Source organism: Trichosurus vulpecula, chromosome 4 (genome assembly GCF_011100635.1).
Source record: "Trichosurus vulpecula isolate mTriVul1 chromosome 4, mTriVul1.pri, whole genome shotgun sequence".
NCBI classification, from domain to species: domain Eukaryota; kingdom Metazoa; phylum Chordata; class Mammalia; order Diprotodontia; family Phalangeridae; genus Trichosurus; species Trichosurus vulpecula.
This window is the reverse complement of record NC_050576.1, coordinates 161,117,368-161,177,883: the sequence shown is the minus strand read 5'-3', so window position 1 is coordinate 161,177,883 and position 60,516 is coordinate 161,117,368. Positions and strand designations below refer to the sequence as shown.

Below are 60,516 nucleotides of genomic sequence, written 5' to 3'. Positions count from 1 at the left end.
TTCTTTGGTGGAGTCACAGAGCCCCAGGGATATCTGCTAGAAAGGGTCTGCAGGTTTATCCTTCTGTGGGATGGTCCTATCTATTGACATTCCTTGGTGGAGTCATGGAGTCCCAGGGGGTTTGCTAAATGCCAAAGATATGAGTCCATTCTTTCTGGGGGTGCTTGTCAGTAGCTAGGGGTTTCTCAGGGATTCCTAATTTTCCCTGTATTACACCTTAAAGCCAGTGGATACATACATGTATGGAGCCAGACAAAATCAGACTGCCCAAACAGAAGAAAGAGAAGGTTTAAATACATTTTTAGAACAGTCACAATTCAGCATGTCTGTGTTACTCAATTTTATGATCTCCATGTATGTTTAACCATGATATAAGAAAAGGACTTTTCTAAACTGAATAGGTTGTAAATACAGTAAGATGAGAGAGTTGACAAGGGTCAATTGAAACTATAACCCAGCGTTTCCGTGTTTAATTTACCATTAACATTCCATAACATAGTATATGCCCATAAAATATCAAGCAAGATAGTTTCTCGGGTTAAGGGTCTTATCCTTAATAGCTAATAGACAGAGGAAAGAATGCTCAAGTCATCCCCATCTGGCCTTGTTGACATAGGAAGAGGTGTCTTCTGAGTTTACCCAGAGAACAAAGAAGCTTAGGTTCAGACTCTTCTGGTTAATCTTCAGGCTCTTCCTCTGGTTAATCAGTTCAGGCTCTGACCCTTATTGAAGTTACTAATTTGATATTAAATGATTATCACCAGGTAAACAGAAAAAAATTAGCAGAGGGAAGGCACTAGAATTTAAGAGGGATTGGGCAAGGCTTTCTGTAGAAGGTGAGATTTCAGTTGGGACTTGAAGGAAGACAGGAGGGAGAGATATGAAGGGGGGAGTTTCTAGCCGGAGAAAATACCTGGGGCCGAGATGGAGTGCCTTGTTTTTGGATCACTGGATCAGTATTTGGCAAGAACTGAGGTGTAAACAGACTGGAAAAATAGGGACAGGGCTAAGCCACGCTATGAATTTTAACATTTGACTCTGGAGGTGATAGGACTTTAATGACCATGGGAGTTTATTGAGCAGAGGAACATTTTGGTCCAACACTGTTTTAGAAAAATTGCTTTGCTGGCAGAATGGAGGTGGGATTGGGGTGGGAAGACATGTCAGGCAGGATATTGCAGTAGTCCAGGTGTGAGGTGATGAGGGTCTGCACCAGGGTGGTGGCAGTGTCAGAGGAGAGAAGGCCTGTATTTATATAAGAGATGTTTTCCAGGAATTTAGCCACAAAGGACAGAAGAGATTTAGGATGATAGGGATGGGAGATGGAAGGTAAAGGGAAGGTTTTTTGAGGATGGGAGGGACATAGTGATGTGATACAAATGGAGCCCTATGGATTAATAGTAAGGATTACTTTCCCAGGCCCCCAAGGGGTCTTGAGGCTCATTCTGTAGCCCATCCTGTAACTTGAGGGTGTCTTAATGCCCTTTCCCCCTTATCTTGAAATACCATACAACTTGTACCAAAAGAATTGCTTTTGTCTTCCTTATCCTGTCATTCATCTTGCTCATCCTGGGTCATGAAAACTTTTCCTCATCTTGTAAGCAACCACCTTGTTTGTACTTATCCTGTCCCTAAATCTCCAACCCCCATAAGAAACCCTAAAAATTACATCATCATCCTGAACATCTCTAGATAAGCATAACTCCCCCAAATATCGGGGTCTCGTTTAGCTTTGTTGCTAAGGAGGCCTGTGATGCTTTTTCACTAATAAAACAAACAGCTCCCATTGGCTAAAAAAGAAGTGAATTCTTTCACATCTGAACCTGCTCTCCCAACTCTGACCTCAACAAGAGGCATATTTGTAGGCAGTAGGAAAGGAGCCAATATTAAAGATAAGTGAGGATGGGGAATACTAAGAAGGGGCAATCTGTTGGTGGACATGGGATGGCATGGGAGCTTTGGCTAGGAGTAGGGCCACATTCTTGTGTGAGACAGAGATAGTGATAGGCCACTGAGTGAAATGAGGAAGTGGGGAAAAGACAGAATGCAGGGAATTTTTTTTCTGTGAAATATGAAGCAAGATTCTCAGTTGAGTGGGTGGAGGGAGGGGAAGCCCTGGGAGGTTGGAAGAGGGATGAAAAGCTTTGGAAGAGAGTGGAATAGGGCATTGTCTGACCATATATTGGCTTTCCAACTTTCCTCTGCTTTCACTTACCAAACCCCACTCTTTTACTACACAGACCCCCAGTCCTTGCCTGAGTCTCAATTCTCTCCCAGGCCATCATCCCTGTACTAGTCACTCTCTCCTCTTCTCTCCGTCTTGACCCTTTGGTCAATCAGTTCACCTCTATACTGTCTTCTTAAAGAAGCTCCTGGCTCCCTTATCATATCCTGGATTGCACCCAAGCCAAAAATGACCTAGTAATGATTCTTCTTTCACATGTCAGGTTAGATGGCCATTGAGGTCCCTTCCAACTCCTGAATTCTATGATGCTAATCTGTGATTTCCTTGGTAAAGAAAATACCCAGATGAGGAAAATCCCTCTACCAAAGCAGGTTGGTATCTTCTGCAACTTAGAGTTTCAAAGAGCACACAGAGATTAAGTGGCTTGCCCAGGGTCACACAGCCCATATATATCAGAGACAAAATTTGAACCCAATTCTGCTTGATTATGAGGCTGTCTATCCACTATGCCATACTGCCTCTGTGTTTAGGTTTCCATTTATGTATTTGGTATATTTACTTATCAAAGAAAATACGCTGCAGTCTCCCAGTAGAATCTCAGTTCATTCTTGCAGCCAAAGAAATACCTGCCACATAGGCAATTTAAAAAAAATTTTTGTTGCAGGGGGGAAGGCAGGGCAATTGGGGTTAAGCGACTTGCCCAAGGTCACACAGCTAATAAGCGTGTCAGGTGTCTGAGGCCGCATTTGAACTCAGGTCCTCCTAACTTCAGGGCTGGTGCTCTACTCACTGCGCCACCTAGCTGCCCCCATAGTAGGCACTTTTAACTAATGCTCATTGGTTGATTATTAAGTCATAGGGAACGGGGATACAAAGACAGGTAATCTGCACTCAAGGTAGGCAACACTGGTCTGAGTCTAGATTGGAGTCTGCTTTGGTCTGGTGACCCTGGGCAATATGACCTCTCCACGTCCTATCTTCTGTAAAATGGGGATAGTAACTTTTGCATTACTTGCTTCACAGGGTTATGAAGAAAGTGCCTTGTGTGATTTATTATTAGACCCTTGTGTGTCTAATTTAGTTCAAATATGAGTTACTAGTCCTTTAGGGATAATATAAGGCAAGTCAAAAATCTTATTGAAACTTTTTCTTCCTGTGTAAAATAAGCTAGATAAATTCTTAAGTTTCCTTCCAGCTCTATATAGATTTCTACATAATGCTGAGGTCAGAGTTGGTTCAGATGTGAAAGAATTCACTTAGATCTTCTCCATAGCCATTGGGAACTTTAAAGCAGCACGGGTCTCCTAGCAAGAAACCTAAGTGAGAACACTTGGGGGAGCTATGTTTATATAGGTTTCGGAATGGTGATGTAGTTTCAGAGGTTTTTATAGAGGTTAAAGATTAAAGACAGGCCAGGATGACACGTGATGAGGGAGACAAAGGGAGTCCTTTATGGTTTAAGGATTTACGAACAAGGCAGAAGGACACAGGTTAAAAATTAAAGCCCTGGAGAGCACAGCATAGGCGAGACGAAAGCAGTTCTGTTGGTACAGGTTCAAGATAAGGGGAAAGAGGATTTTAGGGCACCTTCAGTTTACATAATAAACTAGGGGCTTCACAAAGTACTGGAAAAGCAACTCTTAATATTATTTTTAACCCTTACAGCACTGTTTGTATCTGCATCAATAACTCTCGCCAAATGTGCTATAGGAAAGGAAAATAATTTTTGGCTAGAATTTTGATGTGGGGAATGAGGGAATGGATTTCAAGAAGGGGAGCAGGTTCAGAGGTGGGAAAACCAAGATGTTTTGAGGAAGTGAAACCAATTTTAAGGATGTAGTACGCACATGGAGCTAGCCGAATGCCAGATTAGTTTTGTACTTTATTTCACCAACTAGGGAGAAGCAGGAGGTTGAAGCAAGATTAAGATTAATCTGATGTTCATATGCAGATTGGTTTGGAAGAGGGTGTGACTTAAAGCAGGAAAGCTGGTTGGACTTGTATAATAGTCCTTAATAGTATAACAATGACAATAAGAATGGCAAGGATAGAAGAGGCAGACTAGACATAAGTGAAGGAACCTACCCAATTCCACCCATTTCCTTGCGGTCTCCTGTAGGCTTTTAACTTGTAGACACAAAGTCAGGTCTTAAGTGAAGAGGTGGAGAGAAAGCAAATCTACCTTTCTAAGGTTTGGGTCCCTTTTCAAAAATTCTGATGACACTGTTTTGAGAAATAATCCTCTTCATGTAAGGTCCTAAGTTCTGGGTACAATTTTAGCAACGCAAGAAAATAAATGTTTTTAGCAAAAGATAGTCTTATTTAGGGGCCCCTAGAAGAGGATGGGGAGATGAGTTGGGAGATACCAGGAGAGGATGGGTGAGAGACAGGAGTTAGGGTCTCCAAAGTTTTTACATCTCACCCCTTTCCCCAAAGTTTTGCCTCAACCTCCCCCTCCCCCCAACCTCCACTTAATATCTCACAATTTTTCATGAAGAAAGAAGTCTCACAGCTAGGGAGGAAGGAGTAGGATGACTAAATTTGTTAATCATAGGGGCAAAAGGGAAACTAGAAGGCCCAGCAGCCAAGAGGAAGCAACGCAGGAAAAAAAAAATCAAGGCTGACGGCCATTAATGGGCATCCCGTACTACCCTAGTTAATCAAAGATTTTTAATTAGTTAAAAATATAAATGACCATAGTAAGATTTCAACTTGAGGAGAAAAGATTATGTAGCCCAAGGACTTAGAAAATACGGGCTCTAGAATAGGAATCAGGAGACCTGGTTGTAGCACTGGCTTCCTAACCTTGTATAAGCCACTTGAAACCCTAATTCCCTCATCTCATGAAGTGGGAAGCAGGATGCACTAGAATCAGAGGTCCCTAAACTTATTTGGCCTACCACCCCTTTAAAAAAATTACTCAGCACCCCCTTGAAAATCTACTTTAACCCTTTAACTAGTTTTTGGATATTTGTGGCATTTCAAAGTACTACTGGTGCACACCCCACCCCCCCTCGTTCCAGGGCCTCCCAGGGAGCGCTATCACCCACTTTGGGAACCTATTCACTAGATGAACTTCACAAGTTACACCAGATGAACCTCACAAGTTCTTGAGATAACTAAGAATTCTTTAGCTTCAGGAAAACAATTTCCTCAAACTATCCTCATTTTCTTTGTTTCATGGCTAAATATTTGTGCTCTTTTTAGTCACTGTCCTATAGGAATGAATAAAAAAGGCTAAAAGCAAGACAAAAGGTCTGGGTTGGAAGATGGAGAGTTTAATGATGATCAAGCAGAAGGTTAATAAGGTTAACTTTCCTGTTGAAGGTTCTGAAGGCAGCTATGAAGAGGACAGTGACAGAGAAAGAAATATTCTGAGCTGGAAGCAAAGGTAGACATTTTAATTAGTTTTGATTCTTAAGTACTCAGACTTTCACCAAGACCTAGTACATGTATCTTTTGCCAAACCTGTAGCACCTACCTCACTGAGTTATATTAAATAATAGAATGTGTCAAGTACTTGCAAACATTAGAGTTAAATAAACACGAATAATTATATCCAGCAATCAATCCTAGCCAAGGAACACCTATGTTTTGGTCAAGCTTCTTTATTTCTGACTTGAGGTACTGAGTCCAAGCAGTGGTTCCTAATTTTTGTGACACCAGCAATTTAATCATTCCCCGATGACCCTGGTGGGGAAACACTTGTGATACCAGATTATAGTCTTGTGGGAAAATAAGAACATAACAGTGGCACTCTCATTCTGCTCTCAAATTATGTTTCCCAGCACCCCCCTACTCTATGGGCAGTGGTTATTACCTTAGGCTAAAAAGAATACAGAACAACTGGAGTCTCAAACGACTGAGATTTTAATCATCGGAAGCAAACTTAAATGGAAAGCTTACAATAGGAGTCACATGTCAGTGCCTTTTGCAAACTGAACTGGGGCAGAAAGAGGCTGAGAGAGGACCCTCAACCTAATCTCCAACCAAGACATCCATGTTTGCCCTGGCAGCCTGGCTTGGGAAAAGGATGGAGAAAACCTGCTGGTCCTGTGGGCTGTCACCTCAGCCGGTGCTCATGTTGTCAGCTCACTCCTGCCCAGCATCGGGGTGACCCCCTGACTGATTCTGATCATCACCCTTCTTTTTGTGGCCTGAGACAATGTCATCAATCCGAAGTAGGAGGATGGCCGTCTGTAGAGGAGAACCAAGACCCAAGAGAGCTCAGTACTGGAAAAGGAGGTGGCTCTGCTCCAGGAGCACACCACCAGATCCCTTCCCCTCCCCGAGCATCACCCCACCATCTGAAATAAGACTCTGCTTGCATGCTATAAACTATGCCCAAGAGACCTTTATGGGAGGCATAAATCTCTCCAGCTGTTCTGGGATTTTTTTTTTTTTAAAACTAGATTTTGAGGCTGACATCTAACTAGCTTCTGTGGGCATTTTCCTTTGGTTTCCATCCTCCAAATCTGGACTACTTTTAAAATTTCCTGCTGTGGCTAAGGAAGGGAATGGAAAGAGCTTTAGAGAATCCTCTTGAGCTCTGACCTGCCTGGTCAGCTTTGCACAGACTCTGGTGCCCTCACCTCTACTGCAGTCTTGTAGATCTGCAGCTTCACAGCAAGTGGTTCCCAGATGCCCAGCTCCTTCATGTCCACCAAGGCTCCTGTCTCACCATCCACACCCCAGGTCTCACAGTTCTCTTGGGTGTGCTTGGCCTGTATGGTTGTCAAGAGAAGAGATTCTCTCTCAGGGGAAAACTCTTGGGTCAGGACAGGAATATAGGAAGTGGAAAGGGGTATTTTTAAGATTTTAAAGAATCAGGCAGAAGAACTTGATTAAACATTAACAGGGATTTGAGGGGAAATGAGAAGGATAAAGATTTAGACAAAATGAGAGTAGGTTGAAGGGAGAAGGAATTTATGGGAGCAGGATGTGGGGTAGAGATAACTACTACCTGGGCCCCAAGGGCACAGGAGAAATGGAATACAGGCTGAGGCAACTCTCCTCCACTGGGTGAAAGGCATAGGGACTTACCCGAAGAGAAGTGAGTAGACGTATGGTACTGGCCCCACAGTTCTGGATAAGAGTACGAGGGATGACCTCTAGGGCCTGGGCCACAGCCCGGTAAGGCCACTGCTCAATGCCAGTCATGGCCTTGGACTTTTCTGTCAGGGCATGAGCCAAGGCCATTTCAGAGGCCCCTCCCCCTGGTACCAGCAGAGGTTCGAGAAAAACGTTTCGGCAGACCTGCATGGCATCCTGGAGGTTTCGCTCGACCTCCTGGGGGAATAAATGAAAAACGGGGTAAGATGCCTGCTGACCCAGTATATGTCCACACAACTGTGACCTCCTGGATTATGCTAAGAGGAGAATTGGGACGGCAACTGGTCTAGATGGAGTATTTGGCCCAAAAGCCACATGATTAAGAAGACTTATGAGAGCCTTCCCAGACTCCATTCTGTTGTCCCCCTTCCCAAATAGCCTTAGAATTAAATCTGCCAGGCATTATTCAGGATAAAAATTTTTCTAATCTTTGGGGAGCTCATACCCAATTTAGGGAGTCCCAAAGCAGATTTTGTTGAAGGGGAAAATGAGACCAATAAATCCCCCACTAGTCCTTTAGAAACAAATTTAACTTTTATTTAGGGTCCAACCCAGGTTGAATATAAAATTCACAAGAGGAATAGTTCGTCAATGTCTGAAGTTAGAAGAAAAAAGTGGTAAGGTTTCTAGAGCATGCAGTTAGGCAGCATGGTAAATAGTCATCCTAGATTTGGAAGTCAAGAAGACCTGCCTGAGTTCAAATCCTGCCTCAGAGGCTTATCAGCTGTATGACTAGGCAAATCACTTAATCTCCCTCAAGCCTTAGTTTCCCCCTTCATTAAATGGGTATGAGAAACAAGAGAGATAATATTTGTAAGTGCTTTGCAGACCTTAAAGCACTATGTAAATGTTACCTATTACTTCATCACTTGAACTGGAAAAATAAAAGAGGTATGGGCAGAGAACTGAAATCCACTCTAAAGGGAGGGAGTAATGCATTTAAAGTGAAGGCATTCACCACTATTTCCTGTTCCCCTCTGAAGTGGGACACTTGGTTTTATAGCATACAGGAAGGGAACAGAGGGAATGGGTGATGGCTCACCGACAGGATCTCCTTGCTGGCTCCCCGGAGGAGAATGGTGCAGGCCTTGGGGTCTTTGCATTCTGTGATGAATGTGAAGTACTCATCTCCAATCTTCTTGATTTCAAATAAGCCAGCACCAGTCCCGATGTCTTCTTCTCTCAGCTCTTCTGGTCGGCTAGCAATCCGAGCCCCACATGCCCTGCACAGGAACCCAATGTTTTCAGAAATGCCTCCTCCATCTCACCCTTTGGAGTTTCAAACTCTGGGAATTTGGTGAAATGGAACAGCTGTGAAGCTGGTTCTGCATCAGTTGGAAGACCCCCCAACCAGCCAAGAATAAGCAATTCATTTCCTTTCACAAAACACAAGTGGACAAACTAGTATAAGGTCTGACAGATAAATCTCATTCTCAGAAAACCTGCTGTATTCAAAACATAAAACGGACACAAAACACTGATTATTCTTTATTGTAATTAGATGCTAAAATATGGTGAATTTGAAGTTGGTTTTTTTTGTTAAGGATAAAAGTACAAACAATAAAACTGCAACTTTTCGAAGGAATTTATATCCATTCTATCCTAATGGGGTTTAATATGCACTTGACACATACACGTGTATACACATGTGATTACCCTCTCCTCAATCTGTCCATTTCAGGTTCCAGAGCCAGCAATAGCGATGTAAGAGGGAAGGAACCTGCGACCAGTTAGGAATTGGGGGAAGGGATGAGTGACAGAAGTACCATACTGAGTCTGACTGCTTTACAAAAATCAAATTAAAACCAATTCTAGGTTATCTTTATTTTAACCAGCCCTTTCCTCTCACTCATATAAACAAGCTCATCAAGAGTCAAGTGTGTATTTAAGCGCCTGTCTACAGACAACTCCTTAATGAGATGCACTAGAAAAGAAAGCAGTGGCAGAAAACCAAAACCTCCAAACATTTCAATTTAGCTTTGTGATGTGTGACTTGATAACTCTGGCAGATCTATTCTATGTTTTACTTAAGCTAGCATTAAGATAGGTGTTGTCTTTTTTTAATTTATTTTTCGTTTTCAACATTCCTTTCCACAAAATTGAGTTACAAATTTTCTCCCCATCTCTACCCTCCTCCCCACCCCAAGATGTCATGTATTCTGATTGCTTCTTTCCCAAGTCTGCCCTCCCTTCTATCACTCCACCCCCGCCCCCATCACTTTTCCCCTTACTTTCTCGAAGGGCAAGATAGTATAGCTTATTTCCCAGTTGCATGAAAAAAACAATTTTTAAAAAACATTTATTTTGTTCCAAATTCTCTCCCTTCTTCCCTCCCCACCCACCCTCCTTGAGAAGGCAAGCAATTCAATTTAGGTTATACATGTAAGATAGGTGTTGCCTTCAAGTGCACAGCTGCTGGGCAGAGAAAGCCCTGTTAAGTACAGGTGACTGACTCTATTTAACTTCTTCTCAGATAACTGGTGTTTGCTACTATATCACAGAGACTGTTAGAACCATGATCAGAGTTAAGAGGACAGAGAAGATGAGGTTGCTGGCACTCACTCACCTGGCAATTCGGTTGTTGTCTGTCTTCCGGACTCTGCGGATAGCTGTGATGTTGGCCCGCATGAGGTAGTGCTGAGCTAAATCTACAAAATAGAATTGTAGATACATCAAGTTGAAGTCAATGTTCCTGGGCTCAAATCCCGGCTTCTCCTCTAACAAGACCATTTTAATGTTATGTCTCAGTGAGGAGAGACATTCCCCCCCACCTCCCCATACTCTGAAAGTGAATGAAACCAGCTTACCTGAAATGCCCTTTTCTGTGATAACCACATCAGGTTTGAGGTGAATAATATCCTCACAAAGCTGCTGAATATATTCTTCTTCCATTTGCAGGATCCGAGTGAAATCTTCCTCTCGAGTTATCTCAATGTCTGTCTGTAAAAATGAGGAATGGAGGCAGAAATCTGTTTAACCAGTCAGACTCTCTAGGAGCACAACATTCTCTGCTACATTCTTTCCTACCTCTTCTCCTCCAGACAACTCCATATGGTTTTGTTCCAGATCACAAGGTAACATCCAGTAGCTGCATGGGCTTGTAGTCCTTCAAGTGCAGAGCCTTATGTATCGTTTTCCTAACTCCCATAACCTCGAGGTACCACCGCCTCCCCCTGCTCACCCCCCAAGCCAATAAACTCCTCCACCTAGTCCTCTTTAGAGTCAGAAATGTTTTTTGGTGTTTAGCACCATTCAATTCCTTTGCTTCAGCTGCTGGTGAGCATTAGGTTTTCAGCTGAGGGACTGACACCTGGTTCATAAAAGCAGAAAGTTGAAAACCAACACAGGTTTGGGAAGAGGTAGAGAATGTGGAAGTCCTGGGCTGAAATGGGTGAAGGGTAGGTGTGGTTATGCTTTAGACGAGCCTCACAATTGGCTCTTAAGAGAGTGGAGGGCAAGACAGATCTTCCCACTGTGCTTGATAAAACATCCACATGGCAATGGTCCTCTCCTTAGAGATCAATGTACACAACAAATGGAAAATCTTTCCTTAGAGGATCTCTATTCTGGCCCCCAAAGGATGTGAATGAAGAGTGGAATTTATACAGGACCAGCCTCCAAAGTCCAAGATGGTCCTTGTTTCCTCATCTTCTTGACCCTGATATATTTCCCTTCTCCCATTAGCTTTAACCATGGACCTCACCTGGCTTTCTCCTTTCTTGTATTCCAAAGAGGAGTCCAGCAACACAATTCGTGGATTCTTAATGTAGCGCCGCATTCGTGGATGGGTCACATCCTTGTTGATCATAACTCCACGTAAGACACAGGAGTCCTCAATGATGCCCCCAGGAATCTGTGCAGAACAAAAACAGCTTTGATCTATATCACCCAAGATAAAGAAATGGAATGCTTCAACTGTCCTCATAATTTTTTTCAATCTTTCAAAATACCACACCACCATCACAAGGTACATGGTTTCTACTATGCCTTTATTTGAAAAATAACAAAACAGTCATCTATCTATAAGTGTCCTTAGGAGAAGGGGGTGGGGAGAGGAGAACAGATATGCGGGAATCATAGGCTATGACTCTGGGTGTCAAAGGTGGCACTGACAGAGGTCAAGCAATTTTCATTGATTTGTCACAGAATGGCATATAATAATTTTTTTTTCTTAAAGTAGTACTGGGAATGTTTCCCCTAGATTCCTGAAATCCTACTACTTTGCTCTCTGAAGGGAATAAAGGGGAAAGGGGCCAAGAAGAGATGCTCTTACAAGACTTCCAGATCTTGAGTATGGTTCATTTTCTCTTCAGTCCCTCTCACTTGTTGTGTGAATGTATTAGCTGGTAACAGGGGCTCTGAGTAACTGGCAGCTCTAGTTTTTAGGAGAAATAGAATCTGGGCATCCCCTGACTCCCCTTTTTGATAGGACAGGTAGGGTTTCATTCTCCTACCGTAGTTAAATCTGTTCTGATTTCACTGAGATCTCCTCAGAAGTTCCAGGCTCTCCTGAAACCACATTTGTCCAAAGATGAGCAACTGGGTCCACAAAGCCATGGGGAACCCCATAAGCTGGGAGTCAAATAAAGTGGGCAAGTCACTTTTTCCTCTACACCAGTTTCCCCATTTATGAAATGAAAGGATTAGACTATGCCTTCTCTGAGGTCCTGTTCAGCTCTGATATTGTGTGTGGAAAAAGCACTAAATTTATCTGAAGCTATTCTAAGACCCTTTATCTATGGCAAGGCTGTCCAAAATGCAGCCCCACCTACAAGCATAAAAATTTACATAAATGCTTTAGTAAGGGAAGCCAAGCTACCACAGAGCTCTTACTAAAATGGCAAATCAAAACATATTGTTTATTGTTTCGACAAAAACCTAAGGTTGGACAGCCCTGATCTACTGCAAAGCCTGCCACCCAGGGGGGTTCCATATTGAAGGGAAGCGGTACAGTGCACTACCTACTTGGAAATGCACACATAATTCATTCTGGCTAATTATTAGGGACATCACCCCAGGTCAGTGACTTTACCTTCCTCAGCCTCAACTTTCTCATCTATAAAATGAGGGGTGTGAATGAGATGAGCAGCTCTCAAAGTGTGGTCTTTGAGGTCAAAACTATTTTCATGGCAACACCAAGGTGTTTTCATTTCAAATATGATAAACCCTAATAAATGTAAATGTACAAACAAAAAGTAGGGGAGGGGCCCAGGGGGAAGAGCCTCAATCTTAAAGAAAGTACAGGTGGTCAGAGACCTAAGAATTTGAGAACTGCTGAAACAGATACTCCTTCCCACTCTAAGCCTATGATCTTAGCAAATAAGGCCACAAGGGCTCTGGGCTCCCCCTGCTGGCCACGAGGCACTACCCTAAGTCTGACCCCCGTGAAAACAAGGAGATTGGTATCTAGAATAAGTTTAGGATTTCTGGAGCTTAAATTATAAGGACAAGGTGTTAATATTGTTACTCTGTAGCTAATACAAGGGTAAAAATTTTACCCTTTAAAAATCTTTATTCTGAGCCCAACTTTGTGGTTTTTCAACTAAAAGCACAATAGAAACCAAGGACCCTATGATGTACGTGATAGTTGAATTATATGCACGTAAGGATGCCAAAAGTTCTGAGTTCCAGTTTTGCCTTCCCTTTACTCCTGGGCAACTAGTTTATCTACAAACAAATCTGTGACCTTCTTGCTAAGACTTGTACTGGGTATAACTCCAGGCATAGAAAATACTCCTTATCAGGCCCATAATTCACATATGGGACAATCTAAATTGCCTATCTGGCCTGGATCTACACTTCTAAGAGGGATGGCTAAAAGTGCACTGAAGATGTTACCTTTTCCACTTTTGCATATTTCTTAATGTCAATCTCTTTCCGGCCATTCTCCTCAAACTGTACCATCTTCACAGCATCGAGGGCTATGGTGCAAGCCAGAGAGGACCAGCGGCTGATCACCTTAGTGCGAATGGCACTGTCAATGATATTCATCATTGTATCACGGCTGTTGATATCAACGGGGATACTGGGGAAGAGGAGGAAAGAAACGCATGTTCATGTGGCAGTTTGGAGGATATTTATAAGGAAAGTTATTTGTTTGCAGCATAGGTGTCAAAAGACTAAAATAACGAGCTAAGAGAGGGATCCTATTTCCTTAGAACTAAGTGACTGCAAGAACTACTAGAAGTGGACGCGTCCATCTTTCTATATCCTTGTCTATAACTCTACCTTCTCCCTCATCAGCTCCCTGGGCTTCATTATCATCTCTATGTAGATGACATACACACACATCTATCTTATATATCTAGCCCCAGTTTCTCCTCTGATTTTCAGTCCTAAAGTACAATTGCCTGTTGGACATTTCAAATTGGATATCCTCTAGGCCTTTCAAACTTGATGTGTATACCAACAGAACAAATCTTTCCTTCTTCCAAACTTCCCTATTTCTGATGAAGCAGTCACCCTTCTTCTAGTCTCCTAGGTTCACAGTGACAGTGAACTCTTCATTGTCTCAATCCATCCATCTATAATCAGTTGCCAAATTTTGTGATTTCTATTACCTCATCATCTCCTGCAATCCCACCCCTCCTGTCTACTCACACAGAAACCATTGGAGTTCAAGCCCTAAATCAGCTCTTGACCACTTTATTGCAATGGCTTCCTAGTTGATATGCCTCAAGCCTCTCCCCTCTTATGCATCTTACACAGTTGCCACAATGATTTTCCCTTAAGTGATGAACTGACCATTCCGCTCCCATTATCACCCTAGTGCCTGTAGGATAAGATATCAACTTGTCTGTTTTTAAAGCCATTTACAAACCTGGCCCACCAACCTATCTTTTCAGTCTCACTATCAGTCCTCCGCCTGGTACTCTGTAACCCAGCTACACTGGTCTCATCTCTGTTTAGACCTGTGATGCCTGCCAAGATGACCAGCTCTCTTCAGGCTGTACCACAAGCATATGATAATGATTCTCACTATAATGAGGTGCTCAAATTGTTTACTGTAGGTGGTCACAAAAAACCCTTACTGCCTCCATGTTATTTCAAGGGTCAAATGGAAGCTCCTCTGGCACCTAGAGGTTCGTAATCTCTCTCACTCTCCTCTCCTTGGCTGCTCTTCCAGCCTTATATGTTTTGCTTTTGCCCACCCTCTTCAGTTCAGCCAGGCTAGCTTTCTTGCTGTTTCATCTGTCTGCATGCCCCCGTGTCTAGAATGTACTCCTTGCTCATCTTCGCATCAAAAACATCTCCATTTTTCTTCAAGATCCAGCTCAAGCACCACCTTCTACAATGAACCCTCTCCTGAGCTCTGACCCCCCAAACCCTGGTTTCCTTCCAAATTATCTTGTATTCAACTACTTTGCATTTATTTTGCATAAACCTAGAGACAGCATGGTGATAGCTAGTATTTATTATACAGTGCTTTAAATTTTGCAAAGTGTTTATGCACCTAGTATATGCCAGGCACTATGTTAAACGTTTTTTACCTATAATCTTATTTAAGTCTCACAATGCTGGGAAGTAGGTACTCTTATTAATCTCCTTTACAGATGAGGAAACTGAGGAGGAAAGAGGATTAACCCAGGGTCATACAGTGACACCAGGTCTAACACCTGATCCATTTCTGGCCTTCACTGGTGGAGGTAGTTTCTTTAACTAGGAGTTTCCTGTATCAAGGAAATTGCAGGCTATATCTATATAGCATGCCTACACATTCCAAATGGTTTTTGTTTTTTTGTTTTGTTTTTGTTGGGGGAAGGCAGGGCAATTGGGGTTAAGTGACTTGCCCAAGGTCACAGTTAATAAAAGTACGTCAAGTGTCTGAGGCCACATTTGAACTCAGGTCCTTCTGATTCTAGGGCTCGTGCTCTACTCACTGCGCCACCTAGCTGCCCTTCCAAATGGCTTTTAACATATAATTTATACTGTATTTACTCTCCCTATGCTTCAATTAACTACATTTTTACTCAATCTTCAAGGCTAAGTTCAAGCCCTACACTCCACAGAGTCTTCACATCTCTCGAGCCAACTTTCAATGCTGTTTTTTCAGTCAATCAATTTACAAGAGTTCATTAAGAGCTTATGCTATGTGCCAAGCATTGTGCTAGGTGATGGAGCTATTAAGACACAAGTGAAATAGAACCTGTTATTAAGGAACTTACGTTTTATAGGAGAAGGTGGCATGCACATCTTAATTAAGTCTATACAAAATAAAGGCAAAGTACAAGCAGCTGGAGGCTAGGATGTGGTGGGAAGATCAGGAAAGGCCTCATGGAGGGCGGTCTTTAAACTGACCTATGAAGAAAACTAGGGATTCCATTGAGGCCAAAGTACGGGAGGAGAAGACAAATCAGGTATGGGGCATGCAGACAGATGAAACAGCAAGAAAGCTAGCCTGGCTGAACTGAAGAGGGTGGGCAAAAGCAAAACATACAAGGCTGGAAGAGTAGCCAAGGAGAGAAGGAGAGTAGGAAAGTGGGAGGGAGGGAGGGAGGGGGAGAGGGGGAAAGAAGGAGAGAGGGAGAGAGAGAGAGATTACGAACCTCTTTAGATGCCAGAGGAGCTTGCATTTGACCCTTGAAATAACATGGAGGCAGTAAGGGTTTTTTGTGACCACCTACAGTAAACAATTTGAGCACCTCATTATAGTGAGAATCATTATCATATGCTTGTGGTACGGTCTGAAGAGAGCTGGTCTTCTTGGCAGGCATCACAGGTCTAAATCTCGACTCTCATACGGACTGCTGCTTCACTTTCTGGGTTTACATAACTTAGGAACTGCTTAACTTTTCCTGGGCCTCACTTACTCATCTATGAGAGTTGGAAGAAATTCTCTATAATATTTCTGCAAGCTCTAAAACCTGTGATTTCTGGGGGACTCAAGTTTATCCATCTTTACAATGAAGAAAGTTGGTCTAGATCAGGGGTAGAGAACTTGCGGCCTTCAGGCCACATGTGGCCCTCTAGGTCTTCAAGTGCAGCCCTCTGACTGAATCCAAACTTCAAAGAACAAATCCCCTTAATAAAAGGATTTGTTCTGCAAAACTTGGACTCCGTCAAAAGGCTGCACAGCCAAGGACCTAAAAGACCACATGTGGCCTTGAGGCCGCAGGTTCCTCACCCTGGGCCTAGAGGATCTCTAAGATCCCTTAACACTTCTAAAGCTGTGTGGGGATAATACTATCTACATCACAAAAATTGCTACAAGCAAACTATAAGCCTTAAATACTATATAAAAGTGAATTAATAGCATTTTATTTGACTAAGTATCTCATGAAATGATTTGTTATGTATGATGAAACCAAATCTTTTGCTTACTTCTCTGAGTCATCCTTTCATTTAGCTACCTTTTTAAATCGAAAAACAAACCAAAAAAAAAAACCCTCCTCTCACTTATTAAAAATACAAAAGCTTCATAACAAACATGCAGCCAAGCAGAACAAACTTTTGTAGTATAAGCTCAACTTAATGTATCCAGGTTTTATTTATAGCAAAAAATGTCAATATAGCTATAAATGCCTCCAGGAACCATTCACTCTGATCATTAAACAAAGATTACAGGTTGAGTGCCAGCAGTTAAATGAATGTTTGTAGATGGTGTAAAAAGTGGATTATTATTAACATCTTCCATTCCACTTTTAACTTTTCTGCAATCATCAATAGTGACTAGAAGAAACAGACTGTATGCTATGAGATGTGGATCATATGTTGCTTCATTCCTGCCTCCCACTCCCCCACTAGCCAGCAGATGGTCTTCTACTGAGGAACCTATTTCACCCATGGCCAGGCTGATCTGAGAGCAGAGGCCATAGGACCTGGCAGAACTTCCATTCTGCTAGCATGGAGTTTGAGCCTCTAGGTCTTCTCTCTATGATGATAAGGCATTAAGAGAGGACTTTTGTTGAGGCACCACAAAAAAACATTTGATACACTCAAAATGAAACCTTACAGGTTCTCCTCAAATGTAGTACCTCCAATGCATGTTAAGATCATACAAAATGCCACGGAAGAGGCCACATCAGAGATACATGTCACCTTGAAGCACTCATGATAAACAGGAACTATTGCAGTTTATACATCAGTATCTTTTTGTAGAGGATGAAGAGAAATTCCATGAAGAACAAGTCAATATATGCTTTAAGGATCACGTATGAGCTCTAATACTCATGCTTTCTCTCAACATATGCGCACATGTGCGTCAGTGTGGTTTTTTAAGAGCTGTTCTGGCAGAAATATCTATCACCCTGCACCTGAGTTGAAGGTAAGTAGTTACTCCCTGAACAGATATACAGTCGATGGGAGCCATGTAACCAGCAAAGGCATTTGCCATCATCATGGAGAATGTCCCTCTCCAAGTTAAAAAAAAGTAGAGGAATTTCCTATGGATAGAATAAGTCTACAGATGGTCCCACTTGTGGATGACACTGAGCCCAGGAACACTACTGGACCTTCACAAGGAGTTTCAAGCTCACTCAAAAGATATTGGCCTAGTCAACAGAAAAAACTGGAGGAACAACATACACTCCCTATAGTTCATTGCTCCTTAAACTATTTAAGTGCCGAATGAGTCACAACTGGAAAAAGTTTAAGAAGGCCTAGCCTACGTTATAGCATCCAGATGGATGGGCAGCCTGTTTCAGGCCATAAGCACATACATTCAGAAAGGCACTAAAAAAGGTAAGCTAGGCTCAGAACTGATTAAGAGAAATACTTTCAGTAACACTAAGTTTCTCCTTGTCACAAAAGTCTAACTTTTCAGTATGAGTACTCTTCTGTTAATGCTATGTGGTTGAAAATCATGGAACTCTGCAATTTCAGGAGGACCAAAATTGCAGCAAATTCAGAGAGCCATGAAAAAATGACACAACCGATATCAGAAGCCTGTAACATATCACCAATGACTTGCACATGAAAACTAGCTTAAAAAACATCAATCAGATCACGGATCTGTTGAAGTATCTATTTTGCATTAGTTTTGCTTCTTCCAACAAAATGCAAATTCAACGAGAGCAGAGGCCATCTGGAGTTATACAATAAAAGGGGCTAAAAGAGGCCTTGGACCTTTCTTTAGATCAATTCTCTACCTAACACAAAGGTTCTCTTCCTTTTCCAATACCCCTGACACATGCTCACCCAGGCTCTGCCTTAAATGTTTACATGGGATTTATTGTCCCCACAATAAAGTCTTTCCTTAGCCTAAGTATAAATTTGTCTCCCTTTAAGTTCCATTCATTAGTCAAGTTTTGTACATTAGAGCCACACAGAATAAGTCTAATCCTGCCTGCTAAAATATCCAAAGATATTTATATCCCTCCCATTTTCTCTTTCCCAGGCCTTAACGGTCCATGCTTTTAAAAATATTCTTCGTATCACACGGTTCTCAAATCTGTCACCATCTTGATAGTCCAGGTGTAGTCTGACCAGTGCAAAGAACAGCAGACTTACCACCATCCTTAATCAGATGGTTAAACTGTCCATTACCCACTTAGCTTAAATATGTTAAATGACAGTTAAGTTCTTGTGGATGACTTAGGTATGACATGCTCTCAACTTACATCTAAAAGAAAATAACTGACCACTACTCTGTTTGAACAGTTTTCCAGAATTCTCAATGATCTCATCCCTTTTCATTCCTTCCTGTCCAGACTACAAATCACTTATTTCCTAAACCTTCTTTATTCCTTCCTATAACCCCTCTCCATAACTGAGGAGACAGGGAAAAGAGCAAATGAGTGTGTAATACTTTCCTCTCTACCAATTTTTATCATCTTATCACATAATGGGTTCAGTTTAACCTTCCCCATTCATCATAGAGCATTGCCCCTTTCCCCCAATACCTGATTTTCTTAAGCGTGCTGATCATATCATCCAATGCCTTTCGGTAGGCACTAATCACTACCGTAGGGTGCATCTGTTGCTCTAGGAAATGCTCAGCCACCGACAGCATCTCTCCAGCTAAAGGAAAGAAGAAACATATACACTAGAGCCAACTTAGCCATCAATATATTGGTCATCAAGATGAAAAATAACCGACTTTATCTTGTCAAAGATGAGATTGCTTTTGAGACTACCAGTGTTCTCTTGAGGTCACCTGGAATCAAAACCACCCGCATAGGAGTCTACATCTTTCTCATAGTCCCCAGGTGAGCTATGTCCTAGGTTTATCTGACAACGACAGAAATTTCTGTTTGACATCTAAGAGCGGCTTTCCCTGATGTATTTTCAGCCATTTCTTCCTATTTTTAGTTATATTTTGATAAACTCACGAAACCCTACCTAAACTTTTACAGAATTAATGGCCCACTCAAGTTTTCCTTAAAGCTCAGAACTGGTCTTGATATAAATGTAAAAGTACTGAACATAGGGTAAAAATGCAATTAGACTCGATGACTCCCTAGCAAATTCCCATCCAATTCAACAAAGACTATAGTCTTAGCCAGCATTACACGTGATATAGTAACTCAGGGGGGAATACACTTTTTTGGGATATGCTTGACAATACTCTAAAGTAGATCAACTTTTAACATTTTGACTCCATGTATTCATAATTTTAAAAAGATTCCCCTTAAAATCATGTAGTCCCTACATAAAGTACGCTTTTATTCAATTTTTGACTGAGCTGTTCTTTTAATAGTTTTTCCAATTAACAAGCCTTTATGTTCTCTGTGCAAGTTTCTCCTTCCCCAGTGAAAAAAAGAAAAACAAAACTCTTATAACAAACACACATAGTCAAGCAAAACAAATTCCCACATTAGCCATGTCCAAAATTGATTCATTTGTTAAACAAAAAAAGATGTATTTTCTTGGTAGAACTCAGCAACCAAGTAAGAAATTCATACAGAGAACAGTATCAGTGTGTGGTAAAGTGATACACAAGGCTTCAGGAAGGTTGAGATACCATTTGAAGTGGAAGACAATTAACGCAAACTAAGACACTGGCTTTACCCTAGATGGAATCCATACAGCCTCCTCCTCTGACAGATAAGGAAACTGAAGCCACCAGATATTAAATGACTTGCAAGGTTATTATTTAGAGTCAGGTCCTCTGACTACAAATCTAGTGCTTTTCCTACAATGCCACCTGGCCAATATATCACTCAACTAGGTTTGCAAAGTTCACCTTACATGTTTCAATCTATTAGATGACGTAGGAAAGTAGAAAAAAATATTTAAATAATGTTACTACCATACATTTGTACAGCATTTTACTCGTATCTTGCTGTTTTCCTTCATTAATTTCCCTATATCTTACCAAGAATAATCACTGACGTAGTCCCATCTCCAACTTCTTCATCCTGGGTCCGACTGATTTCAATCATTGATTTGGCTGCTGGATGCTGGACTTGAATCTGGGGAGGATAAAGACAATTCCCAACATCTTTTTTTTTCTGTCTATCCTGCTTGTCCCTAACTCAGCTCCCTACCTTGGAGATACACATTCTGTGTTTTCTCATTGTGCTTCTAAGATTACAAATAAAACTGGCCCTACATAGTAAAAGCTGTAGAATTCAGCCTTTATTATCTATGCAAACCACACCTCAAATTCTCTTTCTTGGGGCAGCTAGGTGGCACAGTGAGTAGAGCACTGGCCCTGGAGACAGAAGGACCTGAGTTCAAATATGGTCTCAGACACTTGACACACTTACTAGCTGTGTAACCTTGGGCAAGTCACTTAACCCCAATTGCCCTGCCTTTCCCCCTGCAAAAAACAAAACATAAAAAAAAAATTAAAAAAAAAATTCTCTTTCTGGAAATTACATGCACAATGCTTTTATCATCTACAGAGTCTTCTTAGGAAAAGCGTGCAAATATCTTCCATATTTTATACTGGATCACATATGAAACTACAAGAATGCAAAATGAAATCAAACCTCTCGGAGAATGGCGTTGCCATCATTGGTCATCACAATGCCACCCATTGGGTCCAAAAGCATCTAAGACAAAATCAGAGGACATTGGTGATGTACATTCACTTAGCTGAATGTACCAGGGGTGAGGAAACTGAGGCAGTGTTTTTTCGTTTGAGTGTCTATAAAAGAGCTAAACTTACCTTCATCATGGACTTAGGTCCTAGACATGTTCGGATGACATCTGCAATAGTCTGATGGGAAAAAAAGTATAGATAAGCAAACTCCAATATAGCTTTTAAAAAATATATATAATTTGAGTTTAATAAAAGTGACACATAAAGAGGTTGTGTAACAATTCACTATTTGTGCTGGTAGGAGTTTTCATAACCGGAGCTCCAGGGACAAAAGAAATTGTGCATGTTAGGATTGGGAGGGGGATGGAAGAGGAGAAATGGCAAAGTGTTGCGGCTACCCTCAGAGTCAGCAATCTTTTAAGTGAATGTGTCAAACTACTTCGAGGGAGAAGGGGCCACAGTAGCTTTTGTCAACGTGGGAGAACACACAACAAGCCCAGCTGAACTAAATGGCAGATGAATTTGGGGTCCTTAAGAAATGTTTCCCTGAGCTTTCCAACAGTCAGACACCAAAGGGACTGTGTCCATTCCATTCACAATCCATCAGGCACGTACACTTGTGTTCTAAAACACAGGCTTTCATTCACCTCACATACCACCTTTTGCTTTGCTGACCTTGGTTGTAAAGCTTGGGTAAGAAAAGTGTGTGATATTGAGAAAAAAGGGAATCAAGTCAAACTGTAAGACTAATACAATCCTGGGGGCCTAAAGAAAGGTACCTTGGCCGCGCTGATGTTCCCTGATTGTACTTTCCTTCCAGATTCCCGTTTTGTACTCTGACCTGAAACGCATAAAAAACGAAACAGTTGAACAATGTCTCATGACTGCCTTTGCTTTATTTATTAAGTTTTTTATACGATAAGTATTGTGCTAAAATCCATGCCTATACAAAATTGCGTCTACCCTCAAAGAGTTTACCTTCTAACCCAGCAGACACGGCGTAAGATATAAGGGAGTGGTAGCCAGGAAAGAGATGCTTTCCCAACACCACTGAGAAAAAAAACTCCATTATTTTATGACAGCTCAGAGAACCCCTCACATTCTTGTCATTATTTTTTCACTAGACCAAATTCCAACGACATTACAAGAAAATGGGAGAAAAAACAGGTTTTAACTGATGATTTTCTGTTTAGTACCACCTGCACTAAAAGTGTTCCCGTTTTGGTGTCTAATTCGCCAAAACTAGCAAAAGACTACACATTGCAAGTGCCTATGTATAGAACCAATCAGGGCAGCAATTGAGAATGCTCTGTGTACTAGATGACTTCCAAGGTTCCCTCCAGCTCTAGATCCATGATCATATGATTCTATGATTCTACCTCTTCAGGACTGACTGATGTCTTCAAATCTTTCAACATAAGACAGCCAAGGTCACAAAATACGTAGGCGGGAATTCTTAACAATACAAAGTAACTTCTAATGCGTTCTGAGCCCATCTCGGGGCCCCATGAACAAGATCTGAGGACAGGGCTAAAGAACAGGGGCTAGGAAAAAATTATGGGAGTTGATGGAGGAAGGAGAAAGAACTACTTAAGTGAGAGAATGCTTACAAACCACTTTGCTCACAATGACCCTGCGCAGTGGATGGTGCAGATCATTGTTTCCATTCTACGGATGAAGAAACTGAGGCTGTGGGAAGCGAAGGGCCCCTCTGGGGGTCGAACCTCAGTGTCTCTGCTCCAAGGGCCAGAGCCCAGGCCACATCTCAGGACAGGGATGTGTTTGGCGGCGCTGGGGGGGGGGGGGGGTTGTGGCAGACGTGGGGAGAAAAAAATCACGTGGGGGGGCATTAATGAATCGAGGAGGATGAAGGCGGCCAGAAGGGAGTCCTGGGCCCTCGATTGGGGAGGCCTGTCAGGTAGGGCGCAGGGGGTTCCCTCCCTCTGTGGGATTGAAGTCCTGGGGGGGAATGAGAGGCAGAGGAGGGAGTGACCGCAGGGCCGGGGATCCCGCACTTGCGGGAGATTCGGGCGTTACTACGGGCAGATAAAGCCACACGACGAGAGATCAGTTGGGGGCGGGGGGATTCCTGAGAATCAGGGGCCTTCCGATAAGGGTGAGGGGAGGCCTGGCACAGAGGGTCGGGTCAGCCTTTAGTCCCCCACGACTTACTGAGCACGAGCACGGGGCGATGGCCCATCATGGCGGCGCGGAGCCGGGAACCGGGAGCTAGGTGAACCGGCAGAACCTTCTGGAGATGGAGCCAGAATGCGGTGCCCAAGCAGCGCCGCCGCTACAGCGCCTACAGTTAAACGTGCTGTCTTCTGTGCTGCAGCCAATCCCCTCACATATCTCATTGACAGGCACCAATACAAGCCAATAGATACCTATGGTTCCGCCTCTCTGGCCCGAACGGCTATGCAAGCTAGGTAGAGAGGGCGCCGAATGGAGGGGAGGGGCAGCGCATGCGCAGGCGCAATTGGATGACCGCTCCCGGCCGGGCCTCGTGCAGACTCTTGCACGCCGGTGTCCTCCACGCAGGCGTCTTAGCACGGGCGGTTGATTGGTTGGTGTGTTAGCGCGCAAGCGCAACAGCTCCTGGGTGGGGCTCTGGAAGCGGGGAGGGTTTATGCTTTTGTTTTACATAGCAGGTGAGTTAACTGAACCATCTCCTCCGGCTCTACCTGGCCTCTGAAGAACTAAGAAGACATAACAGCCTTCGATCAGTCAGTTTGAACCCAGCAAAGGTGAGGGAATGGGGTGCGGGGGAGACGTCAACCGGCATTTCAGACAGAAAGTGACGTTTTGCCGCAGGGTGATATGGGAATAGTAGGTTTCAGGACTGGATAACAGTCCATTCCCTGTACCTGCTGGGATTTGTAGTTGGTTGCCCCGTTAGGTTTGTGACCGAATCTTTCCCTTCTTAGGCTGTTGCTGTTTACGTGGTAACCAGTGATAATAACTCACAATTTTATACCACTTAAAAATTTACAATTCACTTTTCTTACAAAAGCCTTGGGAGACATATAAGTTGGAGCACCCTCATTTCGCAGATCAACAAGTATTAAGCACCTAGGCACTGTGCTAAGCGCTGGGGATACAAAGAAAGGCAAAAGCCCAGTCGCTCCCCTCTAGGAACTAACATTCGAATGTGAAAGACAACATGCACACAACTGTGTACATACAGAATGTATCTGGGGGAGGGAGGACGAAGGCAGTAGGTGGCATTTGAGTTGTCTTGAAGGAAGCTAGGAGGGGAGGGATAACCAATCAATAAACATTTAAGTGCCGAGCGCTGTGGTAAGCAATGGGGATATAAAAAGAGGTAGAAGATGGTTCCTATGCACAAGAAGTTTACACTAATGTGTGTGGGGGGGGGGGCGGGGAGAAGAGGGGGAGAGAGCCAACATACAAATAAAACAAGCTATACTACGGAATAAATAGGAAAACATTAACGGAGGGAAGACACTAGAATTAAGAGGGGTTGGACGAAGCTTCCTGTAGAAGATGGGATTTTAGTTGGGCCTTAAAGGAAGCCAGGGAAGTCATTAAGGAGAATGGAGAAGAGTCTTCCAGCCAGCCAAAGAAAATGCCCTGATTTGGGAGATGAAGTATCTTGTTCAAGGAACAGTCAAGAGGCCAGTGTCACTGGATTGAAGAGTACCGGCTGGGAATAAGATGTAAGAAGATTGGAAAGGTAGGAGAGAGCTAGGTTATGAGGGACTTCGAATGCCAAAAAAGACAGTTTATTAAGTAGGGGAGTAACATGGTCAGACCTGTGATTTGGGAAGATCACTTTGGTGCCTGAATGGAGGATAGATTGGAGTAGAGAGAGAATTGATTCAAGAAGACCTATCCACAGGATATGTCAGTAATAGGGAAGGCAGGAGAGGAGGGGGATGGTTTAGGGGGAAAAAGAATGAGTTCCCTTTTGGGCATGTTTAGCTTAAGATGTCTGTTGGAGATCCATTTCGAGGTGAAAGGCAGTTGGAGATGTGAGATTTAAGATCAACAGAGAGTTCGGGGCAGGATAGGTAGATTTGAGAATCATTAGGATAGAGATGATAACTAAATTGTTAACGAGATCCCCAAGTGAAGTGGTATTGAGGGAGAAAAGAAGAGGGTCAAAGAAAGAATCCTGAGGTATACCTACCTTTAGTGGAAGTGACCTGGATGAAGATCCAGTAAAGGAGACAGAGAAGGAGTAGTCAGACAGGTAAGAGGAGACTCAGGAGAGAGTGGTGTCCCAAACACCTAGAGAGAAGAGAGTATCAAGGAGAGAGTGATCAAAAGTATCAGAGGCTTCAGAGAGGTCAAGGAGGAAGAGGTTTGAGAAAAGTCCACTGGATTTGGCAACTAAAAGATTTTTGGAGAGAGCAGTTTCAGTGGAATAAGGTGGGAAGTCAAATGGTAAGGGGTTAAGAACAAAGTGAGAGGAGACAAAGTGGAGGTCTTTTTGAGGGCAGTTAGCCACAAAAGGCAGAAGAGACATAGTGGAGATGGAAGGATCAAGTGAGGGTTTTTTGAGGATGGGGGAAGACATGTGTATGCTTGTAGGCAGTAAGGAATAGGCCAGAGTTTGAAGATAAATATTAAAGTGGGGAATAACAGCACAGGCAGTCTGTTGGAGGAGATGAGATGGAATGGGATTGCTTGAACAGGTAGAGGATTAACCTTGGTAAAGAGGAAGTCCATTTTATCTGGTGAGATGGGTGAAGAGCTGGTAATGGCAGAAGGCATCTGAGCAATAAGAGATCAGGAAGTGATAGGAGATAAGGAAGGGGTGAGAAGAGGGAGTTCATGGTGAATAGCCTCAGTTTTTTTTTTTTCTGTAAAATAGAAGGCAAGGATCTTAGCTGAGAGGATGGTAGAGGGTACCTGTGAGAGGTTTGAGGAGGGATGAAAAGGTTGGGAAGAGCTGGACAGTGAATGGGTGAGGGAGGCATAGTAGGTTTGCCTAGCAACATGACAAGAACATTCTAGGCTTGGGGAATAGCCAGTGAAAATGCACGGAATGTGGGGGTAGAGTTACTCTTCCGTGAACTACTACAAGACAGTAGGATTGTAGAGTACATGAAGGAGAAAAAAGTGTAAGAAGACTGGAAGATCAGAGGGCCAGACTGAAAAGGGTCATCTAAGACAAACAGAATAGTTTATATTTGATCCTGGAGGGAATAGGGAGTCTCTGAATTATTTATTCAGTAGTGGGATGATAGGTCAGACCTGTGCTTTAGGCAGATCCCTTCAGCAGGAGGGACTGAATCAGGGAGACAGTTGAGGTGGCCACGGACCAAACCAGCAGGCTATTGTGGTCATGTGATGAGGGCCTGTACCAGAGTGGCAGCTGTGTGAATGGAGGCTCACATGTTTGATGATGGCTAGTAAGTGTCAGAGCCAGAATCCAGGCTTCTGTGAAAGTAAATGATAGTAGTGTTTCATATTTGTGTAGCTCTTTGTACTCTTTGGAGCTCTGTCCCAGGTACTGAGTGTTTTGAGGAACTCTGAGGGGCAGCCTGCCAAGGTGGGTAGAGAGCTCTCTGGAAGTGAGGAATACCTGGGTTCACCACTGATGCATCCTAGCTGTGTGGTCCTGGGCAAGGCACTTAACTTCTCAGTCAGTTCTCTAAGATTATAAAGTTCAGATAAGGTGTTGACCTGCAGAGGCAAGATAGTTTCCTTACCCAGGAGTTCTTCATACCAATAAAAATCACAGGTCCAGTCCCTGTTTTCTGTTTAAGAACTCTGAAGTCTCCCAGATTATCTTTTTTGTTGCCACATACTGAATTATTGGCCCTTTGAAAGGGCTGTGTAGGGATGGTTGGGGAGGTTGTGGGGATCATGGCAGCACTGTTTTCCCTTTCCTTGTAGGATAGAAAAGGAAGGAAGGGTTGACATTGCCTAAGTTAGCTAGCCTAGAGTTCTTAGCTGTAAAGGAAGACACTGAGAGCTACAGGTAGGGTGTGATTTACAGAAATTTTCTTTTCAAGAGTCTTACAAATCTGGATTGGGATAAGTACACTAGTGCCTAGAAGCAGGAAGGTAGTACTATCAGTCACCTCTGGATTATTTGTATTAGTAGACAGAAGGTGAGTGAGTGATACTTCCTAAGTAGTAGATGATACAAAAATTGTTTATGTTTGACTTTGTAATGTAGTCACAAATGTGGAAATACACAGTACCCTCCATGTGGTGGCTCCCCTCCAAGGGGAAACAGCTTAAGATCTGCCAGCGTTATGGAGAGGAGTAATTTCCTGAGAGTTCTACGTAGTCGTGGTAAGAATACTTAAAATAGTAGAGAAATGACGTGTTATCCAGCCCAGTGATATGGCTATTCTTTCTCAGGAACCAGAACTTTGCTAATCAGATGGAGAAGCCAAAAAGTAACTCTGCCAAAAGAAAAGGTAAGTGGCCTGGAAAGGGTTCCCTTTTCTCCTCCTCTGAGTCCAAGGCCCTCCACATCATACAGTAATGGTATAATCTGCAGGCAGCTGGGTGGATGTACATTTTTTTTCTGCCATGTTTATTTGTACATTTTCATTTTTGCCCTGTCTTCTCCATTAAATAGTCATACCCCAAAGGATACTATTAATTCTTTTGTACCTCCTCATACTGACTAGGAGGCTTTCTTAGCAGTGATCACCAGACACATGCTAATAACGCAGGTGATCAGATGTTATAGTATTGGTGGGCCGGTCCAAGTTATCGATGACCTGGGATGACTTCTCAGTAGGCATTCTGTGAAAAGTCTTAAGACAAACAGTGCTCCAGCTTTCCAAGAACATGGCTGTATACAGGCAGGGAAGAGAACTTTGTTCTGTGATTTGCCATATCTAAGCCAAAGTCACACATGTAGGTAATGAATACATTATTTGCATGATATGAGATGCCTAACAAAGCTATTTGCTCATTTCAATTTATCGATAGCTTGGGCTCCATAATTTATCTTACCTTAGAGAATTCTTTCTCTAGCCCAGTGGGCTTCAGGCCATTTTGGAAAGGGAATGTGTCAAGATAGAGGCCTAAAATGGTCTAAAATTGAGCCAGTGCCCCTTCCCTACCATTTCAACTTTTGGGGTTCAGTCTAGAATTAAAAACTGAAAGAACTGGATTTTAACAAATCTTTTTCCTCCTATTTTTTGGTAACACCTTCCCCTTCCCCCTCTCTCCCAACCCTGTTCTATTCTATAGCCTACATTGATAGGTGAAAAATATGACCATTTTGTGTAAATGATCCTCAAATTATTCATCACAGCAGGAAAGGCACTCGTAGTAACAGCTGACATTTATATTACACTTTGAAGTTTGCCAACTACTTGTACTTATGTGATCTCACAACAGGCCTGTGAGGTATTTGCTATAAGTAGTTATCCCCATTTTACAGATGAGAAAACTGAGAGTTCATAGAAGTGAAGTGATTTGCCCATGGTTGTACAATTAATGAATTTCAGAGGCAGATTCAAACCCAGTTTTCACTTGACTCTTCCTTGAGTCTGGTGTTCCACTACATCATGTTGTCTCTAACAGTGAAGGCTTGTGGGTAAAGTGATTTAAATTATTCAGAGAAATGTTAGAGTTACATTTCAGAGTGATGATGGTAAGAAATGCAGAATCTGAACAAAAATGAATCTAAATTTCATCTCTTCTGTCTTCTGCCCATTTTCTAGTAAATAGTCAAATGGCCAAAGATGGCCCAGTCTGGAGGAAGATAGAGGGAGAAGAGGCCTAGAGAATTCACAGACTAGGTAGTCACTTTTCTTGCCATGAATAATTTAGGAGTTAACTATGTAAGCTTTAATAGCTTATATACTGAACTAAGCCTTTGGGGGTTCTCTGTATAGAAGAGTTTTGTGATGTCCACTCTAGATATGGGGCATATCAAGTCAGGTGCCCACTTACTTGTATCCCTATCTCCTTTCTCTGCCTCCTAAGAGTACAGAAGAGTATAACTGTAGCCAACATACAAAATGCTGTCTTTGACACAAAGTGCCATGAAAAATAAACATGGAGGAGGATAGAAAAAGAGAGAGGTTATTGACTTGACCAGGTTAAAGAGTTGGGTTAAAGAGATCAACTGCACAAGTATAGGACAGGAGAGACATGGCCAGAAAACTCTTCCTATGAAGAAAAAAAAAACCACTTGGAGGTACTAGTGGGTTATAATTAGTTAGAGTAAATTCTTTGGTGTAATGGCCAAATGAATAGAAGGGTAGTGCCCCTTCTTAGAAGCAGTGTGCACAACTGTTGGAGAACTGGCCATGGAACCAGGAAGACGAGAGTTCAAATCCTGCTTCTGACAAATACTGGCTGTGTGAGCCTAGGCAAGTCACTTAACCTGTCTGCCTCAATTTCCTCACCTGTAAAATGGGGTAATAATAGCACCAACCTCCCCCAGGAAGTCATGAGGATCAAATGAGATGATATCTGTAAAGGGCCTAGCAAATAGTAGGTTTTATTGCTTTTTTTTTTTTTTCAAAAGGGAAAATCCACTTCCTCCTGAGCCAATCCATTCTACTTTTGGTCAGCAATAATTGTTAGGAAGTTTTCCTCTACATTGAGTCTAGCTAAATCTGTCTCTCTACATCTTGCTTAATTCTGTCTTCTGGGGTCAAGCAGAAGAATGCTAATCCCTCTTCCAAATGATAGTCCTTTAGTGGTTGGAGCCTGTTAACTCCCCACCCTTTTCCTCTTACTTTTTTTCATGCTAGTTCATTCAACAAATTCTCCCATGGAACATTCTTTAGTCCTGTGACCCTAATGCTTGCTCTTCTCTGGATTTGTTCCAGTTTTTCTCTGTCTTTCCTAAGAAGTGTTCCAGATATGATCTGAATAAAGGCAAAGGAGAACAATTACCTTTTGTCCTGTCCAGAGGCCTTTCTTAATGCAGTCTAGAAGAGTATTCAGTTTTTTTGGTTACCATGTCACAACACTAAAAGAGAACACCACTAAAAGGCATCCAAACTGTGATTAATTAGAATAAACAAGATCCATCCTTGTGGTGTCCAGCTGTCTGGAACAATATCTGTCCACCTGGTGATGAAATTCATCTCATTCCTCTCAGCAGAGACGAGGGACTGCAGATGTGGAATGTGGTATATATGTCAGACATGGTTTCTGTTTTGCTTAAATATTTTTCTTTGTTTTAAAGAATTTTTCAGTAGTAAAATTGGGGATGTATATGGCAAGGGGAGATAATAACAGCTAGCTTGTGTGAAAATAAAAGGCATTAATGATATTACTTCATCAAAATCATTGAAAAAATATGGAACAATATAAAGTACAGAAGCCTGGGCATTCCACTAGAAACTACCCTTCAAAATGATATTGACCCATTTATTAGTCTTTGGGTCCAGTTATTCAGCTAGTTCCAAATTCATTTACTTGTATCACCTAACCCTTTGGTTCTTAAAAAATGGCCTGAGGACCCATTGTGGTCCTTAAGACCTTTTCATGGAGTCTATGAGGTCAAAATTATTTTCATAATAATACTAGTATATTTTAATTTCAAATATGGTAAATATGAATAGATATAACCCACATGAGCAAAAACTCTTTGAGGTCTTCAATAATTTGTAAAAGGGTGAAAGGGTCCTGAGACCAAAAAATTTGAAAACTGCTGATCTAGCGTGTAACTCACCATTTTGTGCACAAAGGATAGCATGACAGACTTATGTATTTTGCTGAAATCTAAGTTCACTGTCTCTAACAGTTCCCTGACCATTCTAGTTATATTGTTGAGGAAGGAGATTAAGCTGGCATGACATCTTAATTAAGCCAAGGTATCATTTCTTATTGCTTTCCTTTCTAAATGCTCACAAACCCATTCCTTTAATAATATATTCTAGAATTTTGCCAGGAATTAGAAGTCAAGTTCATTGGCCTATAGTTTGCAGACTCTCTTTTGAAAGCAGAAAAATATCTGCTTCACCTTAGGTTTGTGGTACCTCTCCTATTCCATAGCTTCTATAAAATGTCACTGACAATGGCTCTGGCTATTTCTTGACTTTTCTTGGGTACCAGCTCACTATTAGCCATTTTTAATCTGTCCTTTCTGATCTTAAAATCATTGTTCTTGATGGAGAAAACATGCAAAATGAACATCAATTATCAGTTATACCATCCACTCTCAGCAGTGATGCCCTCCTTCTTTTGATATTCTTCTTTTCCCCTACATAGCTAAAAGACTCCATTGTATTGTGCTGAGCTGTAGCGTTTTTGACACTGGACTACTCTTGTCTTTATCCTCAGTTGTTTGCCCTTATTTCCGTCTTCTAGACATGCCTCCTTAAAATCCAAGTTGGTCAGTTTGTTTCCCGTGCCACCTCCTCATTGGAGGCCTTTAGGTAGAGGCTGGATGACCAGTTGTTGGGTATGTTGCAATAGGAAATTTCTTTACAGTATGGGTTGAATTAGATGGCTACTGAGGTCCTTTGCACCTAAAATTATGTGATTCTCTATAAGCATCAGTCTGTTTATAGATAGTTCTCCTTGTATTTCCTCATTAGAATAATTTCTGCTTGTGCCTTCAGGATTTCTTTCTTGAGAGCTCTCCATCCTTCCTGAGTCCACTTCCTCTGCCACGTATGGGGATCCCTTATGTAAGTGATCACCAGCTCACTTCTTTTTCTAAGCTTTCTGAAATTTGTGCCTTCCTAGATTTAGGGGTTGTCAGACTATAGCCAGGTTTTCCTTCCTTTCCTATAATTAATTCTATGCTAGAGTGATCACTGCTCCCAAGGCTCCCATTGTTTTTGCTTCTGCAACCAGTACCCTCTTATTGATCAGACTAGCAGTTCTTCTTTGGCCTTGTCTCTCCTTTTTTGGAGGATGAAATTGTCATTACTCTGTCTTGGTCAAATCACTTACGGAATATTGTGTTCACATTTACCTACCACATTTTAACAAGAACATTAATAAATTAGTTAGCAAGACGGTAAGGAGATTGGCATAGGAGGCTCAGATGAAGTAGTTGAGGATGTTTAATTGGGTGAAGGTAAGTCTTGGGCAAGGGAAGATTATGACAGATAGCTTCAGATATCTAAAGAACTGAACTAAGATGGTAGTTGTTTGAGTGGAGAGGAGTGTTGTGATGCAAGAAATATTGTGGAGATAAAAATAGCGAGATTTGGCAATTGATTGGATATGTGGGGTGAGGAGGACTGGAAGAATGGTGGTGCCTTTGACAGAAATAGGCAAGTTTGAAAAAGGGGAGGGTTTTTGCAGGGAAAGATAATGAGTTCAGTTTTGGACAGTATTGAGTTTGAGATGTCTGGCTTGATAGTACAACCCATGAGTGCTGATGAGGTTACTGAGAGAGTATAGAGGGAGAGAGCGGGAGACAGAACCTTTAAGTATTCAAGTGAAGGCTGGAGGTTGCTTGTTAGGGATGTCATAGGAGGGATTCCTGTTCATGTATGGGATGGGCTCTGAGGTCCTACCAATAGATTCTGTGATCCTAGTTTTTTCCCCTCTAACAATAATCCTATTTCTTCCATTTCTTTCTCTACCAAATTTATTGAACAAGTGGTTTATATCTGGCAGGTAGTAGAGAGAGGGCTGGCCTTGAGTCTTCTTGACTCCAAGGATTCCTGACCTCTGAATTCAAGCCCTACTTTGGATGTAAACCAGCTGTATGACCATGGGCAAGTCCCTTAACCTTTGAGTGTCCCAGGAAACTCCCTAAGACTCTGAGTCTCCAGCAATAGTTGGGAGTTTCCACATTGGGAGTTCTGTATGCTGATGAAATCACAGGTCTATTAAAAATTCATTAATACAAATTATTATGACACCATAAGTTATTACCTTTGATTAAATTCTCCAGCTTTATGGAGTCTGGCTTCCATCTCCACCACTTTACTTGAAACTGTTCTTGAAGGTTACAGAATGTTTTGTTAAATTTTAAAGTTGTTTAGTCATGTCTGACTCTTTGTAACCCCATGGCGGGTTTTCTTAGCAAAGATACTGTAGTGGTTCGCCATTTCCTTCTCTAGCTCATTTTACAGGTGAGGAGAGTGAGGCAAATAGGGTTGTTAAATTTAGTGACTTTTAAAATTCCCTTTCTTGACTTCTCTGTGGCATGACCTTGTTGATTACTTTCTTCTCTACCTTTTCCCCTCATGTTTTTTTCACACTAGTTTGGTTCTCTTGGCTCTTCTACCACTTTTTCTCACCTAAAGGTATGCACAGTTTTATAGCTCTTTTGTTTAAAAATTTTCATTGGCTCTTCATTGCTTTAGGATAAAAGTTTGTATTTAGAACAAGTAGCATAGTTTAGTGGGAGAAAAAAACACTGCCATTTAATAGCTGTGACCTTAATTGACTTACACTTTCTGGACCTCAGTTTCTTCATCTGTAAAATGAAAGCATTAGATTAAATTAAATCGAAGGCACCTTCCAGTCTACAGGGTATCCCCAAATTCTGGACACATAGGAAAAAAATGCATATTTTGAAATATTTGGAATATTAACAGACCTTGACTTCTTTTTCTGGGATATGCTAAAGGAGAAGGTGTACTCAATGAAAATCACAGATGCAACACACTTGATTGAACACATAGAGTGAATGTGCTAAAATTGACGGCAATGTGGAGTTACTGTATCAAGTTCACTGAATCTTGTAAAGCGCATCAACCTTTGTATCACAAATGATGGAAATTATATTGAAGATGTTATTTGTTAATATTCCTATTAAATAAAATGTTGTTGAAAATTTCATTTCTTGAAAATAAGCATTATTACCTATGTGTCCAGACTTTAGGAACTCCCTGTAAATCCTATTATCCCTTGAGCTTATTTTTTACTAGATTTCAAGGCTGGCTGAACTCTGACTTCTAGCCTTCACTATCTATCTCCTTCCTACTTCATCTGAGGTCCCTTTTCTCATTCTTTCTTGAATACCCTAGGAACAGCTCTGTTCCTGTGCCTTAGCTTGCACCACCTCCCCCAACCAGGAATGTAGGCCTGGTTCTTATCTCATTCACTCTTCAAGGGCCAGTCCACCTCTAACCTCTTCCATGCAGCCCTTCATGACTACTCCAGAAGAAGGAGTGATCATTGAGGGCTTAACTCGTATAGTACTTATTATCTGCAGTGTTCATCTTTGTACTTTATGAATCAAGTAACGATTCTTTCTCTGTTAATCACACAGGATGGTCTCAGTCCTTGAGAGCAGGGGCATCAAACTCAGATAGAAATGGGCCACTAAACCTCCCCAGAGCCTGCATATTGATTTAGAAAACCACATATTAATATTATCTATGTTCTATTGTATCTTTATTTATTCTGTTAGATATTTCCTAATTTTAATCTGATTCCCATGGTGCAGCATCTGTTGCATGTTTGATAGCTCTCTGCTTTAGAGTCATAACATGTAAAACCTTGTCTACACATATTTCATATGTGAGTATCTTCTCTTCTCCATTAGTTTGTAATCTCCTTGGGGGCAGAGAGAGCATTTTGTATACTTCACGGTGCCAAGAACAGTACAGCTTCACAACAGTGATTTCTGACATTTACAAAGCACCTTAAGGAAGGCCCAGTGCTTTCTGATAGTGTCTTATTGGATCTTCACAGCAAACTTCCCCATGAAGTAGGTCCTACGGTATTATTATTGCCGTTATACAGATAAGGAAACAGGTTCAGAGAAGTTAAATAATTTATTCAGAGTTCAAGTGCAGCTACCTAGAAGAAGGTATACATCAGAGGCAGGATTAGAACCTAGGAATTTCTTACTCAAGACCAGGATTCTCAATACATTGTACTGCCTCATTTGGTTTAGATGAGGTGTTTGACATTTTTGGACATGGCCAATGTGGGAATTTGTTTTGCTTGCCTATGCGTGTTTGTTACAAAGGCTTTTTAAAGGAGAAGAAAAAAATGCTTGTCAGTTTAAAAAATAATGAAAAAAACAAAACAAGTTAGGTGTTTGATAAAGTCTTGTTAAGATGGTGTCCAGGCCAGCCATCTCTTGATTTTCTCATCACCCCCCAGGAACATCTTCATTTGGTAAGATCCTTCAGCCTTGGTTCTCACACCTCATCAGTACCCTCAGTCTCTCTGATTGAAGGGCAAAACGAAGAGCTTCTCCCCAGATCTCCACTTAGGAAGTTACTCTGGCCAGCCATCACTTCATTTCCCAGTCAGGTGCACTCCTTGAGACTTCTGCCTCATGCCCACACCTGACATCTTCCCCTTCCTTTTAGCTTTCTTTTGTGTGTTATCTACCCCCCTTAGATTGTAAGCTTCTTGAGGGCAGAGACTGTCTTTTTCATATTTGTCAGCACAGTGCCTGGCAAATAGTAGCACTTAATAAATGTTTGTTGACTGACTAAATAGAGTTTCAGGGCTGATTTCCATTTTGCCAACTCTGATTTCTTTAGTTTCTGCTTACTGTAATGACTCTTGAGGGAAGGTATTTGAGGCCAAGGGGTGGTATCTTCTTTAAGATACCATCACACAGTCTTTAAAAAAATTTGCTATCTTTTGCTTTTACATCACCTCCATTTCCATAAATATCTTCCCCTCCCCTCTGAAGAAAGCATTTTCTTTACCAAAGAATAAGAGGGGGAGGGCATTTTAGTAAAACTAACCAACTTAGCATGTTAATCTGATGGTATTTTCGGTGTTCTGCTCCTTGAGGCCCCCACCTTTGCAGAGAAGAGAGGAAAGTGCATTTTCTCATCACTTCTTGTTTCAGACTTAGTAATTCTAATTATATAGGAGTTGGTTTTCTGTTCATTCCATTTACATTGTTGAAGTCACTGTGTATATTGTCTTCCTGATTCTGCTTATTTCATTTTGCATTAGTTCATATAAATTTTCCCATGCTTCCCTGTATTCTTCATATTCATCATTTCTTATAGTACAATAATATTCTATTACATGTATGTTTTACCATTTTTTAGGCTTTGCCCAGTTGATGGGTATCTAGTTTATTTCCAGTTTTTTACTTTTATAAAAAGTGCTACCATAAACGTTTTGGTATCTATGGGACCTTTCTTTCAGTTCTTTGGAATATTTTCCTAGAAGTGGGATCTCTGAATTAAACGTTACACCAGGGGTGGGCCTTGAGGCCCGTTCAATTAAGGGGATTTGTCCTGTTAAGTTTGGATTCAGTCAAAGGCTGAACTTGAGGACCTAAGGGGCCACATGTGGCCTTGAGGTTCCCTACCCCTGGTTATACACTTTTTTAGCATAATTCCTTACTGTTCAGAATACTGGTATCAATCATTCTCTGTCTCTGTGAACTCTCCAACATTGACTATTCGTACCATCTTGTCCTCAGGAACTTCATCATTCTGCAAGGTCACATCCACCCTGGAACTCACACCTCTTCAGTATCCTGTGTCCCTGGGACCCCTCCCTCCTTCTGGTTAGAGAGCAGAGGATGGCAAGTGGAAGTTATTCCTAGCTCTTCCATTTAAGGAGGATGCCCAAGCCAGCCATCTCCTCATTGCCCACTCAGCTGCACTCTTCTGGACTTCATCATTTGCCCACGCTGGGCATTCCTTACCCCCATTCCCCTTTCAGCTTCTTACTTTTAGCATCTTGTCCCATTAGATTGCTAACTCTCTGAGTGCAGGGACTGTCTTTTGCTTAGTGCAGGGTGTGGCACATAACCAGGTGCTTAATAAATGTTTGTTGACTGACGATTTTGCCATGTTTGCCAAATTGCTGTGTGTTTGGTGGAACCTCAGGATTGTTTATTTCTCTTATTATTAGAGATTTGGAGCAATCTTTCACAGCCACACAGTCTTAATTATAATGCTCAATTTTTATTGGAAGACACTGATTTAGTTGTCTCTTAATTTTATTCCAGTTGAAGAGGAATGCAAACTTTTGCCTCTTTGTCGTGCTAAGCCCTCCCCAAGTTTCATTCATCTTCCAGCAGCCAACCCAGCCACTTGTCAAAACAATCAGTCAGCAAAGCTACAAACAGGTAACCTATAGAGAGCATTTCCCAAATAGAACAGACTTGGGGATCAAGGCTTCCTGATGACACTTTTCTTTTTAAAAATTTTATTTAGGGGCAGCTAGGGGGCGCAGTGAGTAGAGCACCAGCCCCGGAGTCAGGAGGACCTGAGGTCAAATCCGACCTCAGACACTTGACACACTTACTAGCTGTGTGACTTTGGGCAAGTCACTTAACCCCAATTGCCCTGCCTTTTTCCCTCCAAGAAAAAAATTATCTAAAAATTACAATTTTATTTTCAGTTCTCTATTCTCTCCCTTCCTTTACACCCTCCTTTACCATTGAGAGGACAAGAAATACAATAACCATTACACATTTGAAATCATTCAAAACCTATTTCTGCATTAGCCATGTTCCAAAAGACAAAGGAAGAGAAAAAAATATGCTTCAATCTGCACTCTGAGTTCATCGGGTTTCTGTCTGGAGGTGGATGGCATTTTTCATCATGGATCCTCCTCCTGTTGACTTGGCTGCCAAGCCTGTGTCTAGTCAAGCCTCAATTTTTGATGAATAGCTTGTGGCTTATCGGGTGCTATTGCTTCTTCTTGTCTTTACTCTTCTTTTCCTCCCTCCCCCTTTCCCCCCACTTCCCCAGGTTGGGTAATTTCCCTAATTGTTAGGACCTCCCTAGGGGTAGAAGAAGGGTTAAATCTTGCTGGACATAAGCAGGATTAATAAAAAAAGATGATGATAACTTACATTTCTAGAGCACTGTACAATCTTTAAAGTAATTTCCTTTCAACAACTCTGTCAGATAGGTAGTGCAGGTATCATTATCCCCATTTTATAGGTGAGGATACTGAGTCTCTGAGGTAGGAAGTGACTTGCCTGTGGTCACAGAGCTAATAAGGGACTGGGTTGGATTCAAAATCAGGTTTCCTGACTCCGGGTCCATTGTTCTTTCTAGTACACAAGGATGTCAGTATGTCAGATGTCCTAGGAATTCACAACACTTCACATCAACAGAGGAGATTGAGACTGCTAGTTAAACTTAGGTGGCTCTGGATTTAGATTAAACATATTCTTATCATCAGGTTATAGAGTGCTTCCTGGGTCCCGGTACTCAGAGCAGACTTGATCTCTGCTCTTGAGGAACTCGTGATATAACAGGGAAGACAGCACCAACACCTAAACAATAAAGCAGATATGATTACCAAGGCTAATTAAGTCTCGGCTGTGCATGAGGTAGTTGGAAACATTAGATCAAATGGGTTGATGTTACAGGAGGAAGGACTGAAGTTAGACAGCAGGAAAATTGTCAGTGCTAATGGTCACTCCTTACGAGGCACTGGAGCAGGCGCCTCCGGTGGAATTCTTGAAGCCCACGAGAAGCCCTGCCTTCTCTCCCCAATCTGTCTGAGACACGGTGAGTGTGGGGAAGTTCAGAGTGCTGATCTCTGCAGAGCCCCGCTAACCACAGGACAGTCATTTGTGGGCAAGCCAAAAATTTGTCTCTCTCCCCTTTTGTCCCTCTTCCCCATCCCACTCTTCCTTTAGGAGTCGACATTAAAAAGCCCCAGGATTGCTTAGGTCTGCTTGAGTGTATGCACGCCAATCTCCAACTTCAAACCAAACTTGCCCAACAACAGATGGCCATCCTAGAAGATCTACAGTCCTCCATGACTCTGCTGATTCCTGGGGGGGAGGGTAAGGACTCTATGCTGCCAGCTATACGTCCAAATTTGCTGTTGACTTGCCAACCTCAAATCAGTAAATGAACTCTGGGACCTAGTCACTGTGTATGCTTTTTTCCCTTCTCCCTCTTTAAGCCCATAGTGTAGGCTCTGCAGATTTTTTCTAGGATATTTGGTGATCACTGAGTATGTTACTGAATGCCCACAGGGTACATACATATCATTGTACAAGACACTTGGGGTACGTATTTCAGAATAGATAGTGTTTTGGGAGTTCACCATCCTATATGAAATTGCTTTGTAAACAAAGTACTACACGAGTGTTAATTTTATTATTAATACGGGATAGATGACAGGAAATTTTCCATGTGATCAAAGAGGGGTGTGTTAGAGAAGATGAGTGAGTGCGTTCCAGGTAGATTGGACTTGAACAGATTCTCAAAGACATAAGAAGTAGAAGGCCATGAGAAGGCTGGGTTCATATGTACTGTAGGGCATGAGCTGGGGAATAGCAAGAGATAAGAGTAGATAAGTGTAGGGCATCCCAGATGAGTGGGATGGATCACCCTGGCATTGGTCTTTGCAGGCAGTAGTCAATCAACCAACAAGCATTAAGTACCTACTATGTGCCAGACACAGAAGTAAAATATTTTGGAACAGAGAGGTTAGAAATTGGAAGGCTAGCATATAAAGGAGGTTACAGCTGTCCAGTGTGAAATTACTATAGCCCAGACAAGGAGACAGGAAGAATGGGTGATTTCAGCTATTCAGCAGAAAAATAAATGGCTGCTCTTGGAGGCATGAAATATTGAGGAGCCTCTAAAATCAGTGGAAATTCCCATTTTGGGAGATGTTTGGCTTTAAACAAGCATTCATTTCCAATAGTTTTTCATATTTGCGAAGTTAAAGGGATTGAGGTTGGCTCAGCAGTATGAGCCTCAATGAGTTATCTTCCTCTTCAGGTTTTATTAGAAGATTGAGTACTCCATTGGTTAGGTCTTCTTCCCAAACGTCAGGCTGGGCTCTATATTTCAGGGCCTGCAGAGAAGTTGGAAAGAAGTTAGCTAATGTAGGAGTAAAGAGAAGGGAAAAAAGATTGAAGTAATAAGGTTAAATAAAGCATCATCATGGTCTTTAAGCTTCTGAGCCCAGTATACTAGACAGAGAACCAGCTCAGGAGTTAGACATGGTTCAAGTCCCATCTCTGATGCTTATGTCCTGGGTGATCTTGGGCAAGTTGCTCAACCTCCCTGGGCTTGTAAAATGAGGGGTTGGAGTAGATGGCCTCCGAGGTCCCTTCCAGCTCTCCTTATGATTCAATGAATATAAGCCTATGATCCTATGAAAAGGAATTCAAAAAGGACCCATTATTTCCCATCTCCTAAAAGAACACAGCAGAAAGTTGGTTTTTGGCAGTGACTCTGGAGGAACTAAGGGCTAGACGTCAGGAAGAACTTGACTAGGCTATCGCACTTGAATAAGGAAGAGTAATTTGAAGAGAGACTCCTGTCTAGATTGGATTAAGCTTGGAGGTAGAAGAAAAGATGATCTTTGTAGGCCCCTTTCAACTCTTATTTTTTCCACTGTTGTGTAAAGTCTGGTACTGTCATCATTTTTCCTTGGCCAATTATTTCCTCATCCATAGTGGCAAAGGGCAAAAGATGATTTTAGAATAATTCTGGTATATGTATCAGGAAGATTTAATACTAAGATAATGGCACTAATATTTTCACATGATTTAAGTTGTGCTAAATATTCTTTTCTAAATAAGGTAATTTTTTCCAAATTAAGTTTTTCCCCTTTGGATACAAGGACACACTTATCTGGTGTGTTGGAAGTTAGCATTATGATATTACAGGTGAAATAGGATATATGGACAGAAGGGTATTCCCTTCTGGTCCTCTTCTTGTCTCAAATTTTCTTCTTCCTGAGTCCCTACCCCCAGCCCCTCCTTTCCCAACTAGGAGTAGGGACTGGATCCTTTACCGATGCAGACTGGCACCTTCTCTGCAATTTATAGTCTTAGAGATTGTGGCCCTGAATCCTTGAGAGGTTAAGTGATTTGCCCAGGATGACACAGCCAGTAAATGAGAGATAGATCTTAAAACTCTGGTTTTGAGGCCAGCTCTCTATAAATTACACCTCTGACTTTATACACATTGCCTCTGACTGGTTTTTTAAAAATATCAACTTTTTCCCCACATCCTCTTCCTCAGTAAGACATCTTAAAGATGTCTTGCTCACTCTTTTCTAACTCCCAATCTGACACTTCTATTTGGAATGAGATCTTAACCCTCTGCTGAGCACAAAAAAACAAAACAAAAAACCCAAACCCCATAGAGAGGTGCTTCTGGAAGATGTTCCCTCACCTTTTCTGGGTGACAGAATTCAGGTGTGCTAATTTTCATAGCTGGGGTGACAAGGTGTGGCAGGGGAAGGAAGCGGGTAGATTTGGGATGAAGCATTGAGCAGGGTTTCTCATAGTGCTCAATTTTAGCAGTCTATACATCTTTAGTGATAAGTGGGATTTACCCTGACTACCTTAAAGGAATACAGAAATGTCTCCAAGACTTAGGTTTTCAATTAAAAAAAAAAAGGTGGGGGTGGGGGCAGAGTTGGTGAATGGTAGCATTTCCCTGGAGCCATCTAGCTCATCTGGAGACTCCAAGATAGTATTCCAAATTCCTGCTTCCCAGTTTGGCTCCCTTACTTGGGGTTCATTTGAAATGAGCACCTGGTTTTCCTAGCTCTTCATTGTTCATTGCCAATGAACAGAATAATGGTCCAGTGCCTAGAATGCTGCCCCTTTCAGCATCTTGGAGATGGCTGGTAAGGAAAGGGAAGAAGAGCCACAACAATGGCAGTGGAGGGTGGAATCACACCCTTCTACTCAGTTTGGGGGGCTCCCCTCTGAGAAGCTTATTAACCCACCTTTCTCTCAGGTTATTACTTCATTTTCACTCAACAGCGTAAGTGGGGTTGAACCAGGTCACTTCCCTTGCCCTGGTCTGCCCTCCTCCTCCTCGCTCCCCTGAAGCCAGGACATGGGATGCTCCCTAAAGGAAAAGAGCCGCAGAAGTTGTTTTGCCTGGGGAGATCCAGAAGACCTGACTCCTCGGGCCACAACTAACGTGAGGAGGGTGGTTGCCAGTCCTGCCACTGGTGAAAAAGTAGTTTTTACGTAGAACTCTCAAACCATAATAAAAAATTAAAAGCTGAGTTCATGGAACTATATTTTCTCACCATGTTCTTGCTGTGTGATATTTTCTTCGTTTTGGAAGGGCAACCCCCACCCTTGAGGGGAGCTTGTGTGGGCAGAGAAGGGTCTTCCTGGGATCTTAGGAGCCTGATGAATTTGGAAGATTTGAGTGATTCCAGACTTGGGCCACGCCAGACCCACACACCTTTCTTCTCCTCCTCGTAAACCCCGGCTTCCAGCCCGCCTTAGCCGTCCCTTCCAACCTGGGGGATGTGGGGAACTTAGATGAGAGCTTGGGAAACGAGTGGTCGGGAGGCCCCGCAGGCCAGGCCGACTTGCAGGACGGAACTCCCAAACGAGGATCCTGAGAACTGGGCCGCCTCGGGACCCTCCCTCCCAGCAGCCCCGCGGCGCCCCGTTCCACCACCTCGGGGCCGCGCTGATTATCAGGAACGGCCCCTGACTTGGAGCCTAAATTCGGCTCTTTGCGTCTTGCGCCCCGCTCCCGGTTCTCCCTCGTGGACCTCTTTTCTCCAGGTTCCAGCCTTGGCACTTTATGCGAAAGTGAGGCGGCACGGCCTGCAGGCCCCTCCCCGCCCTGGTCGACCTCTTGCTACTGTGCGGCTTTAACGGAGGAGAGGGCGACCGGGTAACCAAGGCGTAGAGAGGCGCTTCCAGGTGGACATCTCAGGGATGCACCGAGATCGTACGCAAAGACGGGGAAGGGGAAAATGGAACCAGCCTACAGAAACTACAACTCCCATAATGCACGGAGGTTCATGGGTGGCGGGAAGCGGTCGATCTGCGGGTGGGACGCAGAGCCGCGAGTGAGCATGCGTGCAGGAGGGACGACCGTCGCGCACTTTGTTCTCGCCCCACCGCCAGGCGGCATGCGCAGCCAGAGCACGATCCGGAAAGGCGCGCGCCCGCCGTCTGGCTCAGTATGGAGGAGCGCCGCCACCCGGCGTGGAGGGGAATGCAGCCTCGAAGATAGAAAAGGCCAGACCCGAGAGTACTGGTTGGCAAGGCGGCAGCGGCAGCAGCAGCAGCGCTTCTCTCAGTCCCCTCATCAGCTTGTGGGGAAGAGCATCCCATCATCCTTTGCTCAGAGGGTGGAAGCTTTGTTGGGGCGGGGGTGGGGTGGGGTGGGGCACAATGGGGATGAGGGATACGGTCGCAGGCTGCTCCTTTACCACCTTGGCTCTTCCCTTGAGGAACTAGAGAGATGTGACCTCAGGAGGGAGCGTCAGCCGGGCTTGTTGCCCTCTCCCAGGACCTTCCCCCTTCTTATGGGCAATGACGGAAGGGGAATTCTCCCAGCTCCTCAATTGATTGTCATGGGACTGGAATCCTGTAGTCCCTGCCGCTGGGGGAAACTGAGGCTGTTGGATTGCTTGAGTTCTGAGCGGCAGCGGGCTGAACGCTATGTCTGCTTCCGGGGGGGCCCCCACCAGACTGCCCAATGAATGTTGATTGACAGTGGGATCTGGCCCTGGCGAGATAGGGAGACCCAGTCATAGATAGATGGATGGACCGATATCTCTACTTACTGCAGTATTACACTTCTAAAAATGCCAACCTTTTCCGTAACTACAGGGCATTCCGTACCAGCACCAATCTGTCTCTAGATAGAGGGATCACTCCATCCATCCATCCATTCTTTTTTTTCCTTCCTTCCTTCCTCTCTTTCTTTCTCTACCTACCTATCACCTATCTATCTGCAAATACCCCCAACCCAAGCTTCTTTATTCTAGAACCTCCAACAGTTGGTTCGGCTGTTTTAATAGGTTATCTCTGGCCAATTTCTTAACCCTCCTCTTATCTTTTTTTCTGTATTACCCTGGATATTAATGTATCTAAAGATTTTCTTCTCCCTGGAAGAAATTAAATGTTGCTTCTGAAATGTTTAGTGTGAAGTGAAACAATGTCATCCCATCTCCCTTCTCTCTCTTCCATCCATCCTGTTGGTTTTTGCTTCAGAGATCAAGAAGTATTTGCTGGGTACGTTGAATTTAAATGATGTGCAACTTAAACAATCATCTAGGATTTGGACTTTTCTGTGGGAGGTTGAAATCGTTAGTATTTTATTCCTAGGTTCACCATTAGGTTTAAAGATTTAAAATCTCTCTTGGTCACTCATATACATATACATATACATACGCATCCATCCATACATATATATATGTGCTTTATTGTTAAGTTCTGTAAATTCAGGTCTAAACTCACATTGCCCATGAATTTTACACCATCTAAATTTTCTTTCAAAACTTAACTACCCTTCAGTCTTTTAATTAATCTGGCAGATAGATACATGAAAAATGTTTTTCATGGACTTCCAAATTTTCTCAATATGGGAAATGCTTCCTAGTCATTCCCAGTAGTTTAAGAGCTAACACTGGGTTTTCTGTTTTAATTTTTTGTTTAGTTGCAGTCTGATTTCCCCCTAGGAATAGCTTCATTTCTTTTAGGCTCTGGGTTTGTGGATTTGGGCTAATATGCATGACTGCATAAAAACATTAGCAATAACATATCCCAGACACCCACTGTTTTTTTTAACGTAGCCTGATGTAGTATGAAATTATGGTATGTTAGCCATCCTGTTGTCAGATCTTAAAAGAAATTTCATCAAATGTGCTTTAGAGGTGACTGTAGTATTTATTACACTTCTCTTGTCTTCAAATGCCAACCTTTTACTTAACTACTGACTATTCCATACCAGTAAGTTCTGCCTACCAAGTGCCTGTACTTACAGATACAGAAGCTGATATGTCTTCAACCAGATCTTGGATCCTACATCATCACTGTCATTGAAGAAAGGGTGACTGATTTCTTTCTCAGTCCTAGACTAGAGCAGCAGGCAGCTTCCGGTCCAGATCTTTAAAATTTCACTGATAGCTTTTTGTCTGAACAAACCTTTCCCAGGAGGCATAATTTTCATTCTCTTGATGGCTTTTCAATGAGAAGACTTATTAGCATGAAATAGATTTCTACCAAATTACTAATCTTTTCTCCAAAATTTCCTCCTTTTAACATTTTTATTCTGTTAATAATATTGGCATCCTCCCAGTCACTGAAATTTGAAAGTTTAAAGTCATTTTTTACTCTTCCTTCTTCTCCACATCTAATCAGTTTCCACATCCTATTTACTGCTACAACCTCCTCTATATCAATCCCTTCCTTTTGTCTCCTCTAATTCAGGTCCACATCACCTCCTTCTCGAACTATTATAATAATAATTGATCTCTCCTGTTCCTGACTCTCCATGTTCTACCCAACCTTCATCTTGAGGCCCAAGTAGTTAATTAGCCTAATGTCACTTACCTACTTAAAAAACTTCATTCTCCTTTTTGCTTAGTGAATAAAGCACAAACTCCTTTGTCATTTAAGGTCCCTTACAGTAAGACTCCAACGTAACTTTCCATCTTCATTTCATACTACTGAACCAATTTTACATTTCAGCCAAACTGGACTACTTACTTATTGTAACGAATTTTAGTCCTGCCCTCTCCCAACATCATGCCCTTGCTCATACCATCCTTCTGGCCTGGAAAGAAACAGCATTTCCTTCTCCTCCCTCCCTCTCACCACCACAAGATTCTTAATATGTCCGTCTAGAAGTGTTTTCTCCCTCTCTTAGATTTCTCATAGTACTTTACTATGTATTAAAATTATTTGAGTTTTTGTTTCAACTCTCCTACTATATTATAAATTCCTTGAAAGTAGGGTCTGGTTTCATCTTTGTTTCTCCAGCACCTAGGATGGCACTCTTCTTATAAGGCAATTAATAAGTGTTTGCTGAATGATGTATGAGCGTCTGAAGATGGCTAAAGAACAAAATTGTTGTAGAAGGAGAAAAATCCCTTGGGAAAACAGTTTATAAGATCAAGTTACATAGGATCAGTTAATTTCTCTAACTAGTCAAACGAAGAATTCAGCTTTGGTCCATTTAGGCTATATAAGACATAATTGCCCAGAATTATTCAGGCAAAAATAGAGTCCAAGTGTCACAGGAGACTTCCAGTTGAATCCTGCACATCACCTCATTTTTAAATGTCAACAATAATTAAGTAGATAGAGCATCAGCCCTGGACTCAGGAGGACCTGAGTTCAAAGCTGGCATCAGATATTTACTAGCTGTGTGACCTTGGGAGAACCACTTAATCCCAATTGCCTCAAAAAAAAGACAACTCCCTCCAATAATTAAAAATTATTGTCATCATAATAGCTAGTGTGTATAATGACAGCTTAGGTAACTCTGTACTTTATGACCTCACCTGTTTTCCTTGGCTCTCTTTCTCTAGTAAGAGAATCACTGAAAAGATGATCTATATTTGTTGGCAGATCTCAATAGAAATACAGCCCTGCTGATATTGCCTTAGCTTTAGAGTTAGGAATGTTATGTAGCAGATGTTAATTTTTTCAAGGAGTCCTCTAATTAGACTCTTTTCTCCGGATTACATTATAATCCACAATGCCTCCACGATGAAGGCCCTGAAATATAGTGGCTCCAGATCACTGTCCTAATCCCTTCCAGCCTAAATCTGACTTTGTGTTATGGTCTCTTAGTAGGTGCAGAGAGAGGCAGGATGATCACTTACTGGTGGTGTAGAAGAGATTTATTAATTAGAAGAATTTGGATTTCTCATCATTACTAGATCATACCATAGCAATCTGTCTGAGCCACTTCCATAATTCCCATTTTCATGGGAGGGCCAGAGGGGTGCTGATTATTATTCTTATAGTTTTAGGGGTAACCCTGAGGGGCTGTATTTCTAGAATCATTTTGCTCAAGAGTTCCCACTAACACTGGACTTCAAGATGACATTGTGACGGTTGCATCAAGCCTCAGAACGTTGCAGAGCCTCCCGGGAGAGGTCTGTAACCACTCAAGAGTTTGATCTAACCATCCACAAAGGAAAAACCAAGTGGATAAAGAATGTCTATTTTCAAGATTATGATATGCAGAAGAAAGGTGCTAGAATTAAGGGGGAGGGTGGGATTTTAGCTGGGACTTCTGGGAAGCCAGGAGGTAGAGATGAGGAGGGAGAACATTTTAGGCATGGAAGACAGGCAGTGAAAATGCCCTGAGTCTGGAGATAGGAGTATTTTGTGGGAGGAACAGCAATGAGAACAGTGTCATTGTATTGCAGAGAATATGGGGTGATGGGAGGTGTAAAAAAGACTAAGAAGGTCAGATGATGAGGACTTTGAATGTCATTTGGGGGATTTTACATTTGATCCTGGAGGTGATAGGGAGCGCTGGAGTTTAAGTGGAGGGGAGATATGACATAGTTGTTGTTCAGTCAGTCATGTCTAATTCTTTGTGATCCCGTTTGGGGTTTTCCCGGCAGAGATACTGGAATGTTTTGCCATTTCCTTCTCCAGCTCATTTTACAAATGAGGAAAGTGAGGCAACCAGGGGTAAGTGACTTGCCCAGAGTCACACAGCTAGTAAGTATCTGAGGCTGGATTTGAACTCAGGAAAATAAGTCTTTGTGATTCCAGGCTTGGCGCTCTGTCCACTGAGTGGAGGATGGATTGGGGTTGGGAGAGACTTGTGACAGGCTGACCATGTAGCCAGGCTATTGTACAACAGTCCAAGTGTGAGGCTGAGGTAGCCATGTCAGTAGAAAGAAGGTAGTCCAAGGGTATGAATGTTTCTGACAGTAATAGAAAATAAGAGAGAGGTACAAACTGGGACCTTCCCTTAAAATTTTTGGCATTCAGGACCTGCCACAGTTCTGCTTGGTTCCTTGTGTCATCTGAGCACTTTCCTTACCCTCATTTCCATCTTACCTTGGTACCTAATGGAAAATGAAGGAGGAAAATGTTAGGCCAGGGTGGGAAACCTACGGCCTTGGGGCCACATGTGACCCTCTAGGTCCTCAAGTATGGCTGTTTGATCAATCCAAACAATCCAAACTACAAGTTTGGCCATAGGTTCTCCATCCCTGCATTAGGTAGTTACTTTTTGGAAAGGGCTGCCACTTGTACCAGGAGTTACATTATTTTTTTTGAGGGGAGAAGGGTTTGGGGTTAAGTGACTTGCCCAAGGTCACACAGCTAGTAAGTGTGTCAAGTTTCTGAGGCTGGATTTGAACTCAGGTCCTCCTGACTCCAGGGCTAGTGCTCTACTCACTGCGCCACCTAGTTGCTCCTAGGAGTTACATTCTTAACAACCTTTTTCTCAATCTCTTTGCTTCTAAAACCTCAAAAAAGGCTATACCATCATTGCATCAACAGAAGAAGAAACTAGAGCAGTTTCTAGTCTCCATAGAGACGGGGCAAACGGCCTTTCTTCCACAGCTCACAGTCAATGACAGTCAAGGCCCATTTAGTGCACTTATATGGTCTGGGGTTTTCAAAGATCCTGTTGTCTCTCCCAAAGTCAGGGGTATAACTAGAGAGAATTAGGACAGAATGTTGTGCTGAAAATATGTCCAAAGTGGAGAGGCTGAAAACTGAAGGGTGATAAGGCTTCAGTGAGTATATATTAATGGCATTTCTTTCTTGCCTCAGAGCTCCTTCTGACCTGATCTGCTCACCAGCCCAGTCTGGATCTTATTGGGAAAGGCGGGTGAGAAGTGTTTGGGAAGGCAATGTCAATGAAACCACAAGGCTATAAATTGATTTCCCTGTAATCCATAAAAGATGTCTATTTCTTGTTGTATTTGGGTTTATTAATATATTTGAAAATTTTTGGGAAAAGCTTCAGTGTCCCATTTAGTTTCAGGGAGTAAGCAATTTATCCCAAGGGCCTGAGAAACAAGGGAAAGAGAGTGATTAAGACGGGCCTGGGGGAGGAGTGGTGAGATCATTTATGAATTTTGAGTCAGAACAAGAAAATCAGAAAAAGTGCTAAGAAAGGACTTCTTCCTCACACTGCTGAGCCTTACTCGGTCCTCATCCCCTGATATCTTTGGTGCTGTGTTTTTTGGCTTTTTTAAAAATTTATTTTTAAACAGTAGGGGTGGCTCAGTGGAGACAATAGGAGTTAAGCAACAGAATGAATTATTTGTGCATGGGCAGGGGTATATGGGAACATAGAGGAAATGAACCCAGAAGGGAACCAGGACACAGAGCAGCCCCAAGTTATTCAGTAACCTTATTAACATCATACATCCCACTATATATCTGGAGAGAACAGCCAGAAGCCTGTTCCCCTCTACTAACTCGGAGGAGGTGGATACTGGTTGCAGCTGGGAATCTACAAATTGAAGGTCAAAAATATCTTCATTAGATAAGGATGGCTGGGGGGTGGGGTGGACCAAGAAAGAGGTGAATTTACCCCCAACCTCTCTTGCTCTATTCAAGAATCTTCTCAAGTCCCATCTCAAGTAAGATGAGGGAGGTGAGGAAAAGACCCTTATTTCATAGATCTGCAGGATGCTCCATAGACTTAACAAACAACATACTGGAAATGTAACTCATTATTTCCACTCCTGGACATTCCCCACTCCCCACCCCTGCCTTGCTTCCACAGCCCCTTAAACATTCCTATTTCTGTTGATGGTACTGCTGCCCTTATGACCTTAGAATTGTTCTTGACTCTTTCCCTCACACCCCCATGTCTAATTAGTCACCAAGTCTCATCAATTCTACATCATTTCTCTCTTCCCATCTCTCATGAAGCCACCATCTGAGTTTAGGCCCTGATAAGTTCTTCCCTAGGCTACTATAATAGCACCTTAATTTTTCTTCCTGCCTCCTGTCTCTCCACTTTCTGATCCAAACTCTATGTAACTGCGAGATCTGACCATGCCCCTCACATCTCAGTTCAAATGCTCCCTCTTGCATGAGGCCTTTCTTCATCTGCCCAGCTGCTAGGGTCTCACCTTGAAATGGCCTTCTATTTATTTTGTGCATCCTATATGGACATATCTCTGATGATATGGCCTAAACTTCTTGAGGGCAGGGACTATTTAATTTTTTTTGTCTTTTTATCCCCAGTGCCTGGAACATAGTAGGTGCTTATTGATTGGTTAATTGCCCAGAGGACAAAATACAAACTCTTTGGGCTGCTCATGACCTGGCCCCCTCCTACCTTTCCAGGTCTTCTTACACCTTATACCACCCCATAAACTCTGTGATTCAATGACACCTTCCTCTTTGCTGTTCCTTGCATAAGACATTCCATCTCCAGATGCCAACTATTTTCACCCACTGTTCTCCATGGCTGGACTGTTTTCCCTCCTCATTTTTACCTCCTGGGTTCCCTGGCTTCTTTCAAGTCCCAGCTAAAATTGCATCTTCTCTGAGGAGCCTTTTCTGCTAGTGCCTTCCTGATGAGGCTACCCCCAATTTATCCTGTCTATATCGTGATTGAACATAGCTATTATCTTCCCCATTAGACTGTGAGCTCCTTGAGAGCTGTTGTTCAGTCATTTTAGCCGTGTCTCCATTTGGGGTTTTCTTGGCAAAGATACTGGAGTGGTTTGCCATTTCCTTCTCCAGTTCATTTTATGAATGAGGAAACTGAGGCAAACTGACTTGTCCAGGGTCACACAGGTAGTAAGTAGTCTGAGGCCACATTTGAACTCAGATCTTCCTGTCTCTAGGTCCAGTGCTCCATCCACTGTGCCACCTAGCTGCCCTTCCTTGTGAGCAGGGGTTGTCTTTTGCCTTTCTTTATAACCTCAGCACAGTACCTGGCCCATTGGAGGCACTTAATGAATGCTTTTTGACTGTCTGACTATTTAAGGCTGTCTTTGGCTCCTGCCTGTCTTTGGATTCTTTTTTCATACTTCCCTTTACAAACATTTTAGTCATTGGCCTAAACGGACTCTCCCTAAACTTGATACTCCATCTCCCCCCTCCATGTGTTTTCATAAGATGCTCCTGTGATTAGAATGCACTCCTTCTTATCTACCTCTTGGAATGCTCATCTTCCTTTAAGTCCAACTCAGGTTTGGACTCCTCTCTGAAGTCTTTCCCATCCCCTTCAGTTTTTAGAACTCTCTTCCCTCATGTTCTTAGTATTATACTTATTCGTGTATATATCACCTTAGTAGAACAGAAGCTCCTTTAGGACATAAACAAATGTGAACAAAATATATTGTTTCTGACTTTGTACCTTGGTGTAATACCTTGCACACAGATTCAATTCACTAGGTATTCGTTAAGTGACTACTATATTGCTTTCTTTACTTAGGGAAAACAACACGTGCATATCAATATGTAATTTATAGGAGTAAGGACTGGACCAGTGATTTCATTGATCTAGGGAAATTCCAGATGATGAAATTATTTCTTTTCTTTCTTTTTTTTTGGAGGGGAGAAGGCAGGGCAATTGGGGTTAAGTGACTTGCTCAAGGTCACACAGCTAGTAAATATGTCAAGTGTCTGAGACTGGATTTGAACTCAGGTCCTCCTGACTCACTGTGCCACCTAGCTGCCTGATGAAATTATTTCTACTAATGAAAGTAGGCACCTTCTCTGCAACTTATAGAAAGAAATGTCTTCTCTGGGGCACTGATTAGTTAAGTGACTTGCCCAGGGTCACACAGCCAGGGTGTGGCAAAAGCGGGCCTTGAACCCAGATCTTCCTGGCTCTTAAATCAGCTGTCTATCCACTATGCCATGTTGCCTCTCAGAAATACATACATACACATATATATATATATACACACACACACATATAAAACTGGAAAAACTGGAGGATCAGGAAGGCCTCGAGGCACAAGGCTTGATCTGAGCCTTAAAGGGAGCTAAAAATTCTAAGAGGTAGAAATGAAGAGGGAGAGCAATCCAGGCATGGGGGGTTGGGGGGCTAGGGGAGGGCCAGCCTGTGCACATGCATGGTGGTGGAAGATGGAATGTCCGGTATGGGAAGCAGGCCAATTTGGCTGAAACAGATTACTTCATATGAGAGTAGATTCCATGAAACTATTCTAGAATAGGAATCCTTAATTTGAGGTCTATGGACTTGACTTTAAAAATATTTTGATTACTATATTTCAATGTAATTGGTTTCCTTTGTAATCCTATGTATTTTCTTTTCTTTTTTAAAAACAATATTCTGAGAAAGGGTCCATAGACTTTGCCAGATTGCCAAAGGGGCTTATGGCACCCGCACAAAAAACCCTCATCCTGGATAGGTTGGAACCAGATTGTAAAAAACCTTAAAGGCCCAACAAAGGCATTTGTATTTTATCCTAGAGGCAAGAGAGCCATTGGAGCTTTTTCAACAGGAGAGTGACAGTGGTGACCTATGCTTTAGGATAATCAGTTTGACAGCTTTAGGGAGGATGGGTTGGAGAGAAAAGAGCTTGGGTACCAATCAGGAGGCTTGTTGGACAGTCCAGGTGAGAGGTGATGGGAGGAGTCTGAATGAAGGTGGTGGTCATGAATGGGGAGAAGGGGACAGATGAAAGAGGGGCCATAGTGGTCGAATTGGTAGTACCTGGCACCTTGGATTTGGATAAAGGAAGTGAGAGGCAGCTAAGGATTATTCTGTGACTGGGATGATGGCTGTGCTCTGGACAGAGATAAGGAAGTGAGGAGGATGGGGAGGGGGAGAGGTCCTGAGTTCTGTTTTTGACACGAGTTGGAGATGCCAGGTGGACATGTCTGGCAGGCAGCTGGTGATATGGGACTGGAGCTTAGGAGAGAGGAAGGCTGAATATGTAGATGTGGAAGTCATCTACAAAGAGATGACAATTTAACCCATGGGAGGAAGCTGAGAGACTCATACCAGTGACTTGACCAGGATCACATATCTATTAAATACCTGATTGGGGTTTTGAACTCAGATCTTTTCCTGACACCAAGCCCAGCCCTCTAAGCTGTTAAAAGAGAGGGACTGTTACATTAAATAACACTACAATGAGAGTCTATTTTAGGGAGGAGACTGAGAGGTTAATCAGGAAGACATTGAAAAAGTGATTTTTCTAACAATTTTCTTTGCAGAATCTGAGTAGGAAAAGGAGCTTTAATCAATCCTGTTTTCATTGACGCTTTTTAGTTTGATATCTTTTACCTTTCACTTACCTAGGCTGGCTTAGCATTTTTGCCTGATAACAAACCCTAGATCATAATCCTATTATTATAATTATCATATTATTATTAATCCTATTATTCCTAAGCAAAACTTCAAAAAAAACCCATTTCCTTCTCTAGCTCATTTTACAGATGAGGAAACTGAGGCAAGCAGGGTTAAGTGACTTGCCCAGGGCTGGATTTGAACTCAGTTCTTCCTGACTCCAGACCCAGCACTGTATCCATTGTACCACCTAGCTGCCCCGACAACACCAACAAAATTATTCCTAAGCAAGACTTAAAGAAGCAAATCTGTTTCTCTAAATCACAAGAAACTGGCCTGGAAGAGACTGGGGACCAGGTGGGAGGGGGTATCCATTAGTTCACTATTAAAGAATGATTATCCAGATGATGGTGACCTGCTGTCTGAACAGAATAAGGAGTAGTGGAGGTCAAGCTTCTTGATGACTAAACATAATTAGATACAAAAACAAGTTACCCCTGGAGACTGTGAAGAGGGAAGACCACAGTAACCTTCCTGAAATGAGTTCTGCCTAGAGGTGAGGTAGAAGGTTCTTTTCAGCAGAGGGGGATACGGACTGATTTCCTCCCCTCCCAAGTTGGCAGTTAGAAAACTGTGACAGTGGAAGAAACACTAAATACAGATTTATTCTAAGAGCAGGAAGGAAAGGAGAGAAGAAGAAGAAGGAAAAGGGGAAGAGGAAGAGGGAAGAATAAGGAATGAATGAAGAAAGGGAGACGTGAGAAAAGGTGAGATTGTCCTAGGGTAAAACAGATTCCCTAAAACAGATCAGCAAATTCCAGTTGTCTGGGGCATTGATCCTGTGCACCTTCCTCTTTTTTTCCATTTGTGAAAAAAAAAAAGAAGCTTACCCCATAAGCCACAGAATAAATTCTACTTATTCTACAGGAAATCTGGTCTTGCACCTGCATTCATTCACCCAGGGGAATTTCTAGGTTTGTTTGAAGACCTGGACCTTTTTATGTGTTATACCAGAAGCGAGTGAGACACGCCACAGAGTATAAGTTTTGAATGGAGAAGTTTATTAGCCGGCGGCCATTGGGGTCTTCCCAAATCAATGGCCCCGTTTAAACCCAGAAGGTGGTTTATATAGACAATACAGGATTCAGTGCTTAATTATCTCTTAAAGTTTACATATGTTACTTTGCAGACTCAGCAAGCCTGTGTTATTTCACTTTTTATGACCATGATACGTTAGAAGAACCCTGAATAGATTGTAAATACAACATATCAGATAGTTGACAAAGTGTCAATTGGAATTACAACCCAGGATCTCTGTCCAGTTTGCCATACATCCCACAACATGACTCATGAGATAAGAGCTAGGAACAGTCACATAATTCAAAAGAATATCTGGGGCTGAGGCTTTCATCCTTCAAGGCCATAGGCAGACTGAGGGATGCTCCAGCTGGCTTTGTTAAGCGAGAGATAGAGTTGTCTCTCAGCCCACTCAGTTAGTTAAAGGAAGATCGTTAGGCTTTCCTGGTTATTAGCTTACATTCCTTGGAAATGTCTTAGGGGCCCAACGGCAGGACCTCAGTCTGTTTTTGTCTTATGCAGACTGGGGTTTGCAGTTAGGGGCTGGGGGCAGGGTTTTTCTAGCAATAGCTGGCTACTCAGGTATCACATCTCCCACTTCTTTTATGGAACATTTCAAATATTTGAAAAGGAATGACTTGATTCAGAGCACCTGAGGTTTGGGCCACTAAGACAGGGACAGAATTAACATGAAAACGAATAAGGTTGGGGATATGAGAAAGTAATCAGGAACCTATAGTTACAGACAGGATCAATAAAATGAGGGGGGGCCAGCCAAAGTGCTAGCAGGGTGGTGAGCCAGGGGGGGACATTGGTCCCCTGAATATCACTCAATATCAGCTTAGGCTAGTGCCAGGTGAAAAACTTGCAGTAAAAATTCCCTAAACGCATCCTGTAAAGCAGGGATTTGGGAAGTAACTGAAGGCTTGCATATAGTAACAATAGAGGGCAAGGCTTCAGGCAGAAATTCAGAAGCTTCTTCAATTAGAGTGGCTGTAGCAGCCAGGGAGTCTAATTGTTTTTAAAACAGGCAACTGGCTTAGGCAACTAAGGACTGCGTTAGGACTCCCAAAGCCGGTGCTCTCCCTTCATCAACATGCCAAGTGAAAAGTTTGTAAAGACAAGAGTTTTGACAAGAGTCAGTTAAAGTATATACCTGTAAAATATTAAGCAAGGTGCTCCTCTCAGGATTAGGGTCTCATCCCTCAATGACTAACAAGGGAAAAATATCCTTAAGTAAGTGTATTTCCTGAGCAAAGTTTAGAGAACAAAGAAGCCCAGGTCCTGGATCTTCTTCCAGTTACTCATTAATTCAGGCTACAAAATGGTATAAAACATTCCACATTTCCCCCTTTTGGTCAAAGGCAAACTGAAGGTTTCGCCTGAAGACCAATTAAGGTATGGAAAAAAAAACTCTACCTTAAAAGTTCTAAAAATCCTTATCTAGGTGGATTCAGGGTTTTTTTTCTTTCTGTGTTTGGACATCCCCAGAGATGGACAGCAATTATAAACTACTCGTAAACAAGCAGGGGGAGCAAGTTGCAAGGGGGATCAGTAGGGAGCACAATGGGGAAAGTAGAGCACCCGAGTAAAATAAGCTAAAGACACCAAAGGTACAAGTAAACAGTCCTGGGAACGCAAGGGACTCAGAGAGAGAGTTGTCCTTCGTACAGATTCTGGTCCAGAGTCTCGGGAGGGGCTGCCTGCGTCTGATGCTGTCCCCTTCAGGCTCCTTTGAAACCGGAGGGCAAGGTGTCCTATGGGCTCAGATGTCCACTTGGGATCAGGGGCAGATGTGACAGAAGGATCAAGGAGTCCATCCACAAGTTGGCAGCTGTAGAAGTAGTCAGATCTGATAGGAGCTTCCAGAATACATATGATTTGATAATTGAGAGAAAAACAGCACAACATAGGTCCCAGCCATGCAGGGCTAAGTTCAAACAAATACAATACCTAGATAGTAAAAGAGAGTTCTGCTTCTCTGGTTCAGATCTAGAAATTCTCAAACAATTCTAACTTAATATAACTTAGTACAATCACTTAAATTTGGTCCTCCTCCCTTTAACTTCAGAGTATTTCAGTTCATATATCATCTACTGTTTCTGTCCTTACCTAAATTTTGTACCTGGTATAAGAATCCTTTAAAATATGAAGGTCCAACCATAAATTGAACTCATCTTCCTTTAAAATCATCAGACAGATACCTTACAAAGGAGATATAATTTCACTTGTAACAATATCTTATACAATTTCCTTGTGCAAAAATCCACATTGAAGATCTTATTACCAAAACATACTTATCAGTTCGAATTTCCAGAATTGATAAATTTTGGAGCCAGTCATACACATCTATATATAATTCTTAGGGGAATTGCCTTTTTCAAAATTTGCTATCCCTTCCGTCTCCTAGACATTGATCACATTACATCTTTGCCTTATTTGCTTTGCCTAATCATTTTCCCCTTTTGGAGGATGTTATCCCTATATTATTTCAATGTTTTATTTGGCCATGAATATGGGTTAAAATTGTAAGCTATTCATACCTGTATCCTATTATAATAACTCAGAGATATTTCAATATTCTTCTATTACCTAATAGATTTAGCATAGTGCTTACAAAACTTCTTGTTAATATAAATTTGCTATGAAAGAAATGAGGGACTATGTCATATATCTTAACAGAAGGAAAGAACTTCCTCAGCTCTGTTTGATTCCAGGCATGAGTCATATCTGATAGCCAGTCTTATAGTCACCAGGTGCTGAAAGCTGGGCTTAGGAGTAATCAGGTGGAGACTTTCCTTTTCAGAAAGGAAATAGCAGAATTGGGAAATAGAGTCAGGAAGATCCTACCTAGGCTGTGTCCAAGGTCGTCTTCAAGACTTTTTCACAGGCACAGACCTTTCAAGTTCTCAGCTTGCAATGCCCGCCATACTACCACCGGCTTCACGTGACCTAAACCTGTAATCAGAGCTTAAAACAATATTAAATTGTAGTCCCATAAAATCTTAAATAGCAAATAAATATCCTTCACATGAGACTGCCCAAATTTCATTGAGCTAATAATTAACAAATCAAGCTACATAACATTTCCAGCTTCTAAATACTTCCTCACACTCTTTCCCAACTTGCTAAAACCATCTGAAACTATCATTCTCAGGACAGGGGAGGCTTAGCTAACTCCCATTTGTCCCCTAACTTTCTCATCTGCCTTTTGTATCCCCTCAAGCTTTTATTTACCTTTCCAACCTATTACTCAGTGTCCCTTTACGTTACAACCATAACACAAAACAACTCATAAGTTAGTACTTTTTACTGACATAACTGTGTATACTGGAATCCCATTCCAGTTTGCTTAAACAAACAAAAGAGGTTAATGACTGACCTCACAAGTTGATGGATTTGTCCCTGTTAATTCCTTCTGGAGGAAAAAAGGAACACTTCAGGAATTGAGTCTTATACACATTGTTAAGCTCTAACTCTCGCTTAAAATCACAAAAAACATTTTCCAAAATACTTCTAGAATTGTTTACCTAAACTGAAGAGGTCTCTGATTTAGTCGCAGTAATTAATTACACTATTTGTGTCAATACCCAATTGCTCTTACATCACTTCACAACATCCAAGAACTCTATCTCCCATAAATACAATACAACTTTAAAATCCCAGCCTTAGTCTATGGGATAATGATTCAACCCTACATCATAAAACTTCTCTTCCCTTTCTAATTATTCTCATTAACACTTTAGAAACCATATTATCTTTCATTTGACTATAGAAGAGTACCAATATAACCAGTCATTTGATTAAAACAACAAGATTTTACATATTTTCATTTATCCAATTTCCCATTTTTTAAAAAACAACTTCTTTCACAACGGTAACAGATGCTGGCAGATAACTTCCCTTTTGTCATTACCTGCTTATTTCTGATTAAAGAGATCTGCCACATCATCTCCCCCTGAGGGTGGGTTCTTTCCCATCAGATGGCAAGCTTCACTAATAAGAACTGTATCCTTAAGACCCACATCCTCCTCGAAACCTAATCTTATCCTAAAAACATCACCTTTGCTGACTTTAAAAAGCCAGGTTTGAGACCCCTACTGTTCTTTCTTTCAGTAAAAACTCAAATCCCAGTAATTGTTGCCCCTCCCCCTTCCTTCTTAAGGCAAAATAACCCTTAAACATTCGGATTCACTCACAAATTAGTCCATAAACCTCCAGATTAACATATAAATATATATTTTTAAAATGATAGACATCTCCTTCTTTTTCCTTAAAGCAAATTAACCCTTAAATGCTGGAATTCATTAACTAAGTTGGTGCCAAATGTCCTCATTCTCAAATATTGCCCAGAATTCCTAGATATTACAAGTTCCTTAGTCAAAAAGATGTTGTAATGGGGATAACACTTAGTTTCTATACCCAATTAAGTTAGCTTTTATTACAATAACAAAGTTTACCAGGACCCTTAAAAACTTTGTCCATAGGAATCCCTCTACCCTGAAAACTTTCACAAGATTGAATATCTAAATGTCCTCAGTTCAATTAACAACCTCAATTTCTTAATTAAGTACAATTCTTAATCTAACCTCTAGATTATGAGAGAAATTATTGTCTAACAGCATAGGTAATGCGATGTTAACCAATTTGTATATAATAACAAATTTAGAAATAAGTACACCACAAGCAATTATCATGTATTTAAAACTTGAAACAGATTCTAATTAATTACCAATCTAGTGATCATAACTGAGTTGGATAAGCAAATCAGATCTGGTTCGTAACCACTAGTGGTAACATTCTTAATTTCTAAGGCCCAATACTCTTAGCATAGTAAAAGAAAACACTACTGTTTATAAAACCATACTTTAACAGTTCACAAGAGAACCCAAAAGGCCTCCGCACAAATTCCTGACTTATAGCAAAAACAATTTCAATTGAACTTCCTTTTAAATAAAGACAAAACTTGGAGGTTCATAATTCTTTAAGTTACAGCAATTGTCCAGCTTCTTAACCTAACGCAACTTTAAGCCCTAAACATTATTATGTGTGTAAAGTTTGAACTACTCATTTCTGTCTAGGTAAGTACATTCCTAAACCAAATATGACAGTTTAAAATTACCAAATTCTCATCACATCCTCTAAGAGCACTCAATTCACATATATCAAACTCAGATTAAAATCGCATAATAGTCTTTTCAAATCACAAAATCTAAGAATTTTAGAAATATAATTTTAGAAGTACAAAAACAATAAATTTCAGATTGCAATTCCAGACTATCACATATAGGAATTATTGATCCTATTACTTCTGGTATTTCTATATTAATATACATGCATAACATATATCAATACATTAATATCTTAAATACACTTTATTTATTTAACTGTATATTCTCAATCAGGTAACAAGTTTCTTTTAGCTTCAGCTTCCACAGTCTTTCAATGTAGAGGGTGGGGGGAGGGATGTGGCCAGGAGCAACATCCCCCCCACCTAAATTTCCCCATACAAGTTTTCTCTTTCTTTCCTAATTCTTGACCCAAAGTACCTCAAACATTTCAAGTGAATAATCAATTACATACTCTCCCAGCTTTTATTATTTTTAGAATCTAATCACCCCTTAATTCAGAGCCCATTTATCAATTTAGGTGAGCAAATTTCTAAACCTCTATGCACAGAGAATCTTCCATCTCGTCTTTAAACCACCAGATATATGCTCTTAAAAACTTTCTCACATGGAAAGTGTGTTCTCATGGTTAATATCAGTATTATTAATTATTCACTTGTCACAACCACATATAACAGTTCCAAATTTTATCACATATAGAAATTATTCAACTTATTATTTTGGTATCCAAAAAAAACTACTTCAAAGGTTAACAATTACATGAAATCAGAGAGAGATAATAATGTTGTGTCTAAAATATAAACAACCATCATTATTATTTCCCTTTGCAAATCAGGAAACAGGTCAAACAGAGATTAAAATACAGTTTGCAATTGGAACAAAAATGTGAAGTTACCTAGAGCAGAAGCTGGTATCCCAATGGTGACAATTCTGGGAGGCAGAAAGTCCAAATCCATCTACCTTGCCCTTCCCCCACGACCGCAGAAGTTACTGAGCCTAGGGCAGTTTGCAGCTTCTGAGGACAGAGTGGGCAAGATGCAAAGGACCTGGATGGCATTTCCAAGCTTTGCCAAAAAGGATGGGCTACCCAGGGGCACAGGACTGACTGTTAGTCTGTGAATTTCTGTCCTTCTCCTTTTTACCGGGTGGGGAAGGGTGATTTAAGTTTTCCCTACAGCTCTCCTGCGTTCTTCTAATCTGATCTGAGAGGAGAGGAGTTTGTTTTATCTGCTCTAACCTTTACTGCAGCCCTGAGACAGGATAACAATGGTGAAAAATCTCAATGAAGTAAACTTCACTCCTTGC

General features: G+C 41.9%; 2 protein-coding genes and 1 long non-coding RNA gene across 8 annotated transcripts; 1 reads left to right on the top strand and 2 right to left on the bottom strand.

Moving 5' to 3' along the window:
• Positions 1-6,032: 6,032 nt before the first annotated feature.
• Positions 6,033-24,118, bottom strand: CCT3 (chaperonin containing TCP1 subunit 3). Its single transcript, XM_036753819.1, has 14 exons — positions 23,397-24,118; positions 22,004-22,065; positions 21,351-21,401; positions 21,172-21,234; positions 20,553-20,649; positions 19,138-19,255; positions 13,136-13,322; positions 11,001-11,150; positions 10,105-10,237; positions 9,864-9,945; positions 8,340-8,520; positions 7,229-7,474; positions 6,778-6,909; positions 6,033-6,382 (listed from the first exon to the last, which is right to left on the bottom strand). The coding sequence occupies exons 1-14, from the start codon at positions 23,425-23,427 to the stop codon at positions 6,278-6,280; spliced, it is 1,638 nt and encodes a 545-aa protein (XP_036609714.1). The 5' UTR covers positions 23,428-24,118; the 3' UTR covers positions 6,033-6,277.
• Positions 23,099-41,877, top strand: TSACC (TSSK6 activating cochaperone). Of its 6 annotated transcripts, none has more exons than XM_036753824.1 (5): positions 23,099-23,142; positions 23,873-23,971; positions 27,567-27,625; positions 37,039-37,158; positions 38,689-38,922. In XM_036753824.1, exons 3-5 carry the CDS (start codon positions 27,589-27,591, stop codon positions 38,907-38,909), a joined length of 378 nt encoding a protein of 125 aa, XP_036609719.1. In that variant the 5' UTR covers positions 23,099-23,142; positions 23,873-23,971; positions 27,567-27,588; the 3' UTR covers positions 38,910-38,922. The 6 variants fall into 6 exon arrangements, 5 of the variants coding, with proteins under 5 accessions (XP_036609719.1, XP_036609721.1, XP_036609722.1 ...); XM_036753826.1 differs by having other exon boundaries at positions 23,106-23,142; positions 23,876-23,971; XR_005010147.1 differs by lacking the exon at positions 23,099-23,142 and adding an exon at positions 31,751-31,819 and having other exon boundaries at positions 23,790-23,971; positions 38,689-38,920.
• On the bottom strand, positions 39,152-42,752 carry LOC118845795. Its single transcript, XR_005010148.1, has 3 exons — positions 42,069-42,752; positions 41,757-41,881; positions 39,152-39,863 (listed from the first exon to the last, which is right to left on the bottom strand). It is a non-coding gene; the product is annotated as an uncharacterized LOC118845795 (long non-coding RNA).
• Positions 42,753-60,516: the final 17,764 nt, after the last annotated feature.

Bases quoted from the DNA above. Each gene is read 5' to 3' on its own strand.
- CCT3 (XM_036753819.1), bottom strand. From the start codon at position 23,427: ATGATGGGCCATCGCCCCGTGCTCGTGCTCA. The intron at 22,066-23,396 runs GTAAGTCGTGGG...TATGCGTTTCAG, and splicing joins TCGCCCCGTGCTCGTGCTCA to GTCAGAGTACAAAACGGGAA. The intron at 6,910-7,228 runs GTAAGTCCCTAT...ACAACCATACAG, and splicing joins GTCTACTCACTTCTCTTCGG to GCCAAGCACACCCAAGAGAA.
- TSACC (XM_036753824.1), top strand. From the start codon at position 27,589: ATGGAGAAGCCAAAAAGTAACTCTGCCAAAAGAAAAG. The intron at 27,626-37,038 runs GTAAGTGGCCTG...ATTTTATTCCAG, and splicing joins TAACTCTGCCAAAAGAAAAG to TTGAAGAGGAATGCAAACTT. The intron at 37,159-38,688 runs GTAACCTATAGA...CTCTTCCTTTAG, and splicing joins GTCAGCAAAGCTACAAACAG to GAGTCGACATTAAAAAGCCC.